Source organism: Nuphar pumila, chromosome 3 (assembly GCF_984573655.1).
Source record: "Nuphar pumila chromosome 3, dmNupPumi1.hap1.1, whole genome shotgun sequence".
NCBI lineage: Eukaryota > Viridiplantae > Streptophyta > Magnoliopsida > Nymphaeales > Nymphaeaceae > Nuphar > Nuphar pumila.
Window position 1 is genome coordinate 137,179,189 of NC_143251.1, and position 61,971 is coordinate 137,241,159.

The following is a 61,971-nucleotide window of genomic DNA, read 5'->3' on the forward strand; positions in this document are numbered from 1 at the left end:
TGTATCACTAAAACCTTTGGGTTTCCGTAGAAATGCACACGACCCAGTGCATTTTCGTGGGGCCCATCATCGTGATGCAAACATGAGCTCCTCTTTCCCTGCGAAATGGTTTCCGTCCGGAGTGGTCAAACTCCTGTTCCGCGGAAGAGTGCCGTGGAGCTCTCTTGCACAACACACACCCATCGAGGATGAGTGCGTGCCACTATTCATGTACTATATATCATGATTCAATGTCCTTACATGTTCTTTACTAACCAAATCATGTAGATCATATCAGTAAGGCTTGATATACATGCGTGCAGATTGCCGAGGGCTCGAACTTGCAGTAGACTTGAATGGAATTTGGATCTAGGTCTGTCCTTAGTTCTATTACTAATAACACAACCAAATCCAATCATTTTTTTTACATTGAAAAATAGATGGAATTTAATTTGGACCAATCAAATCAAATTACAAATTTTTTTAAAGATTAAATTAAGCAAAAACCTTATGCAAATATGTATTTTAAAAGAGTTTGGGACGAGAGGGTGGTGTATGTTCTCCCCCGATGATTCACTGAATCTCACGTCTGTGTTCGGGGGTCTGAATGAGCACCACATATACAAGCACATGGAGCTCGTATTCCCGTGTATGTTGACATCACTTAGCATTGGAGTCTGGTGTGGTTGCAAAGACTTAAGTACTCTTTCTTGTTATTCTTCTCATAAAACAACGGTTTGAGAAAATGACAAAAATGCCCTTCATTCAAAAAAGAAAAAAACAAACGGTTCAAAAAAAGGACAAACATGGCCTCCATCTAGAAAGTTGAGGATGATATTGACTCTTCAAAGTCTACACAACGAAACGAACCTGAGCCATCAAAAATGTTTGTTTGAACATTTCATCGTCATCTTCTTCTTCTTCCTTCTTCGTAAAACACTATAAAACCCTCTCTCTCTCTAGAGAAGAAATCAAGGGAGGCAAAGAGTTCCCCCTGGAGAAGGCCATGAACTTTAACCCTCTCACTCTCTCTCCCTCCTCTCTCTACTTTTGTGCACATCAAGCAGCCGATCCTACATTGCTCCATCAAACACCGACTGACCTGCACACTGACTGTAGCATCGTTCAACTTGATGAGTTGTGGAGCCTGATTCATAGTTTTTGCCCTTACAGGAGGGGGTTTGGGGGCTCCTTTCAGCGTGGGTAGCATCATTCAACTTGATGAGTTGTGGAGCCTGATTCAGAGTTTTTGCCCTTACAGGAGGAGGGTTTGGGGGCTCCTCCCAACGTGGATAGCATCATTCAACTTGATGAGTTGTGGAGCCTCATTCAGAGTTTTTGCCCTTAGAGGAGGAGGGTTTGGGGGCTCCTCCCAGCATAGATAGCATCATTCAACTTGATGAGTTGTGGAGCCTGATTCAGAGTTTTTGCCCTTAAAGGAGGAGGGTTTGGGGGCTCCTCCCAGCGGGGATAGCATCATTCAACTTGATGAGTTGTAGAGCCTGATTCAGAGTTTTTGCCCTTACAGGAGGGGGGGGTTTGGGGGCTCCTCCCAGTGTGGGTAGCATAGTTTTTGTCCTTACAGGAGGGTGGGTTGGGGGCTCCTCCCAGCGTGGGTAGCATCATTCAACTTGATGAGTTATGGAGCCTGATTCATAGTTTTTTTCCTTACAGGAGGGAGGTTTGGGGGCTCCTCCCAGCGTAGGTAGCATCATTCAACTTGATGAGTTGTGAAACCTGATTCAGAGTTTTTGCCCTTATAGGAGGGCGTTTGAAGGCTTCTCCGAGCTTGGGTAGCATCATTCAACTTGATGAGTTGTGGAGCCTGATTTAGAGTTTTTGCCCTTACAGGAGGGGATCCGGGGGCTTCCCCCGGACCAAATTTGTTTGGGGCCTTTATATGATTTCTTTTATAAATTGTTACTTTCTGGTCTGATTTTCACTATAAATCGTTACTCTCTAATTTGATTTTTACTGTAAATCGCTATTCTCTTATCTGATTTCTATTATAAATCGCTACTTTCTTATCTGATTTTTACTGTAAATCGCTACTCTCTGATTTGATTTTCACTGTAAATCGGTACTCTCTGATTTGATTTCTACTATAAATCGCTACTCTCTTATCTAATTTTCACTGTAAATCGCTACTCTTTGATCTGATTTTCACTGTAAATCGCTACTCTCTGATCTGATTTTTATTGTAAATCGTTACTCTCTTATCTGATTTTCACGGTAAATCGCTACTCTCTTATCTAATTTTCACTATAAATTGCTACTCTCTTATCTGATTTTTACTGTAAATTACTACTCTTTGGTCTGATTTTCACTGTAAATCGCTATTCTCTGATCTGATTTTCACTGTAAATCGCTACTCTCTGATCTGATTTTCACTGTAAATCGCTACTCTCTTATCTGATTTTCACTGCAAATCACTACTCTCTTATCTTATTTTTACTGTAAATCATTACTCTCTGGTCTGATTTTCACTATAAATCGCTACTCTCTGGTCTGATTTTTACTGTAAATCGCTACTCTCTTATCTGATTTTCATTGTAAATCGCTACACTCTTATCTGATTTTCATTGTAAATCGCTACTCTTTGATCTGATTTTTACTGTAAATCACTACTCTCTTATCTGATTTTCATTGCAAATCGCTACTCTCTGATTTAATTTCTACTCTAAATCGCTACTCACTGATCTGATTTCTACTGTAAATCGATACTCTCAAATTTTTTGGGGCCTTGTATAAATTTTTTCTTTTTTTTCCCTCTTGTAAATATCAAAAAAGAGCAATAAAGTGTTTTGTTTAATCGTGGTGCTCATGTTTTCTTCTGTTGTTTCTTGCTTGAGGTTTTCGTAACACCCTTTCCCATGATTTTTTTGTTCTTTTTTTTTTGCTTTGCGATTTTCATCATGATGGGGAAGCCGAAGGCTGTACTCCGTTGTAGGTGTATTGGAGGAAGATTTTGTCGTAGGTGTCCCTCGAAGACGGAGGAGGAGCCGCCATAGTCGGTTGCCTGCTGGACGAGAGCAGCATTCCGGCCATTGTTAGTAGAAAGAGGATGATGATCACCATCAGATTGTTGGCTCTTTGCTTCCCTTGATTTCTTCTCTAGAGAGAGAGAGGGTTTTACAGTATTTTACGGAGAAGGAAGAAGAAGAAGATGACGATGAAAAGTTCAAACATACATTTTTGATGGCTGAGGTTTGTTTTGCCGAATCACCATCGGATCGCCGGCTCACCATCGGATCGTCAACTCACCATCGTTTCGTCGGATCACCATCGGATCGTCGGCTAAGGTTCGTTTTACTGTGTAGACTTTAAAGAGTCAACATCATCCTCAACTTTCTGAATGAAGGACATGTTTATCCTTTTTTTGAACTGTTTGTTTTTCTTTTTTAAATGAAGGGCAGTTTTGTCATTTTCTCAATTATCGTTTTATGACAAGAATAGCAAGAAAGGGTACTTAAGTCTTTGCAACGGCACCAAACTCCAATGCTAAGTGATGTCAACATACACGGGAATACAAGCCCCATGTGCTTATATACGTGGTGCTCATTCAGACCCCCGAACACAGACGTGAGATTCAGTGAATCATCGGGGGAGAGCATACACCACCCTCTCCATAACAATGGTCAATTGTAATAGGACATTTAGCGGCGGCCCTTGACTGCATTAAATGTTTGGGCAGAGAGAGAAAGTATATCATAGGTGCTTGTGATATGTGCTTGATGGGTTCGGTATTTTTTTGCAGTTTTGACTCCTTTAAATGTGTTGGGCATGATTGGTTTACGAGGAATCCACACCTAGGTCATGTGTTTTAGATAAAAAAAAAATTGATATTTGGAGCCTAGAAAATTTAACTTTTGATTGTTGATTTTTTAACATTATAAAAACCCACTCATGTATAGAAATCTACTAAATGTTCTAGCACCTCAACTCTCTCTCTCTCTCTCTCTCTATATATATATATATATATATATAGAGGTAACAAAAAAGAAAGTGACATTTGATTTTTCTTTCGTCCCCTTCTCTTTAGAATATATTAATGTCTTATCTAGTCTAAAGCCTGTACACGATACTGATGGTACTTAAATGGTACCACTTCTAGACAAGGTGGGCTTGAACCATGCCTCATGGGCCCGGCTTTTTGTGATGTGGTTTGGCCAATATATGCAAAAGCTTTTTACTTAGATTTGTTGGAACTAGCTTTAACAAAAGTCTCTCACCTGAAGTATTCATGATTGAGTTGTTGGCTTAAAATGGATTGTGAAAGGGCCACTTAACATATGCGGTCATGGATGATCCAAACGGTGATTTATCGGATGCAGCTGGTTGCCGTTCTTCTCAATCAATCAATGCTCATAATAAGCTAACCAAAATGTTGAGAGGTGAGCATGACCCTTTAAACCCAAAAACAGTGAGAAATGACACATATGTAGCACTCATTAATCATTGTGATTTGCTGGAGGTCCATAATGGGTCTATAATGAGTACTAGTGGGGGTCAGTACTTTAATCTTCAAAATGCAAGAGCCATACTCATATATGTCCTTTGATTTCTCCATATTAATATGGGTCACGTTCAGATTGAATTTTGATCTAATCCAAAATTCAACATTCTTTCACTTGACCTATTGACATGGAAAAACACCTCATCGAGGTTCTATACTGATATCTCAATTTAAGTTTCATGTGGGTTCACATGCTATTTTGTATCACCAGAATGAATGCTACGGGTCATGAATGTGACTTTTGGATATAACTGTCAAGGGGTCGGTTCAGGGTTGATTGGGACACGCTCATATAACTAATAACTGGTTCCTTAATTGTAGGGTTAAGCATAAAACACCATGTCCGATTAAATATCTTTTTTCAAAATCTCGAACTCCAGTTAACTTATTAACGTGTCTGGTCGGTGTAAAGTCAGGTTGATTTCGAAATATAAATGTAAAAATGTCATTTTTTTTCCAACATTGACAATCAATTACCCGATATGGTGCTTCTTTCACCGGGTCAGTTACATGTTTATAAACAAAAAACAAACCCGGACTCGAATTGAGTCGATAAACCAACTTAAAATTAATACAGATCTCAAAAATTTTAATCAGACCTGGGTCGGGACGGGTATAAGAAACAAACCTGAACCGTTGACAGCCCTACTCTTGGACACAAGTTGCACTTACATCTCAATTTGGCGATGACATTCATGTCCATCCTGCATTTGGTGAAAAATTGTGAGGCCCACGTTTGATACACAGGACTCGCCTGGGTGGGGACCGACCTGTCCCTCCCCGTTCTGTCTCCTATGTTTGATACACACATATAATGTGCGTTGAGCAGCACCAGCTGCATCCTGCGCAGTTGAATTTGGCGAGACGCGTCAGTCACACCCCTAGGTGTGCAACTGGCGCGTTCTGGACAAACGTTGCGCATCCTGCCCATACAACGTTTATCCCATGCATCAAACGTGTCCTTAGGGTCCGTTTGTGTATCACTTAAACCTTTGGGTTTCGGTAGAAATGCATACGACCCAGTGCATTTTTGTGGGACCCACCATGGTGATGCAAACACGAGCTCCTCTTTCCCTGCGAAAATAAGAGTTGGTTGTCCAACCCCCTTCCGGTAATAATGGTTACCATCGGGAGTGGTCAAACACCTGTCCAGGGAAAGAGTGCCGTGGAGCTCTCTTGCACAACACACAAACGCATCGAGGATGAGTGCGTCCCACCATTCATCTTCTATATATCAATTCAATGTCCCAACATGTTCTTTACTAACCAAATCATGTAGATCATATCGGTAAGGCTTGATATACATGCGTGCATATTAAGAATAACACAACCAAATCCAATCATTTTTTTTCACATTGAATAATAGATGGAACTTAATTTGGACTAATCAAATCAAATCACAATTTTTTTTCACACTAAAATAAAAGATTAAATTAAGCAAATATGTATTTTAAAAGAGTTGGGACGGTCTAAGAGAAATGGTTTGCAAGTTACACCTCCCTCTCTCTCTCTCTCTCTATATATATATATATATATATATATATATATATACACCATTGGGCGTAATAGTGAACACCCTAATTTCTGCGATTTGACCTAGACTAAAAAACAATGCCTACTGCTCAGTAATGCGTGTCTGACGGGAGTTCGATGTTAGCGGTTACTATATATATATATATATATATATATATATATATATATATATATATATATATATATATATATATATATATACACACACATGATTGCCGATATCAGTGGTCAGGCAATTGTCGAACGAAAATCGGATGTTCCCAGCGTAGGCACGTCCGATTGTATTGTAATAGGATATTTAGCGATGGTCTTTGACCGCGTTAATTGTTTTACTATATATATATATATATATATAGTAAAGCATAGGTGCTTGAACATTAGGTACTTGTGATAAGTGTTTGAAAGGTTTTTATGCTCTTTTGGTATTTTTTTTAGTAGTTCTGATCCCATAAATGTGTTGGGCATGGTCAATTTACGAGCAATGGATGAAAAAAATGATATTTTGAACCTCAAAAATTTATAAAGATTTGTACCATTGATTTTTTGAACCTTATAAAAACCAACCCATGTGTGAAAATGGAACACTTCAAGAGCTGATCCCTATAAAATCAAGTACATATCACATCCTTATGGTCAGAATTTAAATATAAAACAAAAAAAAACTAAAAAACCCATCAAACACGTATCACAAGCACCTAAGCCCCCCCCTCTCTCTCTCTCTCTCTCTCTCTCTCTCTATATATATATATATATATATATATATATATATATATATATATATATATAAGGTAACAAAAAATAAATTGACATCATTATTTTCTTTCGTTCCCTTCTCTTTAGAATATATTAATGCCTTATCTAGTCTAAAGCCTGTACAAAATACTAACATACTGATAGTACTTAAATGGAACAATGCTTGATAAGGACCGCATTGACATTGAAATTAAACAACAAAGAACGATTTAAAACATGGACAACTAGAAAGATACTGCATGGTACCACTTATAGTAGACAAAGTGGGCTTGGACCATGCCTCTTCAAGTGAGCAGGGCCCGACTTTTTATGATGTTGTTTGGCCAATATATGCAAAAGCTTTACAGTTAGATTTATTGAAATGCGCTTTAACAAAAATCTCACCTGAAGTATTCACTTGGAATAAATTCATGCTTAAATTGTTGGCTTAAAATGGATCACGGAATGACCACTTACCATATGCAGGTGGTTGGTGTTCTCCTCAACCAATCTACGCCCACAATGAGCCTATGCCAGAATGTCAAGAGGTGAGCAGGACCGTTTGAACCCAAAAACAGTGAAAAATCACACACGTATGTTGCACTCTTCCCACCACTATGGGTCTCCTATTTGTAGAAAGATTTGGTGGAGGTCTATAATGGACACCAGTGGAGGTCCTTAATAAGCATAAATGGACAATTATGAGAAGTCATAACTATCCTGTAACTCTCAAAACCCAAGAACCACACCCATGTATGTTCCTTGATGTGATCATGTCAGTATGGGCCACATCCAGGTTGGATCTGATCTGATCCAAAATCCTACATTCTCACATTTAATCTATTGACATGAAAAAACACTTTATCAAGGTTTTATATCGTTATCTCAATTTAATTTCTATATGAGTTTACATGTTATTTTGTATCACCAGAATGAATGATACGAATCATGGAGATGAACACCTCTATATGATATGTCATGTTTTCATATACTACAATATTATTTATTTTCGGTGTTTAGTATGTAAAAAATATCTTTATAAATAGGTTGGTCTCTAACCTATTCTATTAGTCATTTTAATATTGTTATGCTACTATTATTTCTTCCTAAATTAAAGATACTTTACACAGAATCAACAATGCATAAAATCATAGACAATCAATTTAGTTTTATAAATGTGATTACATATGACCATAATGTATTGTCATACATTAGAAGGAATCAAATGAACCCATCCCCATTACATGTTTAAAATATAATCTCGGTGCTCGCTCTTTAATAAGAGTATTTGTAGTCATTTTCTTTGTACCGATTGTATCAATACACATTAAATGATTCTTAGTCCTTTATTTAACAACAAAGTACTTAAACTCCATGCATCAACATAAGGTGGAGGGCTTGTTGTTATTCTAGAAGGATACAACAACTTCATTATTACATAAGATCTTTAGTGGCCTCTTAATAGAGTCTACTATACCATAAACCATAATAAAGATTCTGATACATATGGCCTGAGACGAAGTCTCATTTAAATCAATGAATTTTGCCTTAATAGCTTTTATAAATTTCTTCAATGTCTTGCAGTGAGAGATAACACCTCAAATATTCTCAATCACTCGTGATTACAAAAGCAACAAGTTAAGACTATTTAAGCACTCTCACTTCTCATAGACAACATTCTGAGCACTCACACTTCTTATAAATAACCTTCTCAGTGCTCACACTTCTCATAGATAACCTTCTGAGCGACCGTTCTATTCTCTGTATGAGTGAGAGATTAATCGCTCTATATGAGATTCATATTGAAAAAGCAAACATGAGACTATTTTATTATTCATATTTTCTAAGGCAAGTATAATAGAATCATTATTATTCCACTTTGGTGAAAACAATAATACTATGAGCTGCTTCACCTTCTCAATTCTCAAAAAATTGATTTCAATTATTGAAACTAACAGATCATGTAACCAAAGCGAATTCAGCATTGTACCTTTGGGTATAATAATTCTTCATGTGATTGTGTACAAACCTACTATTATACCTAGTGTGAATTTAAAACACAATGAGCTACCATTGTGAACAATCATTGTTTCATAAATTCACACATCATCGCAATACCAAATTTCAATTTCAACACGGTCGAAGGAACCATCGATCAATACAACTTGGATCACTTTGGTGATTTTCAGAGTGAGTTGATCGGGACCTTTTATCGTAAGCATATGTAAAACATGTCATAACACAAATAAAGTGCATTTATTCATAATCGCAAGCTTAAATAATCATGGATAACTCAAAAACAACATGAAACACACCTTATATGACCTGAACCAGTTTTATAAACATCCGAACTGATTTCAAAACCTTAAACCGATTTTAAAAACCACTGAATCGGTTTTGAAAGGACTGAAACCAGTTTGAGAATAGCCCAAACTGATCCCAAAAGGTCTGAATTGGTTCCTAGAGTGGTTTGGTGTCATATAGTTAATCAGGTCTGGTTCTGGAACTAATCTGACCTAAGGGTCTGACTCGGTCCGCCCTAAAATAGTAATGGGTTGGACTGGTTCTCAATGGGTCAAGACCAGACCCACTCCACCGAGAACCTAAATATCGGGTCTGGGTTTTAGGACCAGGTCTAGCCGGTTCAGATACACACCCGGTCTACTTAAAACTCGTATCGGGTCTGAGTCTGATCGGGTCGAACTCAGACCCAGTCCACTTGGAACCCCAATGGGTCAGGATTTAATCGTGTCAGACTTAGACTCGGTGTACTCAGAACCCCCAACAGGTCTGGGTCTCAAAGCGGGTTTGACTTAGACTCGAAACCCCAACAGGTTCGGGTCCAACCACGTCAAACTTAGACCCAGTCTACCTAGAACCCCAATAGGTTTGGGTCTCAGATCGGGTTCGACTGGGTCAGACTCAAACCTAGTCTACCCAGAATCCTAATGGGTTTGGGTCTCGGATCGGTTCCCGTCGGGTCGGGTGCAGACTTGATTCATTCGGTCTCGTCGATGAGTTTGTGTTTGAATTAGGTCCTGCCAAGACAGGCTCAAACCCGATCCACCTGGAACTCCATAACAAGTCTGGGTCTGGATCGGGTTTCCTAGTTTGGGACTCAAAATTGATCCATCAGGAACCCACTTACTAGGTCTGGGTTTGGATCGGGTCTCTCTAAGGTGGGTTCAAACTTGGTCCACCTGAAAACCCCAAAATGAGTTTGGGTCCTAGACTGGGTCTAACAAGACGGTGTCTGACCTGGTCCACCTGGAAACCATGTAATGGGTTTCGGGTCCAGGACAGAGGCACCGATGCAGCCCGGACTCGAATCCACCTGGAACTCAATGTATTGGGTATGGGTCTGGATCGAGTCCACCAAAACAAGATTCACTATAGCTACAATGCTACAGTGAATCCTAACTGCCCATCTTCCTGAACAATTTTTTTTTGTTTGCAGAGGGGTTATGCCCTCTTTCCTAGTGACCTATGTTGCCTTCAGCTACCACTAGCAGTCGACCTATGTTGTCGACGACCACAACCGTCCACCGACGACTGAGCAACATAATGCTTGAGTTAGGTAACAGGGAAATGTTCCATGTTTCCTCAACCCACACCCGTTGACACCAGGGCCAACCACATGTGTAAAACCTGCAAAAATTTTGATAATTATCGAAATAAACAAATATTAAAATTCTTCAAAATAAATACGATAATATGATATGGATTTGATCCAAATGGATCTTGAATTCCAATAAGATCAAATGGATCCAAGAATTGAATTCGATTAGGATGAGTGGATCAGATCTTTGATGGATCCAAAATCCAATTAGAATTCAATTGGATCATAATGGATCCAAATATGGTTGAATCTCAATCAAGATCCAAAAATCTAGTTAGAGAGTTCAGAAGATCTAAAGTATATTTTAGATCCAACTCGAATTTGAGATCCGTGTGAAAATCTATTCATATATAAATGAATTAACGAAGATCAATAATACAACAAGATGTAAAGTGGTGTTGTGATGAGGTGTATTGGCTAGTTGTGAGGCAACTTGAGTTCAAATTCCACCAGGCTCACATGCACATTTTTTGAGAAAATATGTTTTTTTTTTACAAAAATACATAGAAGCTTAGACGAGTATAAATAAATTAAAAGATACACTCTTTGTAATGAAAAATAACATAGTGCAGTGGAAAGATTTGTTGCCTCTTTGGTGATGGACCTTGGTTCAAAACCCACCATTGCATATAGACTTTTATATCTTTGTGTTGTGATAGCTTTTTACAAAAAAAAATGTTAAAACCCTAGCCCCACGTTTTATCTACTCTAAAAGCAAATGGTAACATGAGAAGTTACCACTTGCTTTTGCTAAAAGTTTTAAAATAGCAACAATCTCTCCCACCCTCCACGATTTTATGAGGAGCTTGCACCACAAGTATATGGAGGGCACAATAAAAAGAAAGAAAACAGTTTTGACAGACCAAATGTGCATGAAGGAAGAAGGGCAACATCGTACATTTGGATTAGAGTTTAGAAAAGGAGAAAATGTGAATTGGTTGGACGATTTTTAGTTTTTCAAAAAAAGTTAGAAATTTCTACCCAAAGGAGATAAAATAGGGGGAGGTCTCTCATTATAAAAAATTGTGAAACGTGATTTTGTTTCTCTCTCTCTCTCTCTCTCTCTCTCTCTCTCTCTCTCTATCTCTTCTCTCTAAACCCTCCTGAATCTCCATTAGTTTTGCTCACCCTACGAGGGACTCCAACCGGAATTAAAGGAAGCATCAAGGAAAGCAATACCAGATTTTGTCAAGGCATATCGAGGTAAGGGGTACTATATCTTTATGGGTGTGTTTGATGCCCTATAGCACAAGTATATTGCATCTTGTCGATGATATGCATGAAAACATATGTTTTCAGCACATAAATCCATGCTAACCATTTTGATGAAGGTCACGTATAGATTAGGGGTCCTTGACCATTTCACGTAGAGAATGAACCAGCTTATGAGACTAGGTTGGATGCATCCCTTGTACGTGCATCAAACCACCTTGACTTGGTGAGGTGGATGACACTATGGGTGCGAATCTAAAACTATAATATTGTTTTTCATATGCTCTAATTTAAGAATAATAGAAAATAGATTTCTATTCAAGAATTCGAATGGTTAATCTAACGATGACCGTTTATTTTATGGCGTTGTGATCGATTTAGTTTTTCTATAGGTGTATCCATTTTTTTCCTTTTTTCAAATACGATTTAAGAACTTGAGTAGGCTCGGTACATGGTTATTATTTCATGATGTTAAAATCAAGTATATGTTGTTATATGGTTTGATTTTAAAGGCACCAAAAGAATATAAAAGTTTTTTATGATTCAACCAAAATTTGATGATGTCATATTTTAATGTTAGTGTCATTAAAGAAATTTGAACGTTTGATTCTAGATCTGAACATATGGATGAATGACTGCTATTGCTTAAGCACATTAGATATGAGTTCAATCCCTGAGCATCGATGTTAATTCAGATGAGATTCAAAGTCTGAGTACCTTATCAACGTATGGGTTAATTTATATTCTTTGGGGAAGTATTGGGTTCAATAAATTGGTCACATATTTTTGTTCAGCCAAATGGTTATTGAATTCCAATGCAAGTAATTCATGTTGGTTCCAGATCTGAGAATGATATTAATCAATTGTGTATACACGTCTGTACTTTCAAAAGAAAATAAAATTGTGTGGTGTGTGGGTATGTAGTGAATGGACTGGGGCTAGCATGGCCTCAGCCCCTTTCCTTGAACTGACCCAGGACAGACTGGTCGGATCGGAACATACCAGGTTGGTTTGACCCAACTTGACAAGCGATGGACAGACTTGGTCACTGACCCGAGCGCAACAGGTTGCAGCAGGGCATGCGACACTCTGCTAACCATGGTTGCTACTCACGGTAGCATTCCACACATGGCAGTCGGTTCTGCTTGACTCCTAGCCTATGGATTTTTGTGCATGCTGCAAAAAAAAACTATCAGATCTCATGCATGATGTAGTGTTGTATTTATTTCAAATAGCTGAGTTCGATTGGTTCTATTTATAAAAAAGAATATCAGATTTCATGCATATGGCACAACTGAAAAACAAATATTATAGTCTTGTTTGATTCTATGAGCATTCTTATATAATCGGTTAATATAGTTAATTTTGCTTTATTTCTTTTTATGAAATGAATCATATTTCATGCATATGACTATTCTGTATTTATTGCATACAACTGAGGATATATATATATATATATATATATATATATATATATATATATATATAGTATGGTTGATCATATGATTATTCATTACATGATAAGTTTACATAGTTAATTTCGCTGTGTCCTTTTATGAATCAAATCAGATTTCACACATATGACCAATCTATTATTTATTGCATATAGCTGAAAAAAATTATTTTGTTTTGAGTTGAACATGTTGAAGGTTGCCAACGGTTACTATAAATTTTAACTATTTGATAAACAGTCATTTTGATTCATTAGATGTATAATATGACAAGGTCTAGTGACAACATATTGATTTGTTCGTTATCAGTACATGATACAATCTTGAGACTGCATATTTAATTTTGATTGGAAAGACACAATGTGATTTTATGTTATGACATCATCTTCTGATCTACAAATTATTAATTGATCTTAGTAAATAGTGTGAGTTTGATCTGAATAGTGTGGTTGAGTATCATGCATGAGTGGGTTTAACTGGTTCGGTATAATTCAGCCAAAACTGGGAAGGCGTGTGCGACAGGATGCGCACCACCCTGTCAGTGATGTTGTTTTGCTGTCACAATTCAAGTTACAATAGACCGAAGGTCTGCCTACGCTCCAGTTGCTAGTTACTGTTGCAGGTAGCCAACAACTACGGTGCGATGTCGGCTGGGTACATCTTGATCTTAGCCATTGCCAACACCTCAATAGCTGGCACTACTGCCCATAGCGGGTTGGCTGGGTGTGCCAACTTAGCCGGCTGCAAAGGGATGGCAGCATAGTCATTGTCCTGCTGATGCACAATCATATTAGTTGGTCATGCAGGACAGGCTTGTCTGGTATGAGCAGCTGGTGCACGTCTTCTTGTGATATGACGTTGCAGGTTAAAACCCCAATAGCATAGTTGCATAACTGGTAAGGGTCTGCTTAACCCAGCTTACATTTCAAAAGAAAAAGAGAAAATAAAATATAGAATATAAAGTATATATATTCAAGATGAAATATATTTATATAGGTCTCAACGGCCAATGCCAAATTATCACAAACAATGATTGTTAAATTGTCACATGTGATGGAATAGTCATAAATTCAACTATATTCATATCAAGAATACTAGATCTTGATCGTGACATAGAAAAAGGTGAAAAAAAAGATGATAGTGTTGGGTATCATTTCATGCAAAATAATAAATGTGAGAATATATTTGCAAAGTTAGTTCCATTTGCAATTTTCAAGAAAATGTATTACTTCATTGAATATTTGTTTCTGAAACCCGTAACATAAGAACTATAAGGTTAGTTCAATTGTATTTACTTTAGAAATTTATCAAGCAGGATCGAGTCTCATAGATTCTGATCCATCAAACGCATGAGATTATATATCTTCTACATGTGAAGGGCATGACCATGGTTCTAGTTATAAAATGTTTATTAAATATAAAAATAAGTTATAGGATTGAAATCCTGAAAAGAGGGTCTTGCGTACTCAACAGGGTGGTTGTTCTATTTGGAAACCCGGTAAAATGATACAAGAACACTATTTTATTGTTTATCCATTTGGTTTTGGAATGGTTGTGCTGGTGTATATTGTCGCAAATGCAATTTTTTTATCGTATGCACATGAACAAAATGTTATGTTATTACTGAGCTTTGCAAAAGAATGAGATATCAATAATGCTATTTGTTTCACTTGTAAATTTGGTATATGATTCACATATGAATGTCATGACCATGTTCAGGGGATAAACTGCCTATTGTTAAATACATGTATTTGATATTTTCATAGTATAAAAACTTCAGAGTCATGAGTATACTAAAGTGCGAAACTAAGCATGTGGTTCCACGGAACCTTCATAGTGTCACCCGAGCACTTATGAGATTTCTATGTGTGGCAAGCTATGCATGTGTTATGATGAAATGATGTGATACCTGTACCTGTGTGTTTTACCCATGAGGACATGTGGTCAAAAAAGACCAATGGGGCACAATACATACACCCAGACTTATAAAATTGAATATTTCATGCACAGGTGCTCAACTCATATATGAGCCTATGATTCTAAGAATTGTTGTTGGTGCCTAATATACCCTAGGTTGGTAATGTGCATACACTTGATCACCCCGAGTGTAGGTTTGGGATTTTAAAAATCCCTTGTAGTGCAATGACTCTCACAAAAGAAATAAACAAGATTTAATATATACACATATAACCTAACTGTGGGATTCTGGGTATACCTGAAAGACAGTATATGTTACCATTTTTTTAGGATTCTGGGTATAGCTAAAAATGGTATATGTTACCGGTTTCCTAGGATTCTGGGTATACCTGAAAGACGATGTATGTTACTGGACCCATGGTCTACCTTGGAGAGGGTAGGTGTTACAAGATCCGTGGGATAATTGTATTTTTGCGAGATCTAGGTGTCTCGCCCGGTCTCCAGTCCTCGGAGTTAAGGGACTAGGACTGCCAATACGTCTTAGGTGGTAGATCCAAGTCTTCTATAGAAGTTTATAGGGTACATCCTATTTCTAGTTCTAGCCATTAAGGAGTACTCTCTCGGTCGTGAACCGTCTCCTTTGGGCCTCTGTACGGCTAGTCACATGGGGTATTAGTTGAAAAAGTATAACAGACCCCCATGTGGTCTCGGTCCACTACGATGTCAAATGTTTGTGCATACCGACAGGGTAATTAACAAGAGAAACATAAAGTCAGAACACATTTGAGAGTCTTTAAGTACACATAATGCTTGATGTTGCATTTATTATAATATGATTGTGATTCATTCATGTGATGCATAGCTTAGTAATGCTTTCCTTTACATTCAAAATTGTTATAACATAAATGTGATTCATTAATATGATGTGTCACTTATTAATATTTTTTCTTTATGTATTAAACCATGAAATGTTTGTATTGGATGAACTGTACATTCAGAACTTGTTTGAATGTTTGGCATTTCTTATATCAATTTGTTGCACATATATTTGTACATATGACACTGAGCACATTCATATTGATATTATGCTTCTTACTCAGACGGAGTGTAGTCTGACTCCATCTAAATTATTATTTTTCAGGAAACAAATAAAGATATCGAGGCAATTGCAGTCGTCGCTACGGGCGGTGCCATAAGACCATATCTCATGTGGATGTTTTGAGGAACTCTGACTTTAAATTCATTAATTGTATTATTTATGACTTATAATATTTTAAGGCAAGGCTTTAATTCGCCTAATGATATTTAGTTTGTGTTATCACCTGTAACCCGTCCAAATTATTTGACCGAGGGATTAATAAAATATTTCCATTGTGGTTTTAGAAAAAAAAATTATTCCAAAATTTTTGAGTTAAATATTTGGGGCGTTACAACATGCACCATTGGTGACGGTCGACCTTAGATGGCAGGCTGCCAACGACCACAGTCATCCACCGGCAGTGGTGCTGGTAGTGGTAGCCATAAAAAAATAAAACTATGGTCATGAAAACTGAAATTCTTTGGTTTCTCAAGGTACCATCCCCTCTGAGCATCCATTTGACCTCCGCCTTCAATGGTCGGCCCCAGATGTCATCAGCAGCGACCAGCCTCCGACGAGACCAGTCGTCAGCGTCTTGGGTCATCCTCCAATGGCTATAACGATGAAAAAATGGTTCTGGATGGAGTTTTGCCCCCTTTCCACCACCTTTAAAATACAGGCAGCAGTGGCTCCCACCAGGGGCCGTTTTGAACCACCGACAATGACGGTCGGCCTCTGGTGGCTTACTGCTATTGGACCTGGAGAAACTGCCGGTGGTGGCACCATGCAGGAAGGCCTACTCTGCCGACTGTGGTTGGCCATAGCCACAGTCATCGACAGCCATGAATGACTGACCTCAAGCAGACAGAAATGATGATCATTCTCATGACGTCCATCGAGGTCCAGTGTTGGTGGAGGGGGCTCCAAAACCCCAGTTGAAAGCTGAAATTTGACATCCCTATTCACCGACGGTGATCACCGCCAACCTTCGCTGGGGGTAGCTGTTGCTGTCAACCCGCAGGCAGTGGGTCGCTGATCAACGCTTCCCTCGTCGTTGTGTGACCCCTTAAAAATTGAACAGGAGTCTGACGAGGGAGAAAAGAAAACTACGTTGAATTTTGCGACGAGCATCGCATGGACGATGACACATCCATAAGAGAAGGTAAACTCCTCAAAATTAACTAATCCTGAGTATATTGTTTGGAAGTGGGATGATCTACTCATATTGAGTTGGATCAAAGCCATTGCTACTGAAGTCGTGCTGGGGAAAATTATTCAGATCCCCCTGTGTGAAATGCATGGATTGCCTTGGAACAATCTTATGCACCTCATTCGAGTCTCTGGATTCTCCAATTAAAATGTGACCTTCAAAATGTTAAGAAAAATGACAGCATGGTAGGATATTTAAACTATGTCAAGTTTCTTGCGAACTCCTTGTGTGCAGTTGATGAACCAGTTTCTGATAGAGATTTGATTCAATATACATTAAATGATTTAACCCAAAAGCATGAGAGATTTATTACTACTATTACCACTTCTACTCTTAATAAGCTCCCAAAATTTAGTGAGTTTTTTATTTCTTAATCAAAAGAAGACACTCTAAATGTTGAATCCTAAACCTTCTCTGCAAGTTGAGACGTCTACGACAACCTTCTTCTCTTAGAGAGGGTGTGGTCAAGGCCACAGTCACTCACTGTGGAAGCGGGGGTAGTCAATTTAACCCATTCTTCCAAAATATCAAAATACTAGTGCAAGAAAAAATTAGGGTGAGCCATGGGTGTCCCAATGTGATGATGGTTAGAGAGATGGCCAGGTAGTGTGTCAGTTTCGTGGATGCATGAACCACATGACACACACTTGCTATGATATCTCAAAGGCCTTTATAGTTGTGACCTTAAATAATATGCATGACAACTCATGGTATTCAAATATTGGAGTCACTCATAATGTCACATATGAGGATCAAAGCATGACCAACAATAGTGAACATCATAGATTAGATAGTGTCATGGTTGGGAGTGGCTCATAGTTTCCTATTTTGTACAAGTAATCTTCTTTTGCAATATGAAAATAAATTTTTTATGTTAAAAGAAGTTTTGCATGTTCCTTCTATTAAGCAAAAGCTCTTGTAAGTAGCTAACTTCACTAGAGATAATCATTGTTTATTTTAATTTGATGCTAATGAATTATGTGTGAAGGATCTATAGAGAGGGATTACTCTCCTAAGAGGACCGAGTAAGGGAGAACTTTACTCATGGCCAGTTAGACAATATGAAGAAGATAACCGGTCCCTTGAAGTTAGTTTTGTTGAAATTAGTAATAATAAGTTTAGATTTTCTGATGAAGTTTAGCACTGTTGGTTGGGTCATCTTGGCTTTAAGGTTTTGCAAAAACTAGATAAAGATAAATCTATTTTATTTATGAGCAATAGTGAATATGAGGTATATATGTTCATCTTGTGCCATCAGCAAAATCCACAAGTTGCCTTTTGCTAAAGTTGATTTTTTTGCCCAAGCTCCTCTAGAACTGGTTCATGCATATCTTTAGGGTCCTGCATCGATGCCATCACGTGAAGGGTATATATTTTATTTGTTGCTTGTTAATAACTTCTCAAAAAATTATGGATTTTTTTTTGTTAAGAAATCTAATGTTTTACCATGTTTCATAAATTTCAAAAATATTGTTGAAAAGCAAACTGGAAGCCAAATAAAGATATTTCATTGTGATGGTGGTGGAGAATTTCTCAGTAAAAAAATTATGAGTTTTTTAATGACTATTGCATCAAACGTTGGTTGTCTTATCCTTACACTTTCGAACAAAATGGTGTAGTAGAGAAAAAACAGAAACATGATATTGAAACATGTTTGACTCTTTTATTCCATGCCTCATTGGATCATAAATTTTGGGTAGATATCTTTAGAAATGTCATATATCTTAAGTTTGTGTGTATCATTAGAGTTCTGCAGCATGTCACCTTTACGAGACCTGATATACTCTATTCAGTTAACAAATCTTGTTAATCCATGCATTAACTAAGTCAGGATCATTGTGCCCATGCAAAATGAATTATGAGATATCTCAAGAGAACCTTAAATTTGGGTCTAAAGGTCAAGAAGTCTCATTCTCTTTAGTTGTTTGCATATTCTGATGTTGACTGGACAAGATGGCCATATGATCGAAAGTCTACTAGTAGTTATTTGACATTTATGAGAACAAATATGTTATCCTAGAGCTCAACCAAACAACATATTGTTTCTAGATCCAATATAGAAGCAGAATATAAAGCACTTGTGTGTGCCGTCTTTGAGATAATTTGACTCAAACAATTGTTGACAGAATTGAACGCATTCCTGCTGAGGTCCCTGCTCTATGGGTGACACATATCTTGGTGTAAATCACAGGTTTCATGGTCGAACCAAATATATTGAGATTGACTACTGCTTCATTCGAGAAAAGTTTTTTAAATGCGAAATTGATGTATAGTTCATTCCTTCTCAAGAACAAGTTGCTCATATTCTCACCAAGACCCTATTAGGGCTTAAGTTCAATTACTTTGGAGACAAGCTCAATCTCATGAAAATTGACTTGAGAAAGTGTGTTATAAGGTCTTCATTAGAGCCCAAAGTGAATTCAAGATCCAATGTGAAGAGTCCATACTCATAGTCCAACGTGAGTTCAGGATGTAACATGAAGAGTTCTAGTGAGGTGAAGATGCCTCTCCCTTCATCCCAACATCTCAATATGGTCTCCAAGGTAATTAAAAATTGTTTCCTTTCTAAAGCTGAATGTAATCATAAGAGGTTCAATTTGATTAATAATCTCTCTCATGTAAACGTCTATTTAAATGAAGAGAGACTCTTTCCTCTCTGAGTGAAATAAAGATAGAAAAGAGACCGTGGACATAGGTCATTGTTAGACTGAACCACTTTAAAAATTGTGTATTTTTTCCTGTTCGTGTGGATGCTTGTGTTTCTATCCTCAAGTGAGTTATGTGTGCTTTTACATTCTTTACCAATTTGCATATAACAAGATTGAAAAAAAAAGGTCTACAAGGGCTCTACACACTTAGCCAGGTGAGACAGTTTAAGAGGTTCAAGATAAGAATATCAAGAGTTCAATACATGAGGTGTGCTTCCATTACTGAAAAGCCGAAACAACATGCTCCCTAGTAGGTGACAGGGGAAGCTTCGGGGTTATACACGGTCGAGTTTGAAGACCATAACTTGATAAGAATTTTCAGCATGGCAGGTTTCCTGACCGGACGCTAGTTTTCCTGTGTAACAGAATGAAAAGCCAAGAATATCAAGAAAATCTTTCATGTGAGCCTATAGTTTGCCTAGTATTTGATTTGGAAATGTTGTCAACTCTCAATAGCATGAAGTCCAGGCCTGGCATTTATTTTTATTCAAAGTTGATGAATATAAGCATTACATGTAAATGAATCTTTAGATTTTCATTTGCAACTTAGGCACTGTTTGAAAGCCTTGTATTGAGATGGAAACACCATTTCTACGTGTATGGTTTTACCAAAATTTGGTGTGCAGGATGGAGCTGCCAAAAATGTTTCCTTGTGAATGGTGCTAAAATTTGGTGTAATCATTGCAATATTTTGGCAACATCATTGTTCCCAAACAGGAGAGCATGCAAGCACCGGAGGAAATGGCAACACACGGCTGATACAAGGCTCTCAAATAGAATGTTAGTGGTGACACATGCAGCTCTATATCTGAGGGGATTGAACAACAATATGGGCATCCAAGGAATTGAATATATATATATATATATATATATATATATATATATATATATATATATATATATATATATATATATATATATATATATATATATATATATATATATATATATATTCCAAACCAGATCATCCCAGACCCGGACCTCTTTAAAAAACATATTTGCATGAGTTTTTTGGTTAATCCAAATCTGTAGATGCTTTTATCATTGCATATTTACTAAAAAACAAGTTTTGAATCATATCAATTTAACAAGAAATATTGATTTTTAGTTGATTAAAAATTTGGTGCAATATGTACAGCTTTTTTTTTTTGTTGAGCTAAAAATATATGTAAACATGAAAATAATTTAAACTATATTAATACATGTTTTGCATTAAATAAAGCATGAAGATCACATCTATGGGTTTAGATTAAACAAAAACACATGCAAGTATTTTTTTAAAGAGGTCTGGGATGGTCGGAAGCTACAGATTACTCTCTCTGTATATATGTATATATATTCTTATGAACAATCCACAAGCACATATATACAAATATATATTTGTGCATGAGAGGAACACCATGGTATATACTTATGTTTACGTTAATAAATACCATAATCTTTATCTGACCCACAATTTAGGATATATTTTATCTTTTTAGAAACGTATCTTAATAGGCAGTTTGTTTTTATCATAATTAGGAAATCTTATTCTTTAAGAAGATGAGAGATCTAGATGAGGGAATCAGAGTTGGAATATACATATTTTTAGTTCCATTGAATTTCTAGATGTGGGAGCGGGACGCTATGGGGTCCATTCAAACCCATCTTGTTTATTTGTGTTTTTTTATTATCCAGCTGTATATTGATTTTTGGATCTAGTTCAAATCCTAATTGATTTTAAGATCTATCTCTTAGGGTTTCTAAGGTTTTTCTATTGTTTAGCATATATATTCATTGTAGAAAGTCATATAGGAGATTGACGAATGATTTACTGATATTTTTTTGTTATTTTCTTACAATTTTTTGTTATTTTTCATTAATTCTTGCTTCCTTAAAAATTAAAGTTTTAGCTACGATTTTGCACGGTTCAGGAGCTATCCTCCTAATCACTTCATCAGAATGCTCAACTGATAATACTTTACTTTTCAGAAAATAAACCAAAAACATTGGTGCATTCTCATCTGAGGAGAGAGGGATGGGGTTTGATGATCCAATAGGGTTTGATGATCCAATAATAACTAGAAATTCTATAGTGTCAGTCAACTATCACATCCATCACAAGGAACAAACACATAACCCTAGCTTTTGAAGATGGCACGAGGGTTGTCTGTGTGCTGTAACAAATATCTATCAGCACCAAGACATTCTGCAGCCATTTTTTGGGGAATGGTTTTGGGTGCAGGACAACAATAATTGAGCCATAAATGCAAAGGGTGTCGGACAACGACATGGATGTAAGATATGTTCCAATAACCCCCCTCCCCCGGGGCAGGTTATATCCCCTCCGCCCCCCCCCCCCCCCACACACACACACACACACACATTGTAGTTATGCGTGTTCTGGGTCCCGTGGTGCTCAGTCAGGTGTTCGGGCATGCCGTACACCCCCATACATCCCGCAGATGAGTGTACGGCGTGCCCGTACACCCGACTGAGCGCCACACGGTGCTCAGTCGGGACCCCAAAACACGCATTGTAGCTACAGTGCATGTTCTGGGGAGAACACGCAACACCCTCTCCCCCTCCCCCTCCCCCTCCCCTAAGGTTGGCAGTGGACCGAGGGAAAACAGGGCCCCTCCCAACCTCGCCCCGTTTGAACTGAGGAGGGAGGAAATGAAATGGCGATGGAGGCAGGGATTGAGGTTAAAATTAAAACCCGGCACGAATGAACTTATGATTTTCCCCGCCCTGACCTATCCATGCCTCGATCGCTGCCTTGTTCTCAATCCTTCTTTAGGGATGGCAATGGACTGAGGGGAAACGGGTCCTGCCCTGTCGAGCCCTGTTTGGACTAGGGATGGACCGAGGGAAAATGGGGTCCTACCCTGCCTCACCCCATGTGGACTGGGGATGGAGGTTAAAATCAAAACCAGTGTAAGGATGGAGGGCAGAATTTTGAGACGTGGCGGGGGTGTACACTACAAGAAAAATGTTATTTAGCGACAGAAATTTGTGACGGAAATAATTCATCGCAAAGTTACGATGGATTAGCGAGAGAAAACTATTTGTCCCTGAAATTGGAATTAGTTGCATAATTAGCGACGAAAAAATTATGTCGCAAACGTCATCGCAAATTTGCGACAGATTAGCAACAGAAAATTTTTATCTCACACTCCGTCGCAACTTCGCGACGGATGAGCGACACCGTTTTTCCGTTGAGAATTTTGTCGTCGTTAATCTGTCACTAAATTTTCTTTAAAACCCTAATGTGAGCCCCCTTTCTTTTTCCTTTTTGTTTCATTCATCGCACACCCCCGCCCTTTCTCTCGCCCTCCCTTCTCCCCCTTTTGGTGACCGCCTCCCCCTTCGGCAACTTCTCCAGCACCACCTCATTGGTCATCCAACCTTTCTCTCGCCCCCTCTTGCTCGTCTCCTCTCTCCTTCCCTCTTACTTGTCTGCCAATGTCGACGTCGGCGATCTTCTCCCTCAGGTATGTCTCCTCCCTTCCCTTCTTTTTTCCCCTCATCTCTCCCTCTCTCTCCCAGCGGGCTGGTGGACGGGTCGGGACCCCCCCCCCCTTTTCTTCTTGGTCCGACAGGGGCCATCAGCCTCTGCCCCTCTTTTATTTTTGGCAGGGGTTGATGCCCCTGTCGCTCTTTTTATTTTCGATAGGGGTCGATGTTCATGCCCCTCTTTTATTTTTGGCATTGGTTGATGCCCTGCCCCTCTTTTATTTTCGGTAGGGGTCGTATACCCCTGCCCCTCTCCCACCTCCCCCCTTTCTCTCACCCTTTCTCACATTGCTCGCTCGATGTAACCCCAGCCTCTACCTCGCTCCGCAGCCGACCCACGACCAGACTCCCTTTGCTGGTTTGTCTACAGGTATATTGCCCCTCTCTCTCTCTCTGCTAGGCAGTGGCGGCGCCCCTGCTGCCTCTTAATAAGTTGTTATCCCTGTCGTATATAAATGTGCTTTGCAAGTGCGTAGCTGAGTTAATTGGGCGATGCTTAGTGCTAAGTATCGCATGTGGCTAAAAATGCAATGCAAAAAGAAATAAGAAAAAAATGCAAAGACAATAATGTACAAATCGGGTAAATACTCGTGGTAAGTGATGCAATCGCATCACAGTTATTTAATTTCTTAGATGCAACAATTTTCTGTTTACACACTCACTTAGTTGTGGATATATAGGACTGCTTTGATGGAGTTCGAAGATCATGCTGAGCATGATTTTAATGTATGAAAATAAAAATGCTCTTATTTTTTGAGTTCGAATTTCATGCTAGTTATGGTAATAGTTAGCGGGATATTAGAGTGTGTTTGTTGCAGGTACATGTTTGACATTATTTTGATATGAATGATTTGAATGTATTGCAATGTTTGATGTGTTTGTATCCATGCTTGCATGAAGTTATTTTCAATTTGATTATGCCTTTCATGTGAAATTGTATCGTGAAAATATGCTTCAAATGAATATATCGTGTTATGAATGGGTTTGCACATGAAAATAAATGATAAGTTATCAATGCTTCAAACATGCTTCAAATGAATGGTTTTGCACATAAAAATATTAAGTTATCATTGCATGCATCATAGTTCTTGTGATTGAATAATATCATATATATATATATATATATATATATATATATGTGTGTGTGTGTGTGTGTGTGTGTGTGTGTGTAATATATATATATATATCAAATCATTACATCCACCATGAATGCATGATAAATTAGATATTTTCTTCATCATAGCATTCTTATGATTCTTTTTTAACTGGTTAGGATAATATCTGTAACATCATAGGACAAAATGGCTGCAAACCGTGAATGGATGTACCGTAGGATAGTTGACAATGAGATATTGCTTGAATATATGAATTGTGTTGACAGTTTTTTGAATTTGTAATGGCAAGTGTCAGTACAGTGGATCCCACAGGTCGGATTAGGTGCTCCTGCACGATGTGTAAGAACAATCGATTTATAGAACCTCATGGCGTTAGACATCACCTATACAGGAAGGTTTTGTGAATGATTATCAGAATTGGACACTTCATGGTGAAGAATTTTAGAATAATTTTGATGCATTGGTGGATGTGGTGCACGATAATCCATATATGGATTTGACATTTGATGTCGCAGGACCAGAACTGGGTTCTGCTATGGGTTCTAGTGATGTACTAACTGAGGTAGAGGAAGAAGCAACAAATGATGCAGCCAGTAGATTTTATGGTTTACTTAGAGATGTTGTTGAGCCACTTTAGAATGGTTGCGAGAGTCATACTATCTTGTCTACAGTTTTTCAACTAATGAATTTGAAGTCTGAGTATAATTTGAGTCAATCATGTTTTGACCATCTGTACTCTATTGTGAAAAGTATGTTGCCCAAAGATGAAAAATTGCCACAAAATTTGTATTGTACGAAGGTTATGGTCAACGCTTTAGGTATGGAGTATCAAAAGATAGATGCTTGTCTAAATCACTGCATGTTATATTTCAAAGATCATGAAAATAGTAGATCATGTTCGTCATATGGGCATCCTCGGTTCAAGCCAAAGACAAGAGGCAATGATAGCATGAGGTCAAAAGAAGTATCATACAAGTCGCTCCACTACTTTCCTCTTACCTCTAGATTGCAACGAATGTATATGTCTTCGAGGATAGCTAAACACATGAGATGACATGCAAATAAAGTTCGACATGATGAAGACAAGATCATGCATCCTGTTGACGCGGAAGCTTGGAAGCACTTTGATCATACTCATCAGACCTTCGCAATGAAAGTGAGAAATGTTAGGCTAGGTTTATGTACAGATAAATTTAGAACACATATAAGCATGATTGAACACATGAAAGTGAGAAGCTTGAAGCACTATAAGATTTTTTTGACAACATTAGAACAATATAAGCATGATTTCATCACTATGAAAGTTTTTTAATGCCTTATAACACATATATGCATGATTGAATCACTATGATAGTTTTTTTACAACAGTAGAACACATATAAGCATAATTTTATTACTATAAAAGTTTTTGATAACCTTAGAACACAAATATGCATGCTTGAAGCACTATGAGAGTTTTTTGACAATATTAGAACACATATAAGCATGATTTCATCACTATGAAAGTTTTTTGACAACATTAGAACGCATATAAGCATGATTCCATCACTATGAAAGTTTTTTGACTGCCTTATAACACATATATGCATGATTGAATCACTATGAAAGTTTTTTGACAACCTTAGAACACATATATATGCATGATTGAATCACTATAAAAGTTTTTTGACAACCTTAGAACACATATATAAGCATGATTTCATCACTATGAAATTGTTTGACTGCCTTAGAACACATATATGCATGCTTGAATCACTATGAAAGTTTTTTGACAACCTTAGAACACATATATGCATAATTGAATCACTATGAGAGTTTTTTGACAACACTAGAACACATATAAGCATGATTGTGATACAAAAGACATTTATTTGACAACCTTATAACACATACATGCATGCTTAAATCACTATGATATTTTTTTGACAACCTTAGAACACATATCTGTATGATTGAATCACTATAAATTTTTTTCTGTCAGACTTAGAACACATATCTGAATTCTGTTAATGTCCTTCACTTTATTGCTAACTAGTCTATGTGTAATTCATTCATGTTACTTTGATTTCCTTAGATTAGGTGCATTGCATATAATTTATTTCATTATATTTTGTTTATCAATACTAACCTTTCTTTTCTCTTGTACGATGCTGAAGATAATCAGTGTAGAGGAGCTGATGGAGCCATAGATAAAGGGGCAGATCGAGACAATGAAGAAGATGATGCTCAGAATCTTGGCGATGATTAGATTCATGTATTGAATTTGTTGCACCTTCTTGTTGTTTCAAAAAAAATTCTTTGTAAATGTTTACTTGCAAATAATTAAAACTTGACGAGGATTATAGTGGATCGATAAAAATTTTCACCTTGTATCTTGTGTTAAATTATTTTCAGCTGCTTTGTATATGTATTGTTTATGTGTACTTTGTTTTTTATACACAGGATATATAAATTGTATAACAAGAAAAAAAAATCGATATTTATATTTCAAACAATTTTTTTAAATTTTTCATTTATTTTTTGTGATGGATAATATCCGTCGCTAATTAATATCGGTCTCCAATTTAGCGACGGATTAGGGACAGATATTTATCCGTCGCAAAATTGAATCAGCTGATATTTTGTGACGGATTGCATCCATTGCAATTTCGTCGCTACAATAACAATGAAATTAGCGACGGATGTGTATCTGTCGTAAAACTAATTCTCTGTGGATTAATAATGGCCTTGGACGAATCATGGCATTTGCTAATTCATCACAAATTAGCGACGAAAGTAGCGACAGATATTTTTCGTCGCTAATTAGCGACTAGGAAATTGCGATGAAAGTTATCCATCGCTAACCTGTTGCTAAACTATTCAGTGATGGATTAACGACGGATTATAACTGACGCTAATCCATAGATTTATTGTAGTGGTAGATCTTGTCTCCTGCTCTGATCCACTCCCATCCCTACCCCCCCCCCTCTCTCTCTCTCTCTCTCTCTCTCTCTCTCTCTCTCTCTCTATATATATATATATATATATATATATATATATAGATAGATAGTCTGTAGGTGCATGATCACCTTCTAACATATCTAAATGAACTTTCATTGTGCACGATGGACGCTCAACATAAGTGTTTCTGTGCTATTACTTTTAGCGGCGATAAAAGTCAGCGGTGACATTTAACAACGACAAAAGTCATCGCTAAAGGTGGTATTTGGTGGAACCTCGCACAGAGCTTCCATCACCTGCGCAATGGACGCTATGCACGAGTTTGTTCCGGTCATGTTCGAAAGTGATCATCCACCTACACATTTTCGTATATATTATAAAATTAAGATTTACTAGTGTGGTTTGTATATGCAAATAACCTAGCAAATGGGGCAGAACTCCTTTGTTTGTTTGTTTTTCTACATCTAACACCATAGATGTAGTCGACAATGATGGAAGCAAGACACGAGTTCATTCTGGTCATGTGTGAAAGTGATCATGCACCTACATATTTTAGTATATATTATAAATTTAAGATTTGCTAGAGTGTATGTGCAAATGACCTAGCAAATGAGTCAGAACTCCTTTGTTTTTTTCCTACATCTAACACTATAAATGTGGTCAACAAGTTTTGTTTAGTGGGAATTGACTTTGGAATCATTGGAATCCGACTTGTATACAGATTTTTTCAGCAATAAAAAAATCAATGGCTATGAAGGCATTGATTTTTTCTCGACTCATAAAAATATTTTTTTGTCAGAAAAATATGATTCAAGACTACTACTTAGATTGTGTCAAAACATCTCACATTGTGAGATTCAAACCAGATTGTAGGCGTATCATCGAACACCTTAACCATCAAACAACGATCGGGCATTCGCATTTATGATGCATGTTCGCCCCCTGTACAAAAATAAAAAAAGCTTTAATGGAGCACAAAAGCCCCAGTAAAGAATGGAGTATTTTGTGGCACCTGAAACGCGACACTAATGACCATTAGGTGTGTGCAAAAAGCGTTGCTAAAACCTCCAAACCTTTAGTGAGGTTTTTGCACGCCACTGAAGGTATTTTTATTTTTTTAACTTGTGTGCACCATTGATCGTGTGCGCATCTGTTGCAACGTCAAACTTTTTGCTGTTTGATGTTACACCCTTCTCTCTCTAGAAAAACCCGCAATGCCGAACGTGTAAATTGCAAACAACAATCAGACGCACCTTGGGCATTAATTTTGCATAAAAAAAAAAGATAATTAGTGGTGGTCGTGACCGCAAAAGTGTGTTTTCAGTAAAAACAATCTGACGTTGATACTTACGAGCTCAACTACGGATATTGGTCTGATAACAATGGACAATTTTCTCATCCACTGTTACGGGCTTATATATATATATCAAACATTTTGCAGTTCGACATTACACCCTTCTCGAGCTTTTTGCAGTTAGACGTTATACCCTTCTCTCTTTCTTTATATATATGTGTAGAGAAAGAGTGAGTAATGGGTAGGTGCTAAATGTTACATGTTAAATGAGTTTTTCAGTATATTTTTTATTTTATTTTTAAATTCTGGCCGTACAGATGTGATCTATGTACTTGATTTTATAGGGATCAGGAAGTGTTCGATTCTGATACATGGGTGGGTTTCTATAACGTTCAAAAAAATCAACAGTCCAAAATTTTTGTAAATTTTTGGGGCTCCAAATATTATTTTCTTTTCATTGAAAACACATGATCCATAAATCTACCATGCCCAACAATTTATGGGATAAAAACTGTGAAAAATCACTAGAAGGGCAGAAAAGCCCATTTAGCAGGTATCAATTTCGCACTACCCATTTCTCTCTTTCTCTATATATGTCTTTGGTGCGAATGTGCATACAATATCAATGAGTTGAAACTTATTGGTTGAAGTTTTGTCATAATCTTTCCTTGTAGATGTGTATAGCATAGTCAAGTATTAGAGATCAACTTTTGGATCATGCATTTTCGATAAAAATATGCATATGCTTTTTTTAGTAAAAATTTGGTGCATTTATGGCTGCTCATTTTGAATTACTTAAAAAACTTGCACATACATTAAATTTCGGTCATTCAAAAGTCAATTCCCACCAAACAAGCCATGTAGATCAAAACTATAATGTTAGATTCACTCAAAAAAATAAAAAAGTATGAGCAATAAGATTTTGTTGGTTTTAACTCATTGATATCGTATGCACATCTGCACCAGAGACTTATCTCATACACACAAACTTGTAGACTATGATATTACGTCTGCACCAGAGACTTATCTCATACACAAACTTCTAGACCATGGTAATCCGTCCGTCAGAGCTCTTTCTGGTATCATTCATCTGTGAGATGAATGGCCTGACAAACACTATGACAGGGTTCTTTGTATCTTGGATGTGTCTCACAAATTTTTAGAGCGCCATTGATGCTCAAGATGAAGGGCAACTAGAGTACAAAATGGATGACTCAAAATAAACCTAAAGCATTGTGTTTGGGAGGCCGATCATCTTGAGAATGAACGGTAGAAAGGCAGCTTTGATAGATTACTTTCAGAGCTGCCTCTGACATGATCTGCTTTATTTATTTAATTTGTTACAAGGTTTTATCATGCATACACAAATTCTATTTTTGAGATAATGACAAATCAAAGGTCTAGAGTTTATGAAACAAGGGTGATTTAGAAATCATATATAACATCATATTCAACTTTAACACATGAAAATAGTAAATAGAACATGCTAAACATGATCCAAAGGTTAAATTTTGACAGAAGAGCTTAAATATTATTAACCAAGTAGACACTTTCATATTCATATGGTGGTGCAATACCACATAAAAGCACTATATATATATATATATATATATATATATATAGGGTAACTGAAATATGTTTACCAACCAGATATGTAATTACTGGTATGAACCAAGATTTTTATAGATGTTTTTTATTTATTTTTTTAAATTTCACCTTGGATGTTTGGTTTTGTAGAAACAGACTATTGAATCATCCAATTACGATATATAATAAGGATCTTTTAAGGGTTCAAAATCAATGGCTTAGAATTTTCATAAATATTCAAGCATAACAATTCACATTTTTTGATCCAATGATCCAACAGTCGAATCTTAGCAAATGGACCATACCGAAAGCAACTGTAGTGTTAGAATTGCAAAAAAAACTGTGGAAATCTTGATTGTTACAGGCAAACATAATTGTCCAGTACAAATCAGGCAGTTTTTACCCCACTGACTCGCACGATCAGATGCACTTGTTTTTTTAGGAGGGCCAAGAACCACAGCTAAAAACCGTTTTACACGCGGCGCTTGACCCTCGTCTGACGCCTCTAGCGTCCGATGATAGAAATTTTATTTATGCAAGTGACCCATTGTAGCTAGTAAGAATCAAGATTTTGTTTGACGATTCAGGTGAATCGGCCAATACCGATTCACAAGTGAATCATTCTGAATTACCCAAAAAAATAATTAAAAATACTGTGTGAATCAGAACGTGACATGTGTTAAAGCAATTAAGATAATATTTAAAAAATAATTATAAGCTTTTTTTTATATTTATTAAAAATAGCTGATTTGGGTCAGTATCATATCGGCCGATACTGACAACACTGCTTGAAACCAACTAAGGTATCCTCGAGTTTTTTTGAGATTCAGGCTCCACAGGTGGTCCAAACCGGGCGCTATCTGGGTCGGATAACCGAATATCCATTGACTACCTGACCCGATGTCTACCTGTACAAAACCCCTACGGTCTTGCGAAAGACGCTCTATTTATAACCGTAAATTAATTAAATATTACAATTTCCGTTAGAAATATTCGAATATTTAACATATATTCTATCAAAACGGGGTTCATCGAAACTTATACTCTCAAAAAGACAGAAAATAACAAAAATGCTACTACAGATGGTTTAGACATTTGAGTCAAAGGAAGAGGTTAATTCCGTAACTCCATGTCTAGATACGACAACCAACATGAAATGGCTTCATTGTAATTTAACGAATAACCATGGTCAAGAATTTGAGTATTCGTCTTTCATACTCCCTCCTTCGAGACAACGTTCCTTTCGTACACAGAAGCCTATAAAAAAAGGCGAACCTGAAAATCAAAGAAAAAAAAGAAGAAAAAAAAGAAGGGGAAAAGAAAAATGGTGCTCGAGAGCTCTTTCCCTTCCTTCAAACGCTCCGTGGCTCCGAATTTCTGCAATTCCGTGAGCAAAAGGTAAGGAATTTCGATCACCCACTTCGTGGTTTTCTCGCTTTTCCATCGCCTCCTCTCTTTTCCTTCACTCTTCTTTTGAATTTTGATCATTGGTTGTGAGTTTTCAGATTGAGGTTCTGAATGTTTGTTTTGATTCAAACGAAGCTAGTGTTTTCATGGCGGGAAAAGAATACCCAGTTTTTAGTTTGTCTTTTTTTCTCCCTGTAGTGTGCGTTTCTTCATCTTTGTGCCTTTGCTTTTTGGTAGTAAAGCTTCAAACTCGGACATAGTCATTTCTGGATCATGGTGGTGTGTGTAGGTTTTTAGGTTCTAGTAGTCTATGAAGGGTTTTGTGTTTTGATCTTTTGCTTTTGTGGGGGGTGCGGAATAGGGGAGTACAGAGGAAGTGGGAAAGATGGGTCAATCTGTTGTATCCTGAATGGTTTTCTCTAACCCCAAGATTGAACCAGCATCTTGGTCATGGAGGGTTTTTTTCTATATTGGAGGACTAGCCAGAAGAGATCATACCATGATCTTTCTTAGTTTTTATTTGATTTTCCCATTTGAAGGGGACTAGCCAGAAGAGCTCATACCAATTATTTTTCTTAGTTTTATTTGGTTTTCCCAACTGAAGAGGACTAGCCAGAAGAGCTCATGCCATGATCTTTCTTAGTTTTATTTGGTTTTCCCAATTGAAGAGGACTAGCCAGAAGAGATCATAGCATACCATACCAATGATTTTTCATAGTTTTATTTGGTTTTCCCAACTGAAGAGGACTAGCCAGAAGAGCTCATACCAATGAGTTAGTCTTATCTGGGTTTCCCAATGAAGAGGATAGGTTTGTTCACATGCATGTGGTTTGTACTTTGTGAGCTAGAAGGACTCAGGAGGTTGAAGAGCAGAAAAAGCGAGAAAGACTATATCTTGTTTAGGCTAACCATCCTTGGCAATGGCATGCATACTAGAATAGTTAGAGTGCATGCCATAAGTCGGCCATAAGCTATGTCACATGGACACGATCAACGGAACACAAGACACATCATCTTTGTGAAATTCTTCATGAAAAGTAGTATATAAGAGGACACGATACGAGCCTAAACTGAAGTGTCTTTGTGACATAGGCCATAAGGTTATATACTTATTGGTATATTACAACAGAGTAAAAAAGGAAAATGGTGAACACCTATAAAGTACACGCCTAACATTAAAGAGAAAATTAAAAGGGGAGAAGACTTACCCATTACAGAATTTCAACCAAATAATGCTTGAGAAGGATCAATGTTTTAGGTTTGGATTTTAGCAATTTTGAAGTTTCATGGGGAGGATGTGTCTTTGGTTTGTTTAGCCACCTCTTTAATAGGGAAATCGATCGTTTCATGGGTGTAAGCAATCATTTTACAAAACAATGTAAAGGGCAGAACAAATTTAAGTTTCCATGAGTAATGAAGCGTAGAATCCTGTCATTTTTGGAAAATGATTGAAGAATAGTTATGCCAGATAGATGTACAGTATAGTTTGGGTAAGGTTATTGTCAGGTACTGTTTGAGCAGGGGTGTGTGAATAACATTTTTTTTGTAAAAAAGAAAAAGACAAAAACAAAGTTGAATTCCGTAAAGCATAGACTTTCATGTCATTTTGAAAAAAAGTTATAAAGGCATTAATTTTTCATTTTTTCGTCATGAATGCCCTTTCTTTTGCTTCTATATACTGTAGGAGGTATTAGTAGACTGCACGATCCTATGGAATACAAGAAAGATGCAAGCACCATGCCAGAAACTGATGGTGATATGTCAGGGGAAGCACCAGCAGGTTTCTGGCCAAGCTACACTCTACTTGTCTATAACTTCACAAACTTGTCAGATATCTCCATAGAATTTGAAACATGCAAGTTTTCTTGTGTCACCAAGAAGGGAGAACTACAAAGCGTAATGGCTATCCATTTTTTTATGTCTGAGTGACCATATTATATGTATGCACTGAATGATTTTGTTATGCATTTAAATTGTGAAGAGGGATGTAATTTGAACATGAAGGATTCTAAAACTATGGGTTTTAGGTTTGCTTGTGTGCCTGGAGTTTGACATTGTGGACAATGACATCCTCCTTGCTGAATTTCCAAGAAATGAGCATAAAATTTAGAAGTATGTGAAACAGTGGATATTTGTTGGGTCATAGGTAGATGCTTGGCACTACACATTTCGAGAGTATGATTGGAGCTATAAAAAGTCAAAGAAACAAATAACTAAAAGATGGAAAAAGGCAATCATTTTGCTTGGAGGTGCAGCCAACATTGCTTTCTTTAAGATAGACTCATAGAGTGTTAGACACTAAATATATGAAGCATAATCATTGTCAATACAAGTATACAACTAAACCCAATATTATGCTAAACCTTAACTGAATTGCTAAATATATGAAGCATAATCATTGTCAATACAAGTATACAACTAAACCCAATATTATGCTAAACCTTAACTGAATTGCATTCTTTGCCTGGGTTAGTCAAGTGCTGAATGCTTCAAATTTGCCTCCTTATTCAGAAGACTATAATGAGGGAAAAACCAAAAAAAGTGGAGTACAAAAAGGGATGTGAAAAATAAGCAGAAAAGCTATTCCACAAGAAGCATAAGTCAAGATTACATCATGAGGAATAAAAATTCAAATTACAGAAGCCCATGAACCAGGAAGATCTTGCAAATGATAAACACATTCATCCTACTTCCAAGACATGAATAAAAAAATGCCCTCTGAGACGAGCTGAATAAAAAAATGCCCTCTGAGACGAGCAGGGTTACTCCATAAAAGGTGATTCCAACTTCAAAGCAAAGTTATAAAGTTGCCATTTATAGAGTTATCCTGCTCATCTACAGGGAGCATTCTTTATTCATGAAGTGAACCACAAGGGGAAATCACAGTTATAAATTTATGAATAGATGTGATGCAAACAGGCGGCCTTGTCCTTCATGGAAAGTCAAGAGAGGCTCAAAGGTGGTAACAGGAGACAAACATAAAACTGGCATACCTTTTGAAGCTGATATCACATCGAGTTAACCAAGATTCATTTGGGGGCCTACTTAGAACATTATAAGGTGGCAATGCATCCAAGGAATACCTTAGGTTGTTTAGAATCACAAATTTCATCATTTCAGGAGTTAAATTTCAATAATAAAAAGTTTTTATGTTCTGTTTTGCATGTTTTTCATTTTCAGTAGTTTTGGTTAATTAGGAAACCTTCTATGTGAGATGTAGGAGTTTTAGTAGGTTTCTTCAAGGAAAAGTAGGAGATTCAGAAATCCTTTATGGTATATGCATATATATGTGATTATCTATATATTTATACATTTGAAAGTTATCAATTTATCATGACCTGACCGAGTCACAAGTCAATTCCTGAGTCACTGGATTTTAAAACACTGATTTTGGTGCAAATGAATCATGCTCTGGTTCTCATTGAAAAAGAGAGAAAAGTTAAGCCTCAAGCTTGTCTGTGGACACCATAATTTGATAAGAGCCTGATTGGTGATGTCAACTTGAAGAGCTCACCTAGGTCATACAAGTTGAAATTGGGTGCTCAAATTCATGTAGTCTATGATGAACATAAAAATTAATGCCTTTAGTGGAAAATTAATGGCATAATGTTTTCTGAAAGCCATAATCAAATGTCACCTGTTATAGTTTCTTTTTTTTCCTTTTTTTATTTTATTGGAGTAAGGGTAGCACTGCTGAGGAAAACCTTGTTAAATTTAATCTTTTATTTTTCTTACATGATCACTTGATCATGGTTATATTTGAACTTTTTCTTAGGGGCATATTTGTGCTTGTTGTTTGAATTCAGTTATATATGGTCTGTTCATTTCTTAATTACCGGAAGAACATCCTGCAGTTTGAAAATTTTGATACTTAAATGCAGAATCTTTTCAGACATTGCTGGGGACATAACAATTGATGTTGATGGCCAGTCATTTATCTTACATAAGGTACACTGCAATTATCAATTTCTAGCACTTTGTATTGCTTTTCTGAATCCCGTATGCATGAAGTGCTAATGGTGTTGCATACACAGGCCTATTCTATGTATTGGCTATTTGTGGATAGTGACATACTAACACGCTAATGTCATTATAATTAAAAATAACTCTTGGATATTCTTCTGAAATGTTAGATTTGGTTGCACTTTAGTTCCCTTTGATTGTAGTATGAAGTTTCAACAGGTGTCCATCCACCCTGGCATGCATGAGTTTGTCAAAATTTCAGTGAAACTGTCACTTTGGTAATATTATGTACTATGCTATGTCACATGGGTGCGGGTGCGGGTGCGGGTGCGGGTGCGGGTGCGGGGGTGCGGCACTTTCAAAAAACTTGGGTGCGGGGGTGCGGGGGTGCGGCAGATATATATATATATATATAGATAGATAGATAGATAGATAGATAGATAGATAGATAGATAGAGAGAGAGAGAGAGAGAGAGAGAGAGAGAGAGAATTTTTAAGTTTTAACCTCACAGCATTCTAGCGAATGCTGCTATGGTCCACGTTTCGGTGCCAAGGAATTCAGTTTCAGTCATGATCCTTCATCATTAATCATGCTGACGCACCTCCGCTGGAACCTTATGTGGGGTGTGATCCTTCAGTTGAGAATCCTTGAATTATTGTTGTTACAAGTCTTCAGCCAATTATTTTATGAATTGCAGCCAGTGTCCCGGTTTGGGGACTAGGGTCAGGGTCACCGTGTCTCAGTCGCGGGATTTAAAAGTGATTCTACGGCTGGCCAATTGCTTAAGTAGGTATATTCTTCACCATGTAGTTAGGCTTTCTCATGGAGCGAGATTGAGCGAGAGAGACAGAGGGAGAAGAGAGATGGAGAGATAGAGAGAGCGAGTGAGAGATGGAGAGAGCGATGGTGAGAAAGACAGAGAGAGTGAGAGACAGAGCGAGTGAGAGAGAGTACCTGAGGAGGAGAGGTCCGGCGGAGAGGTCGTCGCCGGCTTCGGCTTCAGGAGAAGAGGTCGGGCAGAGAGGCAGGGAGGATTAGGGCAAAAAAAATTTGCCCTAATCCTCCTCTCCGTAGCCCCGCACCCGCATCGCGTTGATGCGGGTGCTGCACCTGGTTGGCCAAATCCATGTGACTTAGGTACTATGTAGATACAATCTTAAGACTGCTATAGCTGTTATTATAATGGTGTACGGTAGGTTACATTGTAAAACATTTTAGCATATGAATAAATTGCTCTTTTACTCATTTATGACAGATGCCCACAAACTGCGTATTGTCTAGATCAAAGAGAATTTAACCTTATGATTTTTGTGCTCCTGCGTATGACACTCTATGGACTTCTGGTGTGTATATGGAATCTTATCTAGGTGGTAAGGCCATCTATATTTGTCTTCTAAGTTCAGAGAAAAAATGGCTCATAGATTGAAAGGCAGGCTGGGGTTAGGCAGACCCACACCAATTATTCAACGTACCGCTGGGTTTTGAACCTAAATAGTCCCACCACAAGGAGACGTGCACTGACAGATCCTACCAATCACACGGAGCCCCGTTGGTAAAAGATTTAATATAGGTAAAAGTGATCAGAAAATTTTCACATTCATAAACTGGTGTCAAGTGTAAGAAAACCTGAAACCTCAATCAGGTGCTTGCTTAGCATGGTTCTCAATGGCTTGCTGTGGATGAATTGGTTTAAAGGGAATGCCTAGTAGTTAATGTTAAGATGTGATCTGTGTGTTAAAATGTTAGTTGAGGCGACAATTATCAGGTCTTTTGGTTTTTTATGCAACACAATCTGACATGTTAATGTTCGACATCATTTACAACATTTTGTGACCAATAACATCTGAAACAGCATCTTTGTAGGATCTGGGTATTTTAATCACCAACGAAGTCTAAATCTACAATCATTACTCTATGTGCATCTTCACGATGTTTACTGGAAATTAATCCCAACAATAGACTATTATTGGACATGTTCTTTTTTGTGACTATTGATGTGTTGGTTATTGCATCACCATCTTTTGTGGGTTTTCCTGCATTACTTAGGTTTCACATGGGAACTGTTTCTGACGCTATCTTTCCTATGTGGCTTCTATGTTTGTTGTCAAAGTTTCCTTTGGTTTCACGGAGTGGAAAGATCCGTAAATTGTTAGCGGACACCAGAGACTCAGATATGCCCAAGTTAGAGCCTCTCAATCTTCCAGGAGGTGCTGACACATTTGAACTTGCAGCCAAGTTCTGCTATGGTAGAAACTTCGAGATCACTACTGCAAATGTAGCATCTCTCCGTTGTGCTGCTGAATACCTGGAAATGACTGATGATTATGTAGAGGAGAACCTTGTTACTCGCACAGAGATCTATTTGAATGAAATAGTGATGCAAAGCCTTGAGAAATCCGTTGAAGTTCTAAGAACATGCGAAAATCTAGTTCCTTATGCAGAGGAGGTTAACATTCCAAACAGATGCGTTGAAGCAATTGCAATAAATGCTTGCAAGGAGCAACTTGTTTCAGGATTATCTCGCTTAGATTGCAACAATGGCCCCAGTGGAGCAAACATGAGTTGTCAATATTGGTGGATTGAAGATCTTTCTTCACTGAGGATAGATCATTTTACGAGAGTGATTGCTGCCATGAGAAAAACAGGTCTTCATGAGGACAGTGTTACTGCTTGCCTAATGCATTATGCACAGAATGCATTGAAAGGTATAGGGAAGCGCCAGATTTGGGATCCATCAAGGACTAAGCCAACTGGTGTCATGCTTCTTGAGAATGAAGAAAAACTCATAGTGGAAACTCTTGTATCTCTGTTTCTGACTGAGGAAAATGCATCTTTTCCACTTAGTTTTCTGTTTGGAATGCTGAGAATGGCCATAATGGTGGGTTCAACAATTGCTTGCAGGCTTGACCTCGAGAAGAAAATTGGGTTTCAGTTGGAAATGGCCAGTCTTGATGATCTTCTTATTCCCTCATTGCAGACTGGTGATTCACTCTTTGATGTGGATACTGTCCATCGGATACTGGTAAATTTCTTGCAAAGGATAGAAGAGGAAGAGCCTGAGGAAGCCCAATTTGGTTATGAATCTGAAGGAGTTGCATCTCCAAGCCACAGTTCAATATTGAAGGTTGGAAGACTTATTGATGGATATCTTGCAGAAATTGCTCCAGATCCATATCTTAAGCTACCAAAGTTCATGGCAATTATTGAGCTCTTGCCAGATTATGCTCGGGTGGTCGATGATGGTCTCTACAGAGCTATTGATATATACTTAAAGGTAAACAGCTTTTCCATGCTATCCTTTTTCTTTTTTTCCTTTTTAAAGAGGGGTGTCCCCATTTGGAGAAAATTATATGGTGGGATCAGATGTCTTTGAAAGAAATTTCTTTTTCCTATTAATTTTATTAAAAAGTTAGCACCTTTTTCTTGCAGTTTTAGTTACCAACAGAAAAAAAAAGAAAAAAAAGGTTCTTTCAACTTGATGCTATCTTTTTCGAGCTTGTCCTGGTGGGATCTTTGGGTTACTCATCAAGGGATCAACACATGGCAGCATTTGATTTCAATGAAAATATCCATTCATTCTTATTTTTTTCTTTTAGATTTTAATGATAGAAGGTATACTATAAGACCAAATTTCACTTGATTAAGGAGTAAAACTGCACCATTGGATTAAACAAGACCAGTTTTGTTTTTGGCTTATTCAAAATTTTATGAAGTTGGGGAACCACAAAATTGGTTTTCCTAAAGGTCCCTGTGAATTTAGAAAGATTCTGATGCCTCAATTATAATTTTCTTGCAAAATGATGAACACTTGCTATATGTTATAATTGCCTCGAAATGTGGGTTCTAGAAACTACATTCATGGTTTGTTGACATTGTCAGAATCTGGTTGTCTGTCTTCTCTTGGACCTCCCCTGTCTAGGCCACAAAGTTGATGATAGATACCAGCTAAACTTTGACTGTATTTTGTGTTAGAGAAGTTTTTTGTTTGATTTGGTGGACACCAAAACATACCAAATTTAGATTGAGTTAATCTGTTTGGGTTGAAACTTTGTGGGGCATCCCTATGGATTCCTGCCCCTCAGGCCTTGCCAGCACAAGGAGTCCAGGGATTGTCATAGTAGCAGGCCCAGACTTGCTAATTTGTAATGTTGAACTGGATGAGTTTGATATAGTTGAGAAAACGCATGCATACCCTATTGCTTGAGCCTTGAACACTGCGTTCTTATTGCTAACCACTGTCATTGCTAAATCACTATCCAGGCACATCCGGGCATGACTGAGAATGAGTTCAGGAGGCTTTGTAAGCTTATTGATTGCCAGAAACTCTCGCAGGACGCTTGCAACCATGCAGCTCAGAATGAGCGCCTTCCTGTGCAGATGACTGTTCAAGTCCTCTATTTTGAACAGCTGCGCTTGAAAAATGCACTCGCTGGAACCTTTGCTGATGGGTTCTTGTCTCAGCGAATCAGCAGTGGTGTTCCTAGCGCGGCCATGTCTCCACGAGATAACTACGCATCACTAAGGAGGGAAAACCGAGAGCTAAAGTTGGAGCTGTCCAGACTGAGGATGAGATTAAACGATTTGGAAAAGGAACAGGTCTGCATGAAGCAAGGCATGGAGAAGTCTGCAGCCAACCGGACTTTTTTGACATCCCTTTCTCGTGGGTTCGGTCGAATTGGCCTTTTTGGTCAGCCTACAGTAAAACGGCAGAAAAGTTCAAGAAAGTCTCAGGGCGTAGAGGGAAACCATGGCAGGCGAAGACGAAGTTCCCTCTCCTAGTATATTTTTAATGGTTTATTTAATAGCAAATTATCTGAATCCTTACCAGAGTTTAGTGTTTGGGTAAGTATTTTACATGTCCCATCCAGAGGGAATCTTCTGGTTTCTCATTTTTAGGCTAAAATGGTCTTCCATGAATGTCATCATGGGTTTTGTATTGTATGTAATTTGATCAAATTAAATAGAAATATGGAGACGAAGGTGGCTTTCAAGCAATAGGAGTATATGTGTAAATGATATTGATGGCTCAATTTTACTACAATGGCTGTTTGTGAGTTGCATTGGAGCCGCCATGAAAAAGGTTATGGGAGTGAGATGAAAATGGGTGATGTGAGTGGAATTGTCAGTTAGCTCCTTTTGAGAATGTAGTTGAAATAAGCAGATGGGAGGCCATCTTTTCTCCCATTTCCATTTTGATTCCCATCTTCCAAATTCAGGTTCCCAAACAACAGCAGGGGTAGGGGATTTAGTGAATTGCCATCTCTTCCTTCTCCCTCTCAAATTGGGCTCCCAAACAGAGCCTTAAGATATCAATGACCTGAGAAGCAAACGAATACATTTTAGGGCCTGTTTGGAATCTAGGAACTTTGATAGGAGCTAATGCATTTGGCAAAAAGTTGGTCAAACTACCACTTGATGGCTGTTTGGAAACTGTTAGCTGTGATGGAAGTTATTGCATTTGGGATGGAAAGTGGCATTGTATTTACACTATAACATGGAATTGATAACTACCACCTCTAGGAGGTGGATTGACAGCTGCCACTTCTCATCCCAGCTACCAGTTTCCAAACAGGGCCTCAAAGAATGATGAAGGTGTCTCCATTACCAAAATTGTTTCATTGGGAAAATAGTCATTTTGGTAGGCACTGTTACAAGTAAATGGATTCAGATTTGGATGGTGAAAAACTCAATTCACTTGTTTACATGTAAATGGATTCTAATATCCATGAAGTCCGGATATTCATCATATTCTATAGGAAAAAATCAAAACTATATTTGCATCATATTATAATCATGTGTTGGAACTTAGGGAAAGAAAAGGTTGCAAAATTGGAGAGAATGATATCATATTGTATGACAAATTTGACGTGTTTTTTGAAATGCCTCACAATTTATCAAATCCGTCAAATAGACAATTTCACATGTTCTTATTTTTTTTTGGATGCTTTTACCCGTCACAATTGTGAATTTTTTATTTTCACCGGTCATGACGCTAAAAGTTGAAATTCTAAAATACTTATGAAACTCGTGAGGAGTATCGTAAGTCACAGTTGCAAAAAAATTTTAAATGTTGAAAAAATCTTTTACCTCGCAAAATTCGCAAGGGGTATCACATGAAGTATTGCAAAATTACTAAAAACTTGTGAAAGACTTATATTGCGAAATTCTGGAGTATCACAATGCTATTGTGAAATTCATTTTCATTTAATTGTTTCTTAAAATGAAGTTACTCATATATTGCATTCATTTCATTATTTTACAAAATGAAGTTGCTCATACATTTTGCATTCATTTTATTCTTTTACAAAATGAAGTTGTTCATACGTTATAATCTTTTTATTCTTTTACAAAATGAAGGCACAGATTGAATTGCATTCTTTCCATTATTTCACAAAATGAAGTCGCTCATATATTTTGCATTCATTCCATTCTTTTACAAAATGAAGTCGCTCGTGCATTGTATTTATTCTATTATTTCACAAAATGAATCACTTATACATTATATTCATTTTATTGTTTTACAAAATAAAGCCACTCATACATTTTATATTTATTCAATTATTTTACAAAATGAAGTTGCTCATATATTGTATGAAGAGGAAACATCATTATCATCTAACACATCTTAGAGGCTTTCAGAGTTCATTAAAGCAGAGACCTCTCATCGATTCTACATCATTTCTATGATGAGAACGGATTTTCAGCTGACCAATTTTTACATTCACTCGTCGATACTTTTACCAAAAAAAAACTCATCATCGATGAAGTACCGTCGATGCTTTTATTGAAAAAAGTCACCATCGATAAAGTGTTGTCAATCTTCTCATTGTCGATGCTTTTACTGAAAAACTCATTATCGATAAAGTGCCATCCATGCTTTTACAAAAAAAAAAAACTCAACATCGATGAAGTGCTGCCCATCCTTTTGGGGTTTTCTACCATCGGTGAACCACAACCGATGAGGAATTTTCGCAAGGCCGAAATATCATCGAAATGTCACTCAAAGGATTGGGGACAACTGGTTGTGGTCTAAAAGAACCCTAAGATTGCAAAAATAGGGCATCAACATGCAAATAAGGATTTGAGAAATGAACATCATTTATATAGATATGAATTTCACAAAAAAAAAAAAGAAATTTGAATACCATTGCGATAATCCTTGAAAATTTTGCAATATAGGACTTTCATATGTTTTTAGTAATTTCACAATACTTAATGCGGTACTCCTTGAGAATTTAGCAGGATAAAGGATTTTTACAATAATTCTTGGAATATTGCAATATTAATTGTGATTTTGTTGATGAGTTTCACAAGTCCATCAACATTTAGCTTGGTGACCAGCGAAAATAAAAAATTCGCAATTGTGAGGGGGTAAAAGTGTTCAAAAAATTAAAAACCTGCAAATTTGTTCATTTGGCGATTTTGATAAATTGTGGTGCATTTTGAAAAAATACGTCAAATTTGTTTAAACCTTTCATTTAGATAACCAAGAAAAAGGATTAGAATCGAGTTAATTTTTTTTATAATGAGTAATTGGATAGTGTTTCGGTAGCAAGGCAGCTAATGGTCTGAACAATGTTGTATCATTGTGAATCGGCTTGAATTAGCCAATTTGTATCGTATCGGCCAGAAATCGATACTAAACCAAGCTGATTTGGCTTATTTTAAATATGTTTTAAAAAGAGTTTAAAACAATATTTAATATTATTTTTACTATTTTGTGACACATGTTATATGCTGGTTACAAATAGCATATTCAGATCGATTCAGTTCAAAATCGAGATTGGCAGATTCCTGAATCGTTTTGAAAATCGATTAAGAGCCGATACCCATTCTGACAACATTGGGGTGTGATAGCAAACTACTCCGCTTGTCTGGTAGGAGGGGCTAGTGCACGCCACCTTCTGTTGGGACGTTGCAGGTTCAAAACCCAATGATATAGTTGTATAACTGTCAACTAACCCCAGCTTGCCTTAAAGAAAAAAACTAGTTATAACCTGGACCATATTTGGATAACAGTATCATAGTTTAATTATAAGAGCACTACCGAATAGGCTTTGACATGGATTCAACCAATCAACCTTTTCCTTTTAAAAAAATCCAAATTTTGTATGGTCTTCATTACGAATAAAATCCGACTGGTGGTCTCCCTTCATTTAGGTTGGATTTTGACTCAGTTTTGAGCTAAATCTGACCCATATTATAATATTTGTATAATCCATATCCAATTTCATGTTGGATTCGCCACAAACAATGTAAGGTTTAGACAGTTTCAGGTGGGAATCACATAAATAAATGTGTTTAGAACCTGGTGAAAACGGGGTCTAATCTGACCCGTTTTATCTATTTCACATGAAAACCTATATACCTAACCTATTTTCTGTGGATCCAATACCAGAGGCATCAGATCATATCAAGATTTGGATTTCTACCATGTGTTTTGATTGAGATCCGAATCCAGACCAGTTGGGCTCATTTATTTAAAGAAGGATTATTGTCAGGTTGCCCTTACTCGATCTATATCCACCCGCTTGCCACCATATTTCGTTATGGTTCACAATAGTCCCAATTGCCCCGACTAGTAAGGGTGGCCATTGGGCCAGCCCGATTAGGGCCCAACCCATATTCTTGCACGAGCCTGGCATAACCGAGTTGTAATTGGGCTCAAGCCAAGCCTGTCAGGTCTTGTGCATTTTGCACATGGGCTCGGCCCATTTCAGGCCCAATTAAGCAATCGGGCCGGGCACAAACAAAGTTTAATCAGGCCTGGGCTGCATTTTGCAGCCCAAGCCCAACCCCAACCCCAACCCAAAACGGGCTGGGTACCTGACAGCCTGTCAGACACCCATACCCGACTAGGGGTGTCAACAGGTTGAACTTTCATCTGATCCGAGCTTGGGATGTTCAAGCTTGGCTCGTTAGCTTGTGACGTGCTAAGCCAAGCCCGAGCTTGTTATGAGCCTAGCTTTGCAGGCCATCATTTTCTAAAAAAAAAACCTGTTTTAAAGTGTTTTTTAAAGCTTTATAATATATATATATAGAGAGAGAGAGAGAGGAATGAAAACCTTTCAAAAGGAAACCCTCACAACCCTATTCAATGGATTTTTTTGATATTTTTTTTCAAAATTATGACCGAACATATATGTTCAGCATGGTTGATTTAGTATAAATCGGTACTTGAATGATGAATTTTGGATTAAAAAATGGTATTTGGAGCTTCAAAATTTTAAGAAAATGATAAGTTGTTGATTTTGAAACTTATAAAAACTTATTCATACATTGCTTCAAAAATTGATTCTTATAAAAAGAACCATATAGATCACATCTTTGCAATAAGAATTTTGAAAAAAAAATAACAAAAATCTAATAAAACGTCTATTGAAAAGGTTTGGGAGGGTTTTCCATTGAAGAGGTATATATATATATATATACAAAGGTATGATAATAATTTTCTTAATAAAGGTTGGGAACCTGTAAATCAATAAGTCCATCCCTAAACAAGTTTTGATTTTAACCTCCATCCCCAGTCCATCATCCATTTTATGTCACCCATCCCCAGTCCAAACGAGACTAGGCGGGGGAGGGGCCGTTTCCCTCCGTCCATTGCCATCCCTAATTGAACCTCTTTATTTATTGCCAAATTGGGATCCTATCGGATCCCATATCCGGGCGCCGGTATTCTCAACGTCCCGAACCGACCCGGTACACACCCATAAATTGGAATTGAGTAGCCCTAAACGCGCAGCCTCGAAAAAAAAAACCCAGCGGCTGGCGCCCTTCAACAAGCATTAGAATGGTTGATGGGGTGTTCCTTTTCCCCTCACCTTCCTTCCCTTCCTCCTCTATTCCAAGTAATCAAGAGATTTGATGGTAGGTGTTTCTATTTCTTCATCGGTTTTGTGTGTCTGTGTGATTACTGTTCTGCATCGATTTAAAATAAAAATCCTCTGGACCTCTTCAAAACGAAGAAAATGGGGTTTCTGGAGGCCGTGTATCGATGCACACATCGAGTGCTTCACAAGGAGGTTTGTCAGGCTTCTTGCAGCTTCTCTTTCTCTGCCTGGAGTTTGGAAATGCCCTCCTACACATTACCCATCTCTCTCTCTCTCTCTGTAGAATGGGTTTCTTACACGGGGAACACGCCCAACAGTAATTTGTTTTGGTCTGTTGCCCCATCTACTGAAAGTTTCACTTTTTATCTGTTATATTTTTAAAGATTTCATTATTTTATAAAATTTGTGTATATATATTATAGATTTTTTACTCAATCTAACCTAATAGATGTCTTTTGCATGCTGGAGTTAAGAAAAATAGATTGATCATGTTTTCATATGAAAATATGTATTTTTATTAGTTGAGAAAAGTAGATACATTCATAACCGTCGATGTTTAGATTGCAAAAAAGACTTTATACAAGGCTGGCTCCCATTGTACTAACGATTGATCTCTCTCTCTCTCTCTCTCTCTCTCTCTCTCTCTCTCTCTCTATATATATATATATATATATATATATATATATATATATATATATATATATATATATATATATATATATATATATAAGTGATAGCGCACAACCTACACTGGAATAGTGCGGGGGCGTGATGGGCGGCCAGCACTCTAAAACCGCAGAAAAAAAGCAAAAATGAGATTTTGCGTGTTTTTGCCCTTCAGTGATATTCAACCGCTGCTAAATGCTCGCATAAGGATGTGAATGTCATTTAAAAATTGTATTTAGAGGCGGTTTTGACCATCGCTAAAGGTCTCAGTTTGGTGAAACTGAGGATTTGTGCTGAAACCTTGATGCAATTGAAAACTATTGTTAAAGAGGCAAAAATGCATAAATTCATGATTTTCCTTTTTTTTTGTTTTTTAGACTGCATCTCTCTCTCTCTCTCTCTCTCTCTATATATATATATATATATATATATATATATATATATATATATATATGTGTGTGTGTGTGTGTGTGTGGAGGCTTCTATAGTAGTACTATAACACAATAGCTTGTTTTACATAGATCTAAGCTCATATGACACTTGATTTACATAGATCTAAGTTCCAAAAACAATTATTATTTTTGCATCTTAAGGTAGTTTCAACTATGACATTTTAAGCCATTTTGAAACCACCTTTATTTCAATGAATTATGAGTAGTTGATTTTTATTGTCATAAATAATAGAATCTTATTATGTATTAGACATGACGCAACTTTCTAACATAATAAATAAATCTGTATGACTAGATTTGTTATTTTGTGGCTAGATCCGTAAAAAATCATAGTTTTAAGTATTTTTTTGTACAACTAACCTTAGATGTGATGTAATTTGTAGGTTTTGTTTAGTGGGAACTGGTTTTTGGATCTTCAGAATCATGAGGTTTTCTGATGATCCAAAATCAATGGCTATGAAGGTACTTATTTTTTTCAGCTTATAAAAACATGTATTTTTGTCAAAAAAACATGTTCCATGAGTCGATTCTCACTAAATCGATCATGTTAAACACATCTAATGGTTTAGATCTATCATAAAACACTTAAAACCTATAGAATGGGTAGAATGAGAAATAGGGTTTAATATGTTCAGCTCTCTCTCTCTCTCTCTCTCTCTATATATATATATATATATATATATAATGATAGGGGTGCTTTGGGAGTATACTTAGAAATCATAACTTAGCAATCATAGTGCTTTGGGAGTATACTTAGAAATCATAACTTAGCAATCATAGTTGGAGGTTTATCTTTTCAAAGACTTTGTAGATGTATTAAATATAATTTTTTTGATAGGTCAAATTTTTTTGACATACAACATGATTTTTTAAGTCATAAAATTTTGATACATTGTGAGCAGTTGATTTTTGAAGATCTTAAAAAACCTATTTTTATGCCATAATTACATGATTCAAAACTTGTTTCATACTAAATAATGCTTGTCGATCATATCTATAGGGTCTCATTAATAAAAAAAGTTAACAATTTTTTAAAATTTAAAGCATTTATTAGGTGTTAATAGCTATATATATAAGGAAATGAAAACCTTCTTAATAGAAAACCTTCCCAATGAACATTTTATTGGATTTTTGGTGTTTTTTTTATATTCTGACCATAAATATGTGATGTATATGCTTGTTTTTATAGGAATTAGTATTTGAAACTTTTGATTTCAATGCATGTATAGGTTTTAATAAGTTTCAAAATCAAGGACGTACAATTTTTATAAATTTTTGAGACTCAAAATATCATTTTTTTACTCCAAAATTCATGATTCAAGTGTCAATATATAAATCAATAATGCTGAACACATTTGTATTTTGGAAAAAACACAAATTTTCATTGAGGAAGTTTGGGAGGGTTTCCATTATATATATATATATATATAGTGGTGTCCTATCATGGTATACACTTGTTTTTATAGATCTAGCCACCAAATGGTAAATCTAGCTGTATAGATGTGTTTAATGGTGTATTTAATATGTTATAATAAGGTTCTTTCATGTTTAATACATCACTAGATTTATTTTTGAGATGATGAAAAAGACCCACAATTCATGAAAATAGGGTGGTTTAGAAATGATATAAAACATCTTATTTGGGTCAACTTTAACACACAAAAATAGTAAATAGGACTAAATCAAGTATTTACCGGTGATACTATACAATTATATACATATAACTTCTGAAAGCTATAGACATTAGACACACCCAAACTAGCGCCCGCGGAATTTGATCCAGCATCTTCATCTCAACAGTGTCACAACCACCCTGCTGGCCACGTGGCATGCACGCTATGTAATGCTTCACTGTCTCATCAATCGCGGTTGTTTCAGTACATGTGCCAAAGATACTGACGTCTTTTATTACGTTAACAATGACTTCGCAAGAAACTTGAAGTAATAATGAGGGAAGTTCGTCACCGAACATCTCACTTGAGAACTATGAGAGTGGGGCAACGTGCATCTTCATCAAGTGGATGTGCGGTCGAGATAAATTGTTTATATTCAGTGGGGCCTGATCTGCCCATCTTGCAACAGATGTCTAGGGGTGTCAAGGGTCTGGATCTGGATCTGGTTCAGGTCCAGGTGAATCTGAACCCGGTTCCGACATTGAGATCCCCTTAAATCCAAACCTAGGGGTATGATCAGGTCAGTCTTAAGAAAAATCTTACCCTGATCTTATAAGGATGACATGAATCTTACCTGGTCTATACCCGATAAAATACTATATTTATCCTTTTCATATTGAAAAATCATGGGTCTCAATTGAAACTTGAATCAGACCCGATTCTGGTATGAAATTACATAAGCCATACCCAGCTCTATATGCTAATCGGACTCTTTTGATAGACTCTGTTTCAAATCAAACCTTCTTGTTTATCACCAAACCCTGATTTTATAAGGTTTAGTACGGGTTGAGTCAGGGTCAAACCCGGTCCATTGGCACCCCTACTGAGATGCCTATATGGATGAGCCGTCCCACCCTCATTATTTAGATCTGCCCAGTAAAAAAGGCTGGTGCTTGGCCTTGCTCAGCTTGTGAAAGGCCAAGTCTGGGGAGGGTCATATCCTGTTTGATCAGAAGGAGTAACTGGGCTGGTAAACCAGCCCAACGGGCTCAAGCTTGTGACGAGCTGAGCTGAGCTGAACTCGAGCTTGTTCAGAGCCGTCCTAGAGCTGGGCTTGTTTAAGAAACAATATCATCTTTTATGTTGAACAGAATGGGTATTTCAACATGTTACACAAAATATGCGTACACGCACACACACACACACACACACAGAGACTCAGGATAACGTTTTGACTCTCATGAGTTCCAAACCCCTAGTAAGAAAGCAGCCCTTGAAACATTTCTGAAGTGTAAATGTAATTTTTTTTATTTTTAACTCGGAGAAACCACCCCAGGAACAAAGACCTAATCATGATGGCTTTGCCTAACGTAATTACGGTTGATGTCCTGGTAGGAAGTCACCAAGCTTCGGCTTGCAGAGGGGGGTGATGCCCATGGGATTTGAACCTAGAGAGAGAGACACTACAAGGCCGTGACTAAAGGCACCGCTGCAGTTATAGACCTATAATGGCTACAAAAAGTGGCTATCTAGCTGTGGCCTCTGTTGAGAAATAACATTCATAGGTCGCCATTGAAGGGTACACCCCAATAACAGCGACTTAGCCTATAACAATGATGTCCTATAACGAAGACTAGCCTATAATAGCAACAATTAAGTCATCATTATAGGAGATAACGGCAAGAAGTAAATTTTGTTATATTCTATAAAGGTGAAAAATAACTCGCCGTTATTGGCCTATAACGACAACTTAAGGTCACTGATATATATATATATATAAAGGCAAACTAGGGTTAACCAGTCATACAACTATACCATTAATGTGTTTTGAACCTGCAACGTCCAAACACAAAGTGACGTGCACTAGCTGCTCATACGAGACATGCAGAGCCCCCGTTGGTGAAATATATATTTATTGCTATTAAGCCTATAGCCAAGTTAAATTCATGTGACGTGCACTAGCTGCTCATACGGGACATGCAGAGCCCCCCGTTGGTGAAATATATATTTATTGCTATTAAGCCTATAGCCAAGTTAAATTCATGAGGGATATCCATACACAAAGATGCATGCTTCAACAATACTGAGGTTCTTATGCATCTATGCCAACATCATATACAGAAAATGAGTGTAGGCATCATAAGTATACTGAATAAATCCATTCAATTTCAATCTAAAACACAAGATTTAACATAATATAAGCTATACTAATCATTTAACACATTAAATAGTTAATTTAAATCAAAATTTCAAATAATCTAATATGAAAATTCCTAATTAAGCATGATACATACATGTATTTCGTAATAAATACCTAAACATGCAATCTACAAGTAGAATAGAGGTAATCCTACCCCTAAAACACGAAAATCCCCAAAAATTTGAAAGGAAAAGATAGGGTAAACCACCAAAATCATTTTTGGTGGATGTTTCCCAATGAGAATCTCCCAGAATCGATGGTGGTGTGTGTCGGGGTGTGCAGCCACCTCCAATCGACCTCTAAAGGGCATCCAACACGAAAATGAGTGAAAAGAGAAAAGATGGGGGTCAATTTAGGATTTTCTTCACCAAAAATGCAACAAGGAGTCAAACGAGTGAGAGTCTCATGGTTTTCACAAAGAGGAAGGTAGAGAACAGAGGAATGAGGGAGAGAGGGAGATTAGGGTTTTGATTTTCCTCAAAAACCAAAGAAGAATGGCAGGGAGGAGGTCGGTTATGGGGTTTGAGAAAGAGAAGAGAGGGGGTTGGGTGCCCTAGTGGGCCCCACCCATTCCCTTCTTCTTTTCTTCTCAAGTGCGCCCCTCCATCCGGGTTTGGATAGGGTCCTGACCCAAACAGGTGGGTTCCCATCTGAACTGCACCAAATGAAATAAAATGAAAATTAAAAATAAAAAGAAAAACCAAAATAAAATTTCAAAGAAAGATGTAATTTCAAGAAAAATATACATCATTGCTAAATTGGGTTGGATCCAAACCCATTCAGACTCCAAATCTAAAACAAATATCTGCTTGTACTCAAAATTTTTAAAAATATGCTTAAAACACTAAAAAACTCTATTTTAACTCATAATAATCATAACAAATTACAAAATTTTACTATTTAACTCATTTTATTGTGCTTGCAAAGGTAAGAAACTCATTTTATAAAATTGAAATTTATTAAAATGTTACAGGTCTTACATCATTTTCCCCTACAAGAAAATTTTGTCTTTGAAATTTACATAATTAAACAAATAAATAGGGATATTTTTCTTGCAAACTTGCTTTGAGTTCTCAAGTACAATCTTTGGTACCATGATGTTGCCAAAGCACTTTGACAAGCGGTATGACCTTGGTTCGCAGAACCTGCACCTTCCTGTCCACAATCTTTAGCCATTTTTCAACAAAAGACAAATCCTCTCGTACATACGCATTCTCGTACTGAATAATATGAGAATGATCATAAACATACTTTCGCAGCATAGACTTGTAAAACACGCCATGAATCTATGAGTACTGAAGTGGTAAGGCCATACGGTATGCTGACTTGCGAATCCTCTCTATGATCCTGAAAAGATCGACATACCTTTAAGTAAGCTTACCCTTCTTGCCAAAATGAAACACACTCTTGGTAGGAGAAATCTTAATGAACATAAAGTCATCTACCTCAAAAGTAAGTTCCCTATGATGACGATCGATATAGCTCTTCTGATGGCTTTGAGCTGTGCACAATCAATCTTAAATGATTTGAACTTGGTCTGTGTAATGTTAATTTGCAATAGATGAATCTATGCTACAACTGCTAACATCATTTTAGTAGATGGGCGATCGACATGGCCTCCTATAGAGTACTTTATATAGAGTCATACCAATGCTCGCATGATAACTATTGTTATATGTAAACTCTGCAAGAATTGAGTAAATATTTCACTCGCCTTTTCAATCCAAGGTGCAAGCTCGAAGCATATCATCAAGTGTTTAAATGGTTCTTTCAGACGAACAATCAATATAAAGGTGAAAAGTTGTCTTAAACTTCAATTTTTACCCAAGGCCTACTAAAACTGGCCCCAAAACCTCAAAGTAAAGCGAGTGTCTTGATCATATATGATCGAGATGGGTACTCCATGCAAACAAATCACTTCCTTGATATAGAGATCAACAACTCTCGACGCTTTACATAACTCAAATGGGTAAGATATGAGTTGATTTGGTCAATCTATCCACTGTAACGCCCAAAAACTCTAACATTTTGAGAATTTGAGAGAATTTTTTTTTATTACATTGATTGGTTAAAATTTTCTGAAAGTAATTAATTAACAACTTTAGTAACGACTATATTTCAACCGTACAAATGCTAGGGGCACTGCATGAGCACAAGCACATGCATCTTATTATACTACTAGCATCAGGTCCAGTACGAAACCACCCATAATCCAACTTGATTGGATTTTATTATACAAGAAAAATCATAACAAAAACAAAGTCTTAAAGATAATGCAAAAATGAATTATTCTCAAAATGGTTAAGATCTTGGGTGGGGTCACGAGAAAAACAATTAAGAAAAAAAATTGTGTGGTAAATTTTTTAAACCACATACGAAAATAAAAAACTAACATCCATGGAGTTCTATCATTTCAAAACATCCAAGTTTATGAGTTTTTACAAGTTCATTTTAAAGAGAAACCAAATAAACAAAAACTGAACTCCCATGGATTGTAATAGCTAACAGTGAAGCCCCCCGATGATGCAACTCGACACACCCTTCACATCAATCGCTTAGAATGTATTATTAAGGTCATATGTTATTATTTATGATTTTCACGAAGGCACTGACCCTCATGGTCACCTCAAAGAAACCAAATTGTCTCAAAAACCCTATGCCATTCATTCATGCATAGATAGTCACATACATCAGGTATCAACACCCTAATCCTAAACATGCACCATGTCATTCATGATTCCAAGCATGTCACAAATCATTCAATGTAATGCTCATATCACAAATAGCATGTATATGCAATGCATCTCATGCTTCTAACTGAGCATGTGTCATATTCACAAATATAGCATTCATAGCATGTATTGACATAGAAAAGAATTCATGAATCATAAATGGCGTTCATATAATGCTTCAATCATTCATGCACATCATGGTTTTAAATATAACATGCACCGAACATATTACAAATCCCTACATGACATGCGTCATGCATTCATGCATAACATAAGTTCAAACATAGCATGCTTCGAACAATTCCTAAATTTATACATAGCATGCTTTAACAAGGTGTAATCTCATACGTGGAATGACTCAATCATATGTGCATGCATAAATTCACACACATGTATTATTCATACATGTCATACAAAATATTAAGAACGACCCATGAATACACATGAATCATTACAATAGGGGTACATGCATGAGAACACTCATTATCTCCACTATACTAAAGTCATCTCTAACATGACCTCCATACTACAACAAGAAAATGCACTTCATATTTCTATCAATATGAGTCATGTTCCGCATGACCGCAACTTCAATAAAAAAACACACTTAAAATATTCACTATACTACGCCATGTTTCACATAACCAACAACACTATTCAATATGCATGATTCTTTCATCACACACACTTACCATAGCATGCGATTCATTTTTTTGCCATTCTTTCCAATGTCATTGCATTTACTATGGGCATTGCATTACTTAATGCCTCACAGTGCATTTGTTAAGCGTATATTTCATGCACATAGAAGTTACAATTTAATCGCATTCATTTGAATGTGAATGTTCATATACATTCATGCAATTAGAATCTACACATATTCATAAGCATGTGAATCAACATCCAGTCATGGATTTAGAATCAAAATCTTAACATGTGCATGTGAATCACATCCACTCATGCATTTAGATTCAAAATTTGAACATGTGCATAAACATAGGAATTAACACCTATTTATGTATTTAGAACCTAACTTTTAATATGTTCATAAGCATGGAAATTAACACCTATTTATGCATTTATAACTACACATTTAATATATTCATATGCATGTAGGAATACAAGTTTTTTTTAAATATATGCACATGCATGTGGAAGAACTGAAATCCTTACCCCATTAACATGGTTTAACACCTTATTTGAATAGCTTTAAAAACACTTTTCAACATGCATTTGATCTACATCAAAGCCCCACACTTATTATACTACATGAATTTCATAAAAACCTTAATTTACAAGCATAAAAACCTAAATAAAAATATGCCCCAAAAGCACAAAAAAAAATATGAAAATTAATTCTTATGTAGGCTTTTTATTAAACATTTAATGTGTAGTGTGCTCACTATGTAGGAATAGGTCTCTAACATATATATAGCTAAAACTGAATTTAAATCTATACAATTTCAATCTAAAATGCATCTTAAATACAAGATTTAACATAATATAAGCTATATTAATCATTTAACACATTAAATAGCTAATTTAAATCAACGTTTTAACTAGTCTAACATGAAAATCCCTAATTAAGCATGATAGAAACATGTATTTCCTAATAAATACCTAAAGATGCAATTTACAAGTAGGATAAAGGTAATCTTATTTGAAAAACATCAAATCTTTAAAAGTTCAAAAGGAAAAGACAAGGTAAACCACCAAAATCATTTTTTTGTGGATATTTCCCAATAAGAATCTCCAAGAATCGGTAGTGGTGTGTGTGTGTGTGTGGGGGGGGGGGGGGGTGCAGCCACCTCCAATAGACCTCTAAAGGGCATCCAACATGAAAATGAGTGAGAGAAGGGAGAAGATGGGGGGTCAGTTTAGGGTTTTTCCAACAAAAATGCAACAAGGAGGGCCTCCTCAAATGGGGGAGAGAAAAGAGTGAAATGAGTGAGAGAAGAAGGGTGATCATGCATATATTTTGCATTTTATTCATCCATATTTATGCATGATTCATAAAAAAATCGCATTAAAACCCTATTTTTATAGTTAGTTTCAAGAAACTGCATTGAAATTGAAAATATCGAAAAAATCACCAATTTCAAAGCTTACCCTGCAATTTTCAGTGTCTTGTTTAGTTTAGGATTTCTCTAACTTGTAGTTTAATTAGATTAGGAGTAATTGATTAATTTTAGTTAGTTTAGAAGTTTTACTTTTTGAAAAACACATTTTCTAGAGGCGACCTCTTTTAGAATTTCTTAAAATTATCCAAACTTCCATAGAAATCGTGTAAACCTAATATTTTAGTATAAATAATATTTTTCCAGCACACCACCACGTTTTCCCTTCTGAGAAAATGCAGGCCTCTTCTCCCTCTTCTCTTCTTTTCCTCCTCCTCTTCGTTCCCAACCGGTTCTCCCTCGATCTTTTCATTTCTTCCTTTGATTTATCTTGCTTCTAACATTTTTCTATCACCGGTTCTTCTTGCCATGGTCGACGGAGGTCTGTGCAGCTCGGAGAAAAAAACCATGTTTTTTTTCTCAACCCCCTCCATCGGAGGTAAATCGTATGGTTTGCTTCTTCTTCCCCATTTTACCGTAGTTTTAGTTTTTGCATATCATAAATCATAGCATTGCATGTAGTTTCGTTTGATCATTGCATGTTCATCATATTTAGATTAGATTCAACATATATATATATAGCTTAATCTAGTTTAGCCATTTTTCTTGGTTTATGCGTAGAATAAGATTATTTTATTCAAATTAGTAGATCTAACATAGAGTAGTTTTATGTTTTTTGTGAGTTTTACTTCAGTTTAGGTTCAGATTTAGGGTAGATTTAAATTAGATCATGTTTTTTATTTTTGATGTTTATTAGATTAAATTATTTTAAATTTCTTAATTAATCGATTTAGGGTATTTAGTGTTTTTTTATTTCTTTTTAATTTTCATCAATTAGATCTGAATAATTTATGTTTATTTTTAGTATTAGATTATTTTAGTTAGTGTTTAGTTCATGTTCTTGCTTTCGATTAATTTCTTAAATTAGTTTTTTGTTTAATTATTAGTTTAAATTAGATAAATCGATAGATAAATAGATTAGTTATTTTAATTTTTATTATTTTAGTTGAATAGATAGTTTATTTATTGTTTTTATTGGTTAGTTAAATACTTATTTACTTCCAAAAATTAATGTGTAGTACTTGAATTAGAAAATTATATTTTTTGTTCAAATAGCATTTTTCATTAAGTAGCGTAATTAACTGATTTAGATCGATTAGAGTTATTCTTGGTATTTCACATTTTATTTCAGGTTGCACGTTAGATTAGATCAGTATTATTTAGTTCAATTTCATTAGTGTAATTAAAAAAAATTAGTTTAGGTTAAAGTATGTTTACTGAATTGTCTTGTTATTTAATAATCATTGTTTTTAGAATAGTTTAGACTCTTCTTGTAAAACGTGAGTAGTGATAGATCAATTTCAGCTTTTAATTCATTAGCAACTAGTAGTTTAGTTTAAGCACATAAGTTTAGTTTATTAGATTCATGTCATTTATCTAGTTTAGATTTTGATTATCATTTTTTTTAGAATTAAATCTAGTCGATTCTTGCTTTTATTTTATTTGATTATTGATTAGTTTAGGTTAAATTTGTAATTCATTTTTTTAATTTGTTACTTTTAAAAATACGTACAACACTTAGTTTATTAGATTCTTTTAGTTTTAGTTTTCTTGCTTTTAGTTAGTTAGTTAATTTGTTAGGCTAATTTGTTTCATAATTTAGTTCTTGTTAGTTAGATAGTTAGTTGTTATTTTGTCTTTTACTGTAGTGGTTAGTTTCAAGTAGTTAGTTTATTTCATGTTAGCTTATTTTATGTTTTTTTGTGTTTTTTAGCTGAAACTAACCTTGAATTTCTGTGAGTTTTTGTGTTTCGTCTTTTGATTTTTGCAGAGAAGCATTAATACATGCAGTGAGCCCTCGAAAGTACCCCCAAAGAGCCCTCTGAGGTCCCGAAAAGGTCTCCTCAAAAGGCCTTTCAGGCCCTCAGAGAGCCCCTAAAGGCTCCCAAAAAAATTCAAATAGTCAAGAAAGAGCATAAAGTAGAAACATCAAAAGGGACTAAAAGCTCAAGCACTGAAGACCTTTTCTTTTTTTTTAGATTAGGCTTTTATTCTATTTAATTCAATTAATTTGGGTTTGTAATAAAACACTTATTATTTTTATTTGTTAAAGCCCTCTGCATGGGGCAACATGGTGTGAGTTTTATGAAAACACTTTTTAAAATAATGTTTTTAATTAAAATTCAGTGAAAGCCAGACACCAAAAATATAAAAGCCATCTCGCACGAGTGGTGGAGTTCGGGTCGATCTCAGGAAACGAGAAATACTTGTATTCAAACACACAACTACACTACTCTTTATTGCCAAAAATAAAAAAATTAATTAAATAATTAAATATCTAAGAAAGTACTGCCCTACACAGAGGGCTTAACCAAAATAAATAAATGGTTTAATTATAGACCCAATTAATAAAATAAAATAAAATCCTAATCTAAAAAGAAAAGAAAAGGCTTCAGTGCTTCGAGTCTTTCTGTCCCTTCTTGAGGTAATGTATTTTTGTTTAACCTTTATTTTTCTAAGGGCTCCTTGGGGGCACTTTTGAGAGTCTTAGGGGACCTCAGAGGGCACTTTCACTATAAGAAATATGTGGATTAGCGACAATCGTAATCCATCACTAATCCGTCACAAATCTATCACTGAACAGTTTAGCGATGGATAACTTTCATCATAATTTTCTAGTCGTTAATTAGCAAGGAAAAATATATGTTGCTACTTCCGTCGCTAATTTGTGATGAATTAGTGAATGACATGATTTGTTGCAAGGCCGTCGTTAATCTGCAGAGATTTGGTTTTACGACAGATACACATTCGTCGCTACATTAGCGATAAAATTAGCAATAACCGATTTAGTTTTTTGATGGATAAATATTTGTCCCTAATCTATTGTAAAACATCAGTCGATTTCATTTTTTGATGGATAAATATATGTCCCTAATATGTCGCTAAATTGGAGGCCAATACTAAATAGCAATGGATAATATCCATTGCTAATCCATCGCAAAAAATAAAATAACAATTTAAAAAATTTGTTTAAAATATAAATATCAAGAAAAATTTTCTCCTTATATAATGTATATATCTTGTGTATAAAAAACAAAGTACACATAAAAAATACATATACAAAGCAGCTAAAACAAATTTAACACAAGATACAAGGTGAAAAAATTTATCGATCCACTATAATCCTCATCAAGTTCTAATTATTTACAAATGAACATTTACAAAAAGTTTCTTTTGAAACATCAAGAAGGTATAACAAATTCAATACATGAATCTAATTATCGCCATGATTTTGAGCATCATCTTCTTCATTGTCTCGATCTGCCCTTCATCCATACCTCCATCAACTCCTCTACGTTGATTATCTCCAGCATCCTAAAAGAGAAAAGAAAGGTTAGTATTGATAAACAAAATATAATGAAATAAACTATATGCAATGCACCTAATGTAAGGCAATCAAAGTACATGAATGAATTACACATAGACTAGCTAACAATAAAGTAAAGGGCATTATCAGAATTCAGATATGTGTTCTAAGGCTGACAGAAAAAAATTCATAGTGATTCAATCACGCAGATTTGTGTTCTAAGGTTGTCAAAAAAATATCATAGTGATTCAAGCATGCATATATGTTTTATAAGGCTGTCAAATAAATGTCTTCTATATAACAATTATGCTTATATGTATTCTAATATTGTCAAAAAACTCTCATAGTGATTCAATTATGCATATATATGTTCTAAGGTTGTCAAAAAACTTTCATAGTGATTCAAGCATGCATATATGTGTTCTAAGGCAGTCAAACAATTTCGTAGTGATGAAATCATGCTTATATGTGTTCTAAGGTTGTCAAAAAACTTTTATAGTGATTCAATCATGCATATATATGTTCTAAGGTTGTCAAAAAACTTTCATAGCGATTCAATCATGCATATATGTGTTATAAGGCAGTCAAAAACCTTTCATAGTGATGCAATCATGCTTATATATGTTCTAATGTTGTCAAAAAACTTTCATAGTGATTTAATCATGCATATATGTGTTATAAGGCAGTAAAAAACTTTCATAGTGATGAAATCATGCTTGTATGTGTTCTAATGTTGTTAAAAAACTCTCATAGTGTTTTAAGCATGCAAATTTGTGTTCTAAGGTTGTCAAAAACTTTCATAGTGATGAAATCATGCTTATATGTGTTCTAATGTTGTCAAAAAACTCTCATAGTGATTCAATCATGCATATATGTGTTCAAAGGTTGTCAAAAAACTTTTATAGTGATTCAATCATGCATATATGTGTTATAAGGCAGTAAAAAAACTTTCATAGTGATAGAATCATGCTTACATGCGTTCTAATGTTGTCAAAAAACTTTCATAGTGATTCAATCATGCATATATGTGTTATAAGGCAGTCAAAAACTTTCATAGTGATGAAATCATGCTTATATGTGTTCTATTGTTGTAAAAAAACTCTCATAGTGCTTCAATCATGCATATATGTGTTCTAATATTGTCAAAAAACTTTCATAGTGATTTAATCATGCATATATATGTGTTATAAGACAGTCAAAAACTTTCATAGTGATGAAATAATCATGCTTATATGTGTTCTAAGGTTGTCAAAAACTCTCATAGTGCTTCAATCAAGCATATATGTGTTCTAAGGTTGTCAAAAAACTCTCATAGTGATTCAAGCATGCATATATGTGTTTTAAGGTTGTCAAAAACTTTTATAGTGATGAAATCATGCTTATATGTGTTCTAATGTTGTCAAAAAACTCTCATAGTGCTTCAATCAAGCATATATGTGTTCTAAGGTTATAAAAAAACTCTCATAGTGATTCAAACATACATATGTGTGTTCTAAGGTTGTCAAAAACTTTCATAGTGATGAAATCATGCTTATATGTGTTCTAATATTGTCAAAAAACTCTCATAATGCTTCAATCAAGCATATATGTGTTCTACGGTTAACAAAAAACTCTCATAGTGATTCAAGCATGCATTTATGTGTTCAAAGATTGTCAAAAAACTTTCATAGTGATTCAATCATGCATATATGTGTTCTAAGGTAGTAAAAAAACTTTCATAGTGATGGAATCATGCTTATATGTGTTCTAATGTTGTCAAAAAACTTTCATAGTGATTCAATCATATATATATGTGGTATAAGGCAGTAAAAAAATTTCATAGTGATGAAATCATGCTCATATGTGATGAAATCATGCATATATTAGCTTGAAATCATGCTAATTAATTGATTGCGTTTAAAAAAAATATAAATACGGCTTTTCGCATGCCACCTTTTTTTTATAACCGCACCAAATTAAATGCTTTCGTTCGAAGTATTCAAAAATACGTCTTTCCATGCCGCTCATTAGGTTTTAAATATTCAAAAATACGTTTTCCACGTGTGATTTGACATTCAAACAATACCCACAAATCACTATGCTGCGATGCCACAGATCGCTCTCCGACTCAAAGCACGAAGCTAATTAATTGATTGCGTTTAAAAAAAATATAAATACGGCTTTTGGCCAATAACATGTAACCTGTATGTTCTATTCGGTAAATTGTAACCTGAGTATGATAAATCTATGTTGGCCAATAACATGTGTTTTCTTCTGAAAAATATAACCTGATTATGTTAATTTCCATTAGCCTATTTCGACTGTTTCATTTTTGTAAAACATAGCCTGATGGGTATGTTCTATTCGGTAAATTGTAACCTGAGTATGATAAATCTATGTTGGCCAATAACATGTGTTTTCTTCTATAAAATATAACCTGATTATGTTAATTTCCATTAGCCTATTTCGACTGTTTCATTTTTGTAAAACATAGCCTGATGGGTATGTTCTATTCGGTAAATTGTAACCTGAGTATGATAAATCTATGTTGGCCAATAACATGTGTTTTCTTCTATAAAATATAACCTGATTATGTTAATTTCCATTAGCTGATTTCGACTGTTTCATTTTTGTAAAACTTAGCCTGATGGGTATGTTCTATTCGGTAAATTGTAATCTGAGTATGATAAATCTATGTTGGCCAATAACATGTGTTTTCTTCTGAAAAATATAACCTGATTATGTTAATTTCCATTAGCCGATTTCGACTGTTTCATTTTTGTAAAACATAGCCTGATGGGTATGTTCTATTCGGTAAATTGTAACCTGAGTATGATAAATCGATGTGGCCAATTAGTGATTCAATCATGCATATGTGTTCTAAGGCTGTAAAAAAAAGTTCATTTAGAAGCAATCATGCATATATGTGTTCTAAGTTTGACACAAAATTCATAGTGATTCAATCATGCATATGTGCTCTAAGGCTGTAAAAAAAAGTTCATTTAGAATCAATCATGCATATATGTGTTCTAAGTTTGACAAAAAATTCATAGTGATTCAATCATGCATATGTGTTCTAAGGCTGTAAAAAAAAGTTCATTTAGAATCAATCATGCATATATGTGTTCTAAGTTTGACAAAAAATTCATAGTGATTCAATCATGCATATAATTCATAGTGATTCGATCATGCATATGTGTTATAAGGCTGTAAAAAAAAGTTCATTTAGAATCAATCATGCATATATGTGTTCTA

The 61,971-nt window shown here is 36.1% G+C and overlaps 1 protein-coding gene across 1 annotated transcript; it reads left to right on the forward strand.

Annotated features, from left to right (window-relative positions):
* The first annotated feature begins 23,399 nt into the window (after nt 1–23,399).
* On the forward strand, nt 23,400–40,678 carry LOC149843999 (Phototropic-responsive NPH3 family protein). Its single transcript, XM_090001010.1, has 4 exons — nt 23,400–23,428; nt 35,675–35,741; nt 37,868–39,031; nt 40,018–40,678. The coding sequence occupies exons 1-4, from the start codon at nt 23,400–23,402 to the stop codon at nt 40,534–40,536; spliced, it is 1,779 nt and encodes a 592-aa protein (XP_089857136.1). The 3' UTR covers nt 40,537–40,678.
* The last annotated feature ends 21,293 nt before the right edge of the window (nt 40,679–61,971 follow it).

Excerpts from the sequence above, each read along its gene's own strand:
- LOC149843999 (XM_090001010.1), top strand. The coding sequence starts at position 23,400 with ATGTCGACGTCGGCGATCTTCTCCCTCAG. Across the intron at positions 23,429-35,674 it reads TCGGCGATCTTCTCCCTCAG|AATCTTTTCAGACATTGCTG; the intron begins GTATGTCTCCTC and ends ACTTAAATGCAG. Across the intron at positions 35,742-37,867 it reads AGTCATTTATCTTACATAAG|TTTCCTTTGGTTTCACGGAG; the intron begins GTACACTGCAAT and ends TTGTTGTCAAAG.